General features: G+C 40.7%; 2 protein-coding genes, 1 non-coding gene and 1 pseudogene across 3 annotated transcripts; 2 read left to right on the top strand and 2 right to left on the bottom strand.

Moving 5' to 3' along the window:
- Positions 1-4,390: 4,390 nt before the first annotated feature.
- Positions 4,391-5,890, top strand: LOC112842737 (neoverrucotoxin subunit alpha-like; annotated as a pseudogene).
- A 12,580-nt stretch (positions 5,891-18,470) lies between these two features.
- On the bottom strand, positions 18,471-24,672 carry LOC109195254 (uncharacterized). The gene is made up of 4 exons (XM_025899778.1): positions 24,442-24,672; positions 24,218-24,335; positions 23,577-23,628; positions 18,471-21,502 (listed from the first exon to the last, which is right to left on the bottom strand). Exons 2-4 carry the CDS (start codon positions 24,316-24,318, stop codon positions 19,238-19,240), a joined length of 2,418 nt encoding a protein of 805 aa, XP_025755563.1. The 5' UTR covers positions 24,319-24,335; positions 24,442-24,672; the 3' UTR covers positions 18,471-19,237.
- A 222-nt stretch (positions 24,673-24,894) lies between these two features.
- Positions 24,895-30,730, top strand: LOC109196320 (uncharacterized). The gene is made up of 9 exons (XM_019350279.2): positions 24,895-25,156; positions 25,278-25,417; positions 26,040-26,184; positions 26,281-26,324; positions 26,466-26,495; positions 26,813-26,857; positions 30,288-30,332; positions 30,450-30,470; positions 30,572-30,730. The coding sequence occupies exons 1-9, from the start codon at positions 24,925-24,927 to the stop codon at positions 30,728-30,730; spliced, it is 861 nt and encodes a 286-aa protein (XP_019205824.2). The 5' UTR covers positions 24,895-24,924.
- Positions 30,731-46,480: 15,750 nt separating this feature from the next.
- On the bottom strand, positions 46,481-65,076 carry LOC109195252 (uncharacterized). Its single transcript, XR_003214755.1, has 3 exons — positions 65,015-65,076; positions 57,132-57,305; positions 46,481-46,512 (listed from the first exon to the last, which is right to left on the bottom strand). It is a non-coding gene; the product is annotated as an uncharacterized LOC109195252 (transcript).
- Positions 65,077-72,089: the final 7,013 nt, after the last annotated feature.

The following is a 72,089-nucleotide window of genomic DNA, read 5'->3' as shown; positions in this document are numbered from 1 at the left end:
AGTAAAATTATGCAGTTATGAAACAACTTTAATCTAAAACAAACTGATTTGCTCAGGAGCAAAAACAGTGAAGTAAGTGAGTGAGCTGTGCTGGTGACTGGATATCAGATTTCCAGTCATTAGAGCAGATAAGTGGCAGAACTATATTACTGAGGTACACGTTTACTTATTTAATTGATGTCTGTCAATAAATCTATTTAATTTAAATGCAAATAGCCCAAATCCTTATTAAAGCATCAGGTTCACTTATAAAGTATTCTGTAGTTATCTTAGTGTCCATCACCCTTCCCAACATGGGAATAAAGCAGCTGTGAGAGAATTAAACATTAATGAATCAAAGGTACAGAAGTGGAGGAAGCAAGAAGAATGAGCTGAGTAAAGTTTGACTTATGCAACATTTTTGTTTCACTTAATGCGCCTTATAATCCAGTGAGCCTTATGGTCTGTAAAATATGGTACATTTGCAATACCAATGTGCACAATATTGGAACTAAATTATTTTATATTGACAAACATTAAACTGTGACTGTCACCAGGTAATGTGGGCGTGTTTCCTGAATAAGCAGCAGGTGTTAAACAGCTGACAGGTGAACAGGATGCATGCAGGTAAACTCGAGGGCCCTTCGAGCTGATCGGTGGTGTCGTGAGGAAAGTTTCAGCTCATTATTCATGTTACAGAAACACAGAGGTACGAGACCAGGCAGAAGACTTTCTGATTATTTGTTTTTAGTTAAAATAATTCCATTGTTGTCTAGTGATGGTGTGGTAAAGCTCTGTGAATGTGTCCAATTTTTCTGATCACACAAAGCCTCGTTTAACTGCTTATTATGAAGAACTGACATCTGCTGGTCATTTAATGTTCAGCAGCACTGCTGTGAGAATACCTGCAGGATACATACCAGTGGATATGTAAGCACATGCACAGCTGCAGGGCTAGAAGGGCCAAAATGAATTAAATAAATAGATTCTTAAATAATTAAATAAATGTGTCAATAAGTGATTAATTAAATATATTTAAAAATCAATAAATTTGAAATTAATTTATTGGAAATTACATGGCATTAAATCAATGATGTATGTATTTAATTTATTAAGTATTTTGAACTTCATCCATTAATGACATTTAATTAATTATTTAATGATTTCTCATTGATTAATTATTGATGATTAATTAACTCTCCACATGATTTAACCTCTATAGTCCTCTGTCTTCACTACTCAGCTCCCAGCCCTCTAGTTTGAGACAGCTTGACCTGAGTAACAATGACCTGAAGGACTCTGGAGTGAAAGTTTTGTCTTCTGGACTGAAAAGTCCATATTGTGAACTGGAAACACTCAGGTCAGCGTTCTTGAAATGTTCAGTAGATGAGGTTTAGAGGTTTACAATCTAACGTTTAGATTGAGTAATGGCTATTTTTAACTCCTGTTTCATTTTTGGCTGCAATTTCCTGTAAGCATTTAGCTATTTTTCTATTCTCTAAGAGTATTTGTCATGTCTGCAGGCTGTCAGGCTGCCTGATCACAGAGGAAGGTTGCAAGTCTCTGGTCTCAGCTTTTAGCTCCAGTTCTTCCCATCTGAAAGAGCTGGACCTGAGCTACAATAACCCAGGAGAGGCAGGAGTGAAGATGCTTGAGCAGCTAAAACTGGACACTCTGAGGTATGTAGATGGCCGTTACAGCCACAAACAGTGTCTGATAGATGAGGAAACTGGCTCTGTCTGATTACTTAATGCTGGAAACCAGTGTTATTTGAACAATCACACATATTGGAACATTTTTCCCATTCTGGTCTAACATAAACAGTAGATGTCTGTATGTGGTCTCAAAGGACAAAATCTCTGTCAGCAACAACGGTGCAGCCTGTTCAAACTGATCTCTGGAAAGAAACTGACATTTTCACTCTTTATTTATTTTAAGTTTTATCTGTGTGCAGAGACCATGTCCAGGACATGTTTAGCCTGGCCCAGCATAAACTAGAATTAGGGGGAAGTTGTTTCCCCAGCTTAGAAAAACATATTAGTAAAAGTAAATGGATTACTAGGTCACTCAACTTAACTGGCCGCCTACTAAAATGGGCTATTTTGCACTGCTAGTTTGCTGCTTCTGAGCGTTTACTACTGAAACTTGTTTGTGCTAAAATATCAAAGGCTACGTTCACACTGCAGGTCTTAATGCTCAATTCCGATTTTTGATCAAATCAGATTTTTTTGTCTGCTTGTTCACACTACAAATAAAATGCGACATCAAACGCGCTCTAGTGTGAACGCTCAATGCGGCCCGCATGCGCAAAAGAAGATGTCACACACAACGCGCTCTGTTTAGACCCAGAGCAAACAGTATTGTTTGACTGGTTGCCCTTAATATAAAGACTTCGGACTTTATGTTTCCAAATTTTTTGCTTTAAGTTATTTTGTTATTTACATAATAATGCAAATAACCTAATAATGATCCTTTTTGCTGTTTTAGAGGAGCGGTGCTTCAAAGCATAGTTGCAGATTTCTGTCAGAATCTGCAGAAAATACAGTAAAAATAAAATGTTCACATTTCTCCAACGTGGTCTTCCTAACAGTTTCACCGGATGGCAAGAAATCGTTCGCGATGTCCTATCGGGCGCTGATAATTGGCGTCTGTCTTGTGTCAGTGACGTAAAAGACGGATTTAATGCGACTTGACCGTTCACACAGCAGTCGCTTTCTAAAACATCGGATATGTATCGGATTCAGGACCACATACGAAGGTGACCCAAATCGGATTTGAAAATATCGGATTTGTGCCGTTCACACTGTCATACCAAGATTGGATACGGGTCGCATAGGGGTGAAAAAATCGGATTTGATGCGCTCTCACCTGCAGTGTGAACGTAGCCAAATTGATCTTCTGGACTTTGTGATGATAGTTAGTAGAAAACAACAGAAAAATAGAATGCAGTCAAAGTGAATTAACTTTGGTCGATCAACCTTGAAATTATAATTATAATAAGAAATAATCATTCCAACAGAAAGAAGAGATTAAGAAACAAAGGGATGGAGCTGGTGGAGGAAAGCGGCTCACCGGTTGGGTGTTAGGCACAGACTAGTGGGTGTTTTTGACTCTAAAGTGGATGTAGCATTAACAACCACTGGTCCTGTTACCCTGCAGCCTGCACTGCAGGATATGTGTTGCAGCACTGAGAGCTCCAGAAAGAGCCTTCATGGTGGCCCTGCAGCAACCAGCACTTCAGTCAAATGCTGTCAAAAGTGCTCCCAGAGACACTGTTAGCTGTAACCATCAATGATCAAGAATTGTGTCATTTAATTCAGGGTTTCCCTGTATTATTGTTTGATATCATTTCTGAATAAATAAATCAAGATGACGAGCCTTTAAATGCACTTATGTTAGTATAAATATACAAAACTAAAAGATAATTTTCCTGTTAGGAGAATAAGAAATAAATATATTCATCACATGCATCAAATCACAACCTCCTCCTGCAAGAGTGCAGCATTGTGATTGGTTGATGCTGTTTCCATCATTTATGTTTGTTTACCTTCAACACATTTGCTCTACAGAGCATTTATTAATTAGAAGGATTATTAATAAACATCTTTTTCTGCTGCTTTTGGTGGAGTGAAACAATAACTCCTATCTCCAGAGGTCCACAGGTCCACTGGCACCTGGTCCTAACTTCACCCATGTCTGCACCCTCAGACATCCCACTGTGGAGGCATCCTGGCCTGGACCAGTGGCTGCCCTTGTGAGACAGACTTTATGGTCACAAACAGCCCTAATCTGAGAATGAAGGCTCCTTTACATAGAAAGCAGTATGTGGTGTGATGACCGCTGCATTAGCTCAAAATATGTGATGCACTGGCTGCTGCACTCTACCTGTACTGGATCAGTTTTTGTACCCAGTCCCAGTCTTTACATGTAATATGCACCCACTCCCTGACAGCATGGATGTCACAGTGTGTTGAACCTTGACTGTGGCACATGTCAATGCTCCCTGGACATCGTGCTTAATAAAGGAGATTAAATGTGATGTGATTATGAGTTTTGCTCTTTTGAAGTTTAAACATTTATGTGTCAAAATGTTGGACTGTTCCTTTATCAGTGTGTAACAGTGTGTGTATGAGAGCCATGTAATGTCCATGTGTGCATGCTGACTGTGCTGCTCTGACCCCTCCTCCTTTCAGGGTGGAGCCTGCTGGAGTCCGATGGTTGAGACCAGGTCTGAGGAAGTGTAAGTGTGTTTTTAATGGGATTCATGAAAACAAAGCAGCACACATTCAACCATCTTCATCATTCTGATGTCAGGAGTCATCATCAAAGTGTCAATCAATGAACAGATGATGGATCAATAACTGCAGCTGGATTGTGTTTGTTCTCTCCATCAGATTCCTGTCAACTCACAATCCACACAAACACAGTGAACACAAAGCTCCAACTGTCTGACAACAACAGGAAGGTGACACATGTGGAGGAGGTTCAGTCATATCCTGATCATCCAGACAGATTTGATGTTTATCAGCTGCTGTGTAGAGATGGTCTGACTGGTCGCTGTTACTGGGAGGTCGAGTGGACGAGGAGGCGTTTTTATATCAGTGAGTTACAGAGGAATCAAAAGGAAAGGAAGGAGTGATGAGTGTGTGTTTGGTAGAAATGATCAGTCCTGGAGTCTTTTATGCTCTGATCATTATTCCTCTGTGCGGCACAATAACAGAAAAACACCCATCTCCTCCTCCTCCTCCTCCTCTGTCTCTAACAGAGTAGCAGTGTATGTGGACTGTCCTGCTGGCACTCTGTCCTTCTACAGAGTCTCCTCTGACTCTCTGATCCACCTCCACACCTTCCACACCACATTCACTGAACCTCTTTATCCTGGATTTGGGTTCCAGTATCGATCTGATATTTTGAGAAATATCAGACTCAGAAATATCTTCTTACAGACTTCTGCAGAAGCCTGTAAGAAGATATTTCTGCGTCTGATGTTCATGGATTCAGTCAGTTGATGTTTTAAACTAAATGATTCACAAATTATTATTCAACACAAGTTTGGTGAGCAGCAGGGCTCATCCTGATTTTTGTTTTTGTGCATTATAATGATGAAATAACTTTGTCATGTCTGTGGTGGCCTTTGGAGAATTAAACCATCCTTTAGAAACTAGATATAAATGTCATATTTTCCAACATTGATATTTTTCTGTGTTTCAGACGACAATGAAAAGATAAAGAACAGTCTGTAAATCACAAGTTATCAATTCAAATGATTATTAAAGCCACAAGAGAAGCTTCCTGTTATTTGTACCACTCACCTGGTCATGTGATCCAGCTGTGCAGCCAATCATAACTGACATCACTTTCTACTTTGATATTTCCATGGTGATGGACTGATTCTTGTTTAACACGTTCATACTCTGATGGATGCATCGGAGAGGGTTAGTGTCTTGCTCAAGGACACTTTGTGTGCCAGCTGGAGCAGTCAGGGATTGAACCACCAACCTTCTGATCATTAGATGCCTTGCTCGATCTCCTGAGCTACAGCATCATCAAAGCTCTTTCTTAAATCCTCTCTGAGAGGAGCTCAAACACGAGGAAGAGACGAAAGTGAGGGAAGAGAGTGGACTCATTAGTAAAATGAAAAACAGCCAGCGTTGATGTTTAAGACAAGTGAGGTAACAGAAATACTATATATGGCAGTGGTCACCATGGCAACATCAGTGTCGGTTGCTACGTATTGTATTGATCCTGATCTGTGAGCCTCATATCAGGATATGCTGTTGTCTGTATTTGTTTTCATTGTTACCATTTTTGTGTCTTTTTTAACAAACTACTTTTATCTTGCCATCGTTTGTCAGAGAGTCAAACTAAATTTGGTTCATCTTTCTACAATAAAAACATATCTTCATCTTAATTATTGTATGTGCAGAGTTGTAGTTACTCACAGTGACCACTGGAGGCATGTGATCCTGATAGTTTCCCTGGAAGCGTCCAGTTCATCCACATTAATGAAGCTGTTGGTGACTAACGCTCATCTGTAGAACTTTAACAACAATATTAAACATTTAATCGCTCTACAAACAGTTTGATGTATAAACTGTGTCTTAAAGGATCAAATGTCACATTGAAAGCAGATTTCACTGTAATGTCCTCTGTTTGAAATATTCCAAATATAATCGGGCTCGGTAATGATTTACTCATATATTGTCCACGCAGACTAAAGCAGTAGGAGATGAGATGGAAAACAATTAGAAGAATCTTTACTCTTTAATGTCACAAATTCCTCTTCCTCTTTGTATGTAACATAACAACATACATGATACAGCTGCAGCAGCTGAGGCGAGGAGAGAGGCAGCAACAAGAAAACTGGAAGAAGGAGACCAACAACACCACCTGTGGAAATCTTTCCCCAATCAAGCGTCATCATATCAGCATTTCATCAAAAGCACACATGCTCTGACCTGACAATGCAGAGGTGTGGCAAAATCATTGAAATCATTTATGAAACAAATAAATCAAAAATAAGAGTGGAGCAGCAATGAAAGAGAAGTGAACTTTCTTCAGTTAACACAAAGTTTTCCCTGACAGGTGACATTTAATGAAAGTGACTTTATTACCACACACATATTCAGAGGCCGTCTACAGGAGCAGAGCTGCCAGCTATTCAGCAAATGTCTCCCTGCAATCCTCACTGCAATACCTACATTTGAAAATGAAACCAGCTCTACTGTTCACACATGAAAAGTGGTGTGAATAACCAGTTTTCCTCACATCTCTGTTTTAGTAACTCTGAAGTCTGAACTTTGGATTTTTGCATTCTGTTTGTACTGATAACTGTCAGTGGATGATTTTGATCCCAAAGAAATCTGTAACACACATGTAGTGATGGGACGTGTGCACTGAAACAATGGTTAGGAAACAGAAATCGCCTGAGAATCTGCTCATGTTTAAGATTTCTTCTTTACAAACATTTTCTGTGGCTGTTCCCAGTATGACCAGTGACACAAAGCATGGAAAATGGGGATTAGTTCATTCAGACAAATACACTTTTTAACATGTAAAAATAAAGAAATGAATCAATAAAATAAAAAGTAAAAGAAATAAAAAATAAGGGTCTGAGGCGTCTGTCTCACTGTATCCATGGCAACAATTTACTTCCTGTTCCTTCATATCAGAACCACATCTTTGAAATCAAAAACATTTAAGATTCAAACTCAACCACAGATGTGTTCAATTAAATATTAAATGAAGCAGTGCAATGTTTTTATCACACACACACACACACACACGCACACACACACAGCATGCAGACATGATTTAGGTGATGATAATATAACGACTGCACATGTCATGGTCCTGGGTCGTGCGACCCAGTGTTTTGAGTTTTAGTCTATTTTTGATGTTTATTGTTTGTTTAGGTTCATTAAGTATTCTAGCTCATTTGTTAATATAATACCCTTGTGTTAAGTCTCCCTTGCCCTTCATGTGTGTTATGTCTGTTTGTCTTATGTTGTCAAGTTCATGTAGTTAGTTCTGCCATCTTCCCCTGCACTGTCTCCCTGGTTTCTGCATCTACATTTCATGTCCATACAGTTATGTTAAGTTCTTGTCATGTTTTATCTCCATGTCTGTCTCCGTGTTTCCCGTTTTATTTTGGAAGAGTCTGGTGTTCTTTGTTCATTGTAGTCAGTGTTACTCTCCCCTGTATTGTCATTATGTTTCATTCTAGTCAGCTGTGTTCCCATGTGTCTCCACTTCCCCTGATCGCCTCATGTGTGCATTTAGTCCCCAGTCTTGCTGTGTTCAGTGTCGCGTCGTCTGTGTTCCCACCCCCATGTTTTCACGGTCAGTCTTTGCACTTATCACCATAGTCCCTGAGTCTTCTTAGTGTGTCACAGTACTAGTTTTCCCAGTTTAGTTATAGTCTAGTTTAGTGTGACAAATCGATGCTATGTGACTATTAAATTCCGTTCTTTTGAATTCTTTTGGCGACAGAGAAAGACTTCCGACTCAGAGTGGTCAAGTTCAAAAAATGATCTTTATTGTACATTTCTGGAAATGGAGACCTGTACCCACTAACACACGCTCAGGTCTGAAAGCATTAGAAGCCAGAATGGGTAACATAGTTCTGCTATAGGTCACACAGACACACACAGTTTCCATCAAAACAACTCCTTCTGCTCTGACTAATGTGTGTGTGTGTTACTTAGTTCTGCTTTTTCTGTCTGGTTTCCTGTATTTTATTAATATGCCTCTGCAGCTCTGCACTAAACTTCCTGTTTCTTAACCTCCCCTTACTAAAGCCTCTGTTGCTAGGCGACCTGTCACCCTCTGACCTCTCTCACAGACTTTATTACAAAGTACAAAAAACAATATAATCAGAAAATAAGCACTAAGAATATATATTTATTTGGTAACAGTCTCCCCCTTTTGAACTCATTTTATGAGTTAACCTAATTAACTGACTCCCTCAATAACTACTGTGAACTAAAAACAGATATAATTAACTTTGTCCTGGTAAAAAGGTCCAACATTACTTTTGTCACTCTATGGAAACGATCTCTACACAGTTAACCCATTTCCTCTTTTAAACATTTACTCCTGGTTTCTAAGCCACACTTACAGGTCACTTCATTTGTCCCTTCGCCCCCTTTAACGGGTGGAGCATATCCGGTCTGAACACTGTGTTTGCACATCACATAAAAATCATACACACTATTACTAAAGCTAATCCTCCCATTACCCTTCATTACTTTGTGCTCACATTATAACCTCTGTCTAACAAGCTTTTAATTTTTTTTCAATCTGAACAACACATTTTCTGAGAGCTTTCTCTGTGCTCTGTGCTTCTTTTGGGTGCCCCTCCTCTTGGGTCCTGGATTCTCACCAACCCCTTCGTGGTTTTGCTGTGGTTCTGGAATCTTCTCCTGTAGAGGACAGAAAAGGAAAACACCTCTCTCTGCTACGCCTCAATAATCTAATATGTTCATCAATTCTTCTCTTGATTGTTCAAAGTTGGTTCAAAGTATCACATTCGGGACTCTCTAATAAAAGGATTAGCCTAATTATTATTTCTGTGTGTAAGCGTGTTTGCATTCACCCCTAAGCACTCTGAGTCCCTTTCCTACCATATTTCAATCCAGACAGTCACGCTGAACGAAGCTTATGACCTTCACAAGACTGAGTGGCAACTCCTATCAGTGCAATTGCAATGTGTGTATGAAAAATGATTAGAAGCGCTTATTCTAGTAAAAGAAATCATAAAGAAAACAAACATTTTCAATCAGTTAAGCTTAAGCATAAAAGCAATTACTTCTGCCTAAGTTTTACCATAGCTAAATGATCAAACACACTTGAAGTCACACACTGATCATATAATCCATTGTTTCAAATTAGACCTAAAACTCCTGTGAATACATGAAAATAATAATTAGAATGTAATGTGTTACATTTTCTTAGATGAGAGGGTCCAGCAGTAGATCAGATGAATAGGAAAGGATTTGTCTGTGTTTCAGTTTGGCTTAGCTGTAGCCTGAGTGTGTGTAATTGTTTAGAGAGAAAGGAATTTATTGACACTGGGGGTCTGCCTGCCATAAAAGGAGACAGGAAGCTACAGTTGGGGGTTGCTGATGCTGATGCTTGTACCTTTAATAAAAGTTTATTATTGTTATAACTTGGAAGTAGGTTTGCAGGAGACTCTCCACCTGCTGATCTGTAAGACAACAAGAGGCCAATGGTCCAGTGGATGCAGAGTGGGGGTCTCAGTGTTTGTAATATGTTAACTCTGTTTTGTTATGTTGTCTAAAGGAATTTGGTGTAGCTTGGGTGAGGAGATTACTTTTATCACCGGCAGGAAGTCACATACACAGAGACACACACACAGTGCTTTGACTGTTACGACACACCCACACCTACATGCACACTCACTCACGTGCACACACATACACACAGGTACGCGCACACAGGCACTCACGTGCTCGTGCATACACACAGACACACAGAGTTTGCAGCACACCATGGGGGTTTTATGATGGGGTCACTCCTATAAAGCTGGCTGTAACTAACAAAGAGGTGGAAGATCTGCAGAGGAACACCGGCCTGGCACATCTCCCCTTCTAGAAGATGCTTAACTGAAGATGAATAAAGGTTTTGTGAAATGACTACTGAGTCCGGTGCCGTCTCTGGATGCTAGATTACTAGTGACTTGGACAAGATGACAAACAGAATCTCAGCTTAGACTCTGTCTGGTCTTCATCAGTTTCATTGTATGTGTATGTAGGGTTAGTATGGTTAATACATTTTCTGTTTGTGTGTGTTTTTGTGTACCTTTCTCATTTTGTGGTCCAGACCTCTTCTCAATTTTCCCCTTAAAGCCGTCAGTTTCCTTTTTCCCAGGATTGCTAACCCACTTTTTGATTCCCCACACTAAACAACAGCCTTCCTCTGTGTCCACACCTGCTCCCTCCACTCTGTTCTCCTCTCCCACTTTGCAGTCCAATGGCAATCAGTTTTCTTCAGCTTTGTCCTGGGTCATCCTCACTGTCTCATCTTGTCATTCCACTCCAAACGTGGCAAATGTCACTCAGACAGTCTCCTCAAAAGTCATCTTCACACACAGTGAAGTTGCAGCTTTCTCCATCCATCCATGATGATGGGTTTTCTTTCCCTCTGATGCCGTTTGCACACACTGATGCTGGACCTCTCTCAGGACTCTGCTGTTGTCTCTTGGCCTGCTGTCAACTGTTGATGTTCATGCCTGTGCTTCTGGAACTGCACTCCTTATCTTCAAGGAGAGGTTAGCTTCCTTGGAGCTTGTTTTTACTGGGTGAGGAACACATAGGAGTTAAGCTGTAAACACAATTCAGCCAAAACTCGGCCTGAGTGTTTCCTAATGATGTTAACCTATAATTTTCTTTCAACTGCTGCTCGTGGAAAATTGATCCAGGTCTGCTTTTCACCTGAAGTGACAAACTAAGACATTTTCATTATTCTCATCACTGCTTAAACAACACACATCTCTCTCCCTTTTTTTCTTTTTGAACTCTCCTTTCTTACAAACAGAAAGTGAGATTGTAGCCGTTTCAGGCTGAGAAACACTCTTCATGTTATCATTGTTTTTGTCATCAACAACACAACTATTTTATTTCTTTTGTGTCCACTCGGGTAGAAGGTGACCTGCAGAATCATCTCTGCCCCAGTTCGAGACCACTTCACACACACACATACTTTCACACCTCTCTGTAACTCACACACACAGTGACGTCAGACACAATCACCTGCTTTTTGCCAGAACAAAAACATGATGCTGATGTTACAAAAGTCTCACACACATGAATCAGGATGCAGAAAAGCTGTTGCCCATCTGAGGTGTGAGGAAGAAACTGAACTCACGGATAGCTGCATGCTCGAGTTATCATCGCTCTGTTTCCCTCCCTCTGATGCGTTCAACCAGCTCCTGCTCTGAAAATGTGTAGCTTGCTCATCAGCTTAAAAGTGACTACATACAAAACAACAATCAGACTCACACAGACCACGTCTGACCCGCACACACAAAATAGGCACCAACAAGAGCTCTGACCTCATTTTGGGGAAGAAACCAACACTCAGCGCCCTCAGAGACGGGGAAAAAACTTTTAAACCCTCCTTAAAAAACATAAAGAAAAATGGGTGGAGAAACCAGGTAGCTTGTGTCTACATGCACAGCTTGCGCACTCATGTACCTGCATTTTAATGCACGGTCACGTAGCCGCTCCCTAAGGCCTTCTGTACTCTGTTCGTGTTGTTTCGCTCACGGGAAAGTCTCTGGATCCTGTCAATCGCCATCCAACCCGAAGGGAGTTCAGACGCAAACTCGTCGGCCTGGCGACAAAGTTAAGCACCAGGTCTTTCATCAGGCGTCGCAGACGTCTCGCTGCTAGCAGACTTCGGCGGCATCATCTCCCTCCCTCTCGGTGGATGCAATGTGTTGGGTTCCGGCTCGGAAGGACCAAATAAATGTTGAGTCTGTGTTTCCGCAGGCTCCGCTAGTTTAGAAACTTATTCTCATGAAGGACAAAAACAAGACGGAACATCTTCAACCGGTCTTTTACTCGCTAGAAAGAGAAGGCTGCTCGTGGAGCTTAACGCTCCTCACCTGTCTCCAGCCCAACTCCTTCAAAGAGCGGCCCTCCTCGTAGCCTTTTATTGACAAACTGACACCTCCCACCGTAAACCCCCCCTCGGTTACAAAGACAAGGCACGATGTGTGTGTATGTGAAAGCACCTATATGCTTGTGTATGCATGTGCCAGAGAGAGAGAGAGAGAGAGAGAGAGAGAGAGAGAGAGAGAGAGTGCGTGTGTGTGTGTGTGTGTGTGTGTGTGTGTGTGTGTGTGTGTGTGTGTGTGTGTGTGTGTGATCTCCTGCTCACCAACAAGGTCATAAAAGCAGGAAGTTACCACACAAGAAACAGATCTTTCAGAGAGGATGTGCTTACAATAAAACCTCCCCCAGCACCAGAGTAGCTGTGAGGTGGTCAGAGACAAAGGAATGTCTTTGATCACACAGTTTGAAACAATGTAGAGATGTTAAGCATAAAAATGACAACATTTAACAATTCACTTTAACAATGTGTGTCAAATATAAATAAGGACATACCAGAAAAAGCTGCCAGTTTCTTCTATTTAGAGTCAAGTTAGTGTTTTGTGTCTTTGTTTGAGGCCTAATGTCAAGCAGAGGTGTGTGTAACTGGACTGGTCTGTTATATGTGTGAAATGTGTGCTTCTCTTCAGCATCATCTTCGTCACTCTGATTCCTTTTTGTCATTGTAGAAATAATAAATTGTTTATTAGGTATTGAGGTCATAGGGGATGTAGTTTAATAGTGGGTGTCATAGTAGGATTTTGTTGTTGATAGAATAGGAATACAAAATAAAAACAGCCCTGGAAGGGGGGAACAAAGAACTGGGGTGCAGGGCAGTGGGACATCTAACCCCCAGGACAGTAGCAAGAGTTACTGAGGGTGAGGGGCAGACAATGGTGAATGGACATTTCCTTAAAAGGAGATGGGGTCAGGGTGTCAGCATACCTTGCCACTGTACCAGTGTTTTTCCACTGTGGGGGTTTACTGTAGGGGGAGGAGACCAGAGACTATAACTGTAGCTGCTGTGTAAAACTCTTCAGATCAACTTTAGAATAGGACTGCATAGGATGTAGTGTTGATCTCCAAATGCGCATTTGTATTGGGATTGGGAAATAAAGTGATACCTTGATACTTGGAAACATCTCAGAGTAATCTCTACCAGGACCAAAAGAATCGCAGAGACCGGCGTTGTCTCAACATCGTCATGTGTTGAGAAGAGAGAACAGTTATAACGGAGGAGCAAAAGGAAGCCCTGAAATCTGCATCCAACAAGGAAGGACAAGTGTTGGCTCACCAGTGATCCCAGCAGAGCCACTGGTTTGCCTCTAGATGTTATAGATTCAATGATGTTGTTCCTACAGTTAAATCTTTATTGTAGTAAAGTCTTGTAATCTGCAGATAGCAACAAGGCAGCAAACAGCTCCATGATCTGATCTTAATGATGTTGTTTTGGTTTATTTCTGTCTTTCAGAACTGGATTGGAAACTATCAAAGGTCTAAAAACAGCCTCAACCCTCCCAAAGACAAACTTCACACACGTCATCTTTCAGCTACAATCTTTGTTGCAGGGATCTTCTGCCAAACAAGGCTGAGAGAAGATTTCTTATAGCTGTCATGTTGATGCTGTTTCAAACACACTCATATATTAGGGCTGATATCAGGGCTGCACAAGTTCTTTGTGTTTGTGATCATGAATAATAGAAGTGTGCCTGTTGAAGATCATGTTTGACTTCATACTTTTCTGAATAGTTTCTGGGATGCTTAGAACTCAAACTGCACTGCTGGAAATAGTTTATTTTGATGCACATGCTGTTTTTTTGCAAATTTGCATTATAATATTTATTTTCATTTTTCCAACAGGATATAAAAATTGGTGCATCTCAAAAATAAAACTATGAAGACACTCAAATTAAATTTCCTGTTGTTAGAAACTATTTTGTGCAACTTTTTTGTATTTACAGTTTTGAGGAATTAACCTCTTAAATTTCTCTAACTAGAAATATATGTTTAAAAAAAAAACGATTTTCAATTTTTTGTAGTTTATTGCACTTTTTTGCAATTTATGTAGTTATTATAGACTTAATGCATACATACTATCAAAATTTGGGCTATAACGGTTATGTTGATGTATAGCAACTTGAAATGCTCCCAGAAATGGCACTACAGCATGTGAAAATATGAAGATAACTCTGGCAGACTTGGTTCTATGGTAGGTCTTAAAGAGTTAATATAGATTTTCAATGCAGGCTTTTGATGAGCCGCTGGGTTCTGTGTAATAATCATCTCAGCATTTTACAATAGAATAGCTCTTTATTAGCTCTTCATTTATTGTTATTGGACATGAAACAAGGAAGCTGTGTTTCTCATTTGATGTTAGTTTCATGTTCATCAGGATCATTTTCTAAAGAGCTGATATTGAGACCATTTACTGCACTGGCTGCACATTCTGTCTACATTTCTCTGTATGTACTCTGTTTGTCTTTGGTTGTCTTTTCATATTTCTCCATATTGACACAAACAGTCAACAGCAGTAGATCTACTCTTCATCTGTTTTAGGCCCAGTGAAAGAGCTGAAGCAGAAATGGTGTCATTAGGAGAAGAAGAGAAGAACAAGTCCGGCGAGGAGGCAGCAGCTCTTAAAGATGAAACACAGCAACTTAGCCCTGAGCTCAGAGAGCTTCACATGAAAAAGCTCCTCAAGCAGATCATGTCAGAGGTTTGTCATCAACAGGAGGAACTGTTAATATCATAGAATGAAGGATGCTTGTCAGCTGGATGAAGAAGGTTATTTAATGGCAAACGTTCACATTGAAGTCAAATTGTTGTCGTGTTGAACAGATTCATGGACTGATTGTCTCCAGAATGTTAGAAGAGCTTCAATGAATCATTAGAAACAACTTACAGCTGCACAGTTGTGTCAAACACATCTTTGTGTCATTGTGGGATTTTTGTGTTTCTACATGTGACACACGTCTAAAACATGCACACAATTTGAAGACAAACAGGGACTCATTTGTTCCCACAGCCAGATGCTGAGAGCCATTTCCTTGTAGTCCTGTGTCTATATATATGTACCATTAGATGTTATTGGAATGATTGTCAGCTTTGATAGTTTCATGTATGTTTAGCTGGACGGCTGTTTGATCCTCCACATGTTTAAAGGTGTCCAGTCCTGAGACACTGGGGGTGGAAACAGCTGTGATGTCATTGGACTGTCACAAAGACAGAAGTGCATGAAGTGAGCAGCCAAGGAGCCGCTGATGTTTTGGATTCAACAGCATTTGAAAGGTTGACACAGACACATTTCCACATAGAAAGCTGAATTTGTCATATGCCACAGTGAACTCACTGTTCAGTGTTTTTCAGGAAGCTTCTTAACTGCCTCTGCTGCCAAACAAGCAGCTGATGTCCTTGAGAAGAAGCTGAAGAAGTCTTCAACAACAAATACAGGAAGTGGACTTTCAAATACTAGATTCACTTTAGACTCACACAAGAAATGACTCAACTAGCTGTGTTTGACTCCTTTGACTCTATGAAAGCTCAGTGTGTGTCTGTACACAGACTGTTGTGTTGGACTATTATTCAGTTGTCTGCTGAATGTTTTCAAATGTCTGCATCTCAGTGTAGATGAGGCTGGGGGTCATGGGAGGCCACCATAGCAGTCTCTTCAACATCATGACATCATCATAAATGCTGCTGGACTGTCTGATGGGCTGACGGTGAAAAAGCCGTCGGCCTCTGGAAGGAAACAGAAGACATTTCAGAGGCTGCAGCAGATTTCTTTGATTTGGGGCCTTTTTCAGCTTTATTGGACAGAGCAGTGAAGATAAGTGACAGCAAAGCAGAGGGAGAGAGAAAGGGGGCGTGGTCAGAATCAAAGCCAGGCCAGCTGCTCTCCACCTCGTGGCACATGGTCACCTGCTCATCCTAGTGAGCTCCACCAGCAGCCCTTTCACACAGTTTACACTGTAAACACTGTGTGTGGACCTCAGCTAACAACAGGCTACATGTAAGTCTGGACTACATGCTTTTATATTGAGGCAGATTTGTCACTGTTTTTATTCCATCAGCAGCTCAACATCATGAGCAGCTTTGACATAAAGACATCAAACTCAAGCTGACTTTAAACTGGATCGACTTTTAATACAGGGGCTCAAAAACAACTAACATCTTTATTATATATCAGGACAGAAAGTCATTTCATCTCAAATGGAAAACAGCTTTATTTGGAATAATCAGCACTACCAACTGGTTTGGGATCTCCACCAGTTTCATGTCTTTACAGCTTCTCCAACAAAGTTCCTGTAAAATCAGCATCTTTATTGGTTTGACAGTGATTGATTATTCAGTCCCAATCTGCTGTCATCTAAAGAACAAAATGATGTTTCTATGAGTCAAAAAGCTCCAGATGTTGTTCACAAAGAAAACAAAGATTAGGAACTTAAACACAAAGTGTTTGGAGCCAAAATGTTCCCAAGCTGCTCTTTTTGAAATGGCAGAGGTACAGTGGTGTCTAACAGCACACTGTGGAAGGCAAACATGTTATTGTTGGATGAAACTTCATGAATCCTTTGTAGATTTCAAATAAAGTGGTGTATTATCCATGGGTGCGTTCCATTCCTGTTCAGACCTGCTGGCTGTCAATGGGCTTCATTCCATTTCAGACTGCTGGTGGTCGCTGTGATCTAAACTCAACATGGCTCCTGTGTTAGAAGAGCCTCTGATTTTAAAATATGCACATTTAATAGTTTCTTTGCAACACTATGGAGCTACCAGCCCAGTATATGTAGCCCACAGTAGATGGAGTTATCAAGCTGGACTGACAAACATCAGGACTCATGTGATCCCTACATGTGGACCTTTCACACATGGATCCAAGTGCAGATTCAACTCTGCATTACATTTGACTTCAGCTGTTACACACTTTCATTTTCTAGCTGTGTCACTTCCTGCTTTTTGGATCAGAGAGTTTATCCATGTCCACAAATGTTTGGCTGCATATTTTTATCATCTATATTTTCAGTCTTCATACAGCCGATATTTCATGTGGACTCCAATCTGCCACCTGCCATCACGTTTTCAGGGTTAGTTCAGTGTTGAAATGTAGGACAAACAGCAGCACATGTTCTCTAAATGTTTGCAGTCATTTTTAAATGAAGCTGATACTACATGACACATTTTCCACATTTATTGTCTTTGAACAGAGAATAATAAAGCCATCAAACATATACAGGCTGTGCAAATACAAACTTCTGTGGTGCATTTGATGACCTGCAGAGGAGAACAAGTCGGGCTTTTCAGCCCTAACACAACCTCTTTGTTCTCAATACTACAAAACCTTAAAAGGCTGATATGCAAGTTTGCATCAATCACCAACACAGTTGTGTTTGTTTCTAGTACAGTTATAAATAAGGTGATCAAACATCTGCTGACTGATTAGATCCAGTATCTATTACAGATGAACTGGATATCACAGCATGTTGTTAATCCGTCATATCAAACTAAACAGTGTTGCTGGTGTAAATATCCTCCAATAAAGTCAGATGAGGGCTGCTGTTGCCAGGTAACGATGATGTCACACTGGATCTTCTGATCTTTAGCATCGTAGCGCTCGGAGTCTGATGTTGGCTCATGTGTTGTCATACACCAACATGACGTTCTACTAGTCAAGGCCTCAGCTTAACCCACTGATGCTGATCACACAGACCCACTAATAGAACTGTTTTATCAGGTTTATGCAGCGTCACCATTAATGTCACATTTAATCAGACCACATTTACACTACAAGCCCACTACAACCATTATCAACATTTAAATTACATTATACATCTGCACTGATTTAAAGGACCACTATTTTAACCTGATTCATTTCTCCATGTTAACACTTCATTCATCAAATGAAGCAAAATATTTGACCCTCAAAAAAATGTACCAACAAATAATTTAATATTTATTTTCCAACTTTTACACATGAAATCAAACAAGTGTATTTAACAATGAAAACCAGAGTGGAAGCTGCTCATATAGAGTCCAACCCAGGCTAAAAGTAAGCTGAGTAGAGCAGCATCATCAAAGTGTCGGCTCTCTGAACACGGTGCAAGATCGCCATCTGCAGGACAAAACTAGTTTTCCTCCTCGTCAACGTCAAGATGACGTCATCGTACACCAAAACATGAAGATCAGGTGACATGACTGTCTGAGAGGCGGAGTTAAACTGTGGCAGGTAAGCATGTGGAGGAGGAGCAACAACTGCAGCATGACGCTGGAACATCATCATACGGTAAAAAAATACATTTTTCCCGGCCAAAATATATTTAAAATATATGGTAAATATATTTTGTATTTGTGATGCTCCAAAAAATATATTTTTGAAATTGAAAATATATTTCTTTCTAACCAAAACACATTTCAAAATATATTTGCGTTCAAGAAAATACATTTCCAACCTTACAGTAGAATGTATATCAAAGTATCCCTTATTTAAAATGTATTTAGTGCAATAATAATAACAATAATAAAAGTAACAACATCTGCATTTAATCACATCTACAAAAACAGTTGGATTCAAACAAAACAGAGTCAAAGGTCTAGCAAGAATTAGGTTATTTATTCATTTGCTTACAGTATTTCACACAATATTAGCATTCACTTGACTTTGAAATTATTTATCAGTGATACAGTACACAAAACACAACAACTGCTATGTACACTTTAGTTTTTGACATTATATACAATATAGTACTTAAAGAAACAGTCCACTTTTTTTGGAAATAAGCTCATTCTCGATCTCCCCCCGAAATAAAAAAAAACTGAGTTTGACCATTAAGTCTTTGGTCATTTTTCAATGCAATGCTCACGGTCCCTTCGGATTCAATGATGTATGCTAAGCTATGTTAAAAGTGTTATCACCATACAAATCAACTGTATGGATTCCAAAATGGTCAGACTCAACGCATTAACTCTGAGGGAGTGTTCCTTTAATGATGCAATATATAGCACTTAATGACTTAATGTAATGTATATCTGACGTTTTACCATTTAATGTTTAATTATGTATGTTTTTTTTTAATGAACTGGTTCAAAATCACTTCAGAAAAATACCACATGGCACTGAAAAAAATCATGTTTTCTCATGTTTAACCTTATTTAAGGAATTCACACTGATTAATGCTTCTAAAAATGTAATCAACTTTTAGTTTTTCAGTGTGAATGATCAGACATTTGCATTTGATCTCTGCAGCAAGAATACCTGTCAGATGCCCAAGACGTTTTGATACTGGTTCAAAATAACTTGGATTTGAGGCACAGAGACTATGCTTTGCTCGTTCATAGAATCTTCCAATGGCATAACACGTCTCTCCACTTTCATTTTGACATAATACAAATCGTTTAATGTTAAAGAAATTTTGATCATCATCATTCAACATAACAGTGAATGAATTACGTTTGAGTACACGACTGTAATCTTCTGAGTGAAACACCTCGCCATTTGTAATGATTCGTTGAAAGTACTGTACTCTGCTCCTTTGTACCCCAAAACGACTCAGTGCCATATAGTCATCCCTCCTAATTAATCGCACTTTAGGAAGATTAAGTGCAGTGATACCATGTGTGTGAGTTACATGTTTTAACAGTTTAGGTCTTGTTAGAGATTCAAATATCTCCTTGCATTCATTTGAGGCATCTTTCAGTAAAGTCTGGCCATAAAATGGTAAGGCCTTCTGTAGCCAGAACATTTTTACAATCTGTAGCGCAACCCCTTGAGTGCTTTTGATCATGTCTAGTAGTTTAGCATTGTAAGACTCAAACACAAAGGCGGAATGAGCCCACAAAGGCCCCCAGTTAACTACACTTCTTGGTAAATGGAGGCAAAGATGGACATTATAAGACAGATTAGCTTCCCCATAGAATACCTCCATGTCTTTCACAAAATCTGTTAGAAGTGCCTCAAACTCAGTAATCTGCTCTCTGGTTATATTTTCGCCCAACAGAAGGGATACTCCCTTGACTAGTTTAGACCAGTGATTCAGTAGTGGTTCTGGCAATACACCTTTTAGTACAGGTAAGCTATAATAAAAGAGCCACATATACCACTCATGGGCTTTCCAAAATTTCCTCAATGTGACAGACCTTGGCACACGAGGTACATTACATGGCGGTTTAATCTTTAAAAGCATTTCATCTAACAGTTTTGTAGACCTACCTATATACCAGTGCTTTTCATGGTTTTCACTGTTTAACCACAGCCCTGTTACACTTCTTGCAACACCCAGAAGTACTGAATGCATATAGTCTGGGACAGACCCTTCGATAATATCAAAACTGGGAAGTCTACACAACATACTTGGCCCTTTAACACCCATAACAGCTTTACCAGACTGTAGCGCAGCTTCTACAAATTCATTAGTTTGTTCCTGATTGTGGAGTTGAATGTCCTTCTGAAAAGGATATACACGAGTGAATCCTCTGCCTTTTTCAACTACCTTTCCTTCATGAAGGCAGTAGGAGCATCCATATTCACCATTAAACTGTTTAAAATTCTGGATCAGAGGTCTGGCAACTGAGTCACTCATTAGAATTAGAGGGATTACTTTTGTATTGACAGAAACGCCTTTGTCATTTTCCCATGTGAAACCACTGTCCTGTAGGTCCACACACTCATCAATGAAAGGTTTTAAGAAACTTCTCATGTGAGGCTTCTCATCCCCGAACCATAGTCCACAAAGGAGTACATTATCCTGTCTTGTTTTCAATGGCAATTCATTAATGGTGCATAAAAGGGGCCAAATACTACAAGGGGACTTTTTAAAAACTGGGACACCATCACAGCTAAATGTTAAGCTGAGGGTTTGAAGGGCCGTTTCTGAACCACTTAAAGCTTTCTGATACAAAAAACCATCACAAATGTCACTGAGAGAAGTAGATGTTTCTGTTTGCCTTCCTATTAATTCATCTGTAATTCCTGGCATTCTCAAGAGATTTTTGATTTGATCTTCCAAGGAGAGGTATCTGAAAAAGTTATTGGTAAACCTACTTGCTTTGTCATAGGTGATGTTGCATTGAACACAATGAACTTGGTCCAGCTCAGCTGACATTATATTACTACACTGCTCACACACATAACAGATTTTCATGATGTCTTTTGTATCATCAAAAGCTTTGTAAAATGAATATTTTGTCCTGCATGCTGAATCACTGCCACCAACAAGATTAAGGATTTTCATGATATCTTCAAGACAGTCATTGGTCAAACTGTGTTTGAGCTTAAGTGCCAGAAGTAGTAGTTGATTTTGCTCTTTAGTTTGACCTGAATCCACTGGGACCTCTATCTGAACAGGACCTGCAGTGCACTCTTCATCATTAGTCATCGGCAGAGTTCTGTCTTCTGGAAGGGTGTCTGGGATTTCCTTGAAAAGAGAAGAGAGAGAGTGAGAATTATGGGTCCTGTAAACATCACATTACAAATCTTCAGTGTAAGAGCATCAGCCTAGTGGACTCATAGACGCATTTATGTCTATATTGGTGAGATATAGACATTATATCTCACCAATATATATATACTGTATTTATGCATCTCTTTTTTTAACATTACAGCAGACATTTGAAATTGGTCTTATTCACTAATTGTGCACTATTTGACATGTCCATTCAGTCTTGCCAAAATTTAAGTGGGCTTTGGCTGTCCAAGATTAACTCTCAAAATGAATGCTTAGTGCTTTCTTTCATGATAAATTCTGTAAGAATATATGATTGCAGTAGAAAGTAGAAATTACTGTAAAAATAATAATTAGAACAATGATTACTTGTTTTATTTTTTTCTATCAATGCACTAATTCATGAATATTCTTTAAAAAATAATGTCTAGAAATTTAATGATCTTTTTGATTTCATTTCTTGACTTGAAAATTCAACTAACTATGGTGTACTTATTTCAACAAATCTATAGTCCAATATTCATGATAAATCCAATTTAGATTTATGCATTAAAAGTGTTTTTATTACAAACAACCCAAAATGTTTGTATTCCAATACTAACCTTAAAAAGAGACCAATAAGATCATTTATTAATAGTAATATTAATCAGTCATTTATTATTTGGTATAACTGAAGTAATTAAATGCTAAGGGATATGATAAAATGGATGATAAGATAAAAAGGAAAAAGGAATAAAACTTTATTTTGGTAATCATCACCCTCAAGCAGAGATGGGCAGTAACGCGTTACTTGTAACGCGTTACTGTAATCGGATTACTTTTTTCAAGTAACGAGTAATGTAAGGGATTACTATTGCAAAAACGGTAATTAGATTACCGTTACTTTCACGTAGGAACGCTGCGTTACTGCGTTACTAAAACCGTGATTTTTTGCGAGAACGTCTCATGACAGTGACATAAGCGAGTGCGACGTTCGTGACAACAGCTGTCTGCAGATCATAATATATCGAGTGCGGGACAGAGTGTAGCATGCAGCGTTTAAAGCGTGGAAGTACTGACCTTATTTTGAGTTTGATTCCATAAAAAGTGACAAAAACATTAGTGTCCGTTGTGCGTGGGAAGAAAACTTCTTTTTACAGCGAAAAAACCCCTAAACTTCCAAGCAAGCACCGAGTGTACTATGACGTAATGTGAAACTCACAGAGAAACTCGCGGATTCTTCCACTGACCGCTGCGGCACACCTGCACCAGGGTAAACCTCCGCCTACCCCAGTCCTGCTTTACAGGTGAAAATAGAGCAACAGGACCGCTGAGTCTTTGATTTTATTTATTTTCTGCTGTGTTTTACTTGCATCTATTTGAAAGACTGAGTGTAAACACAAAAAATATTTTATTTTATGTGCTGGAATGTGCAGAAAATAGGTTTAAATGTTAAACAAATTTCTTCCAGTCAGAGAATGTTGCATATAATTTAATTTTTGCTTGATGGATAAAGTTAAAAGATTAAAACTAATAAAACAAGTTTTAAAAAGAGACTTTTCCATTTGATTACATTTTGTATGATGGATTATGCAGAAAAAGTAGAATTGGGCTGAAAGATCTATCGCTTTATCACCTATTCAGGTTGTAAATCGTGTTTTTAAAAAGTAACTAAGTAACTAAGTAATTAATTACTTTTGAAAATAAGTAATCAGTAAAGTAACGGGATTACTTTTTGGGGGAAGTAATCAGTAATTAGTAACTGATTACTTTTTTCAAGTAACTTGCCCAACACTGCCCTCAAGTTGTTCTAAACCTGTTTCTTTGTTCTGTTGAACACAAAAGAAGATATTTTCAAGAATGCTGGTAACCAGTTTCTTGTCCCTACTGACTTCCATAGTATTGTTATTTTATACTATGTCCATACTATGTCAAGATGGACCAGCAACTGTTTGATTATCAACATTATTTTATGTTAAAAGGAAATTCATAAAGGTTTAGAACAACTTATATATATATGAATTTACAAAAATGCAAATTGAACCACCAATTATATCATAAGGCATACCTTTTCACATTCCTTGATAACATTCTGAAGTTCTTCTTCTGCAACCTTAATTCTGAAAAAGAAAATATACAAGAAAGAAAATCTAAATTGCTTATTGCTATATTTGAACTCTAAGTGAACTGCTATTAAAACGATAAAGATGTGATCACTTATAAAGATGTTTATTGATCAGTAATAAGCAGATTAGACATAGCCTCGCTGTTTAAAACTCCAGATCATTCATTTGGGAGCCAGAGTACATTTATCGTACCTTATGCTATGGTAATTTATAAAGATTGTCATTTTTTCCTTAATATTTTCATTGTGGTTATTAATGACATTATATAAAAATTACTTAGAATTATGTTGTTTTAAGCAACTGCATGTCCTATTTTTACAAGAACATAAGCTGAAAACACTAACTGTAAATCCTTCAATGCTATTCTGGAGTATTAAACCCCAAATGTCTATTACACATTGGCTTTGTTTATTCTTGATAGAAAACAAACAAACGTCTTAAGCATGCAGTGGACGATTATTTGCCACTTTGAACGATTACATAATTGTGGCATCCTTAGTGATTGCCACTAGATTAATTGATTGTGCGGCCCTATGGCATTCGTTAATGTTAAAGAGTGAGGGATATTACATTACCAACACACCTTTCTTTTTGTGCCCATCTCCGTTTGGTTCTTGAAGGAATTTCCTCTTCAGGATCAGTTAGATAACGTTTATACGAAATACTTTCAGGAGGCTCGCTCATTTTGACTCACATGTGACCTATTGATGAAATTAAAATTACATTGAAGAAAACATCGAGGATTGTAAAACAGAAACTGCAACATATAAAATAAATGTAGCATGTTACTGTGAAATATATGCTTACCGAGCAGTTTTCCAGGGAGTTCGCAAAATTGCAGCGTTTGCTTCCGAGAGGGTCTGCACGCGCAATGCACACCTTAAGAAAAACTTTAAAAACTTAAACGTAAAGTCCTAAAAACGTCAGTCTTTGTACGTCACAGGATTAATCGAAAAAAGGTAAACACTTAAAACAATATAGTATGTTTTTTTTTCTATGAAATCTATGCTCACCAGAGATTATTCAAAAAATGCAGCGTATTCGTTCTAGATCTGTAGGTTAATGCGCAGAGCAGAGTATGCGCATGCGCGTTGCCATTGTGCTTTTTATAAATTAAGATAAAATAAAAAGTAATACGTAAAAAGTAAATATTTAAATATTCCCAAACAACAACACAACAACGCGCAAAAAAATCTGTTTGTTAGTTGTTGTTGTTTCTTTTTTTTTCCCTTTTTTTTTTTTTTTTAAATATAACCGACCTCTGAGGCGCAATTTCCGACAGTGAGTGGAATGGCCGCGATACAGACGGGAAGACACAAGCGGATAATGTTCGCGTTAATTAAGTGGTCGGAAGATGGAAAGTTCTCAATTCTGCCAACTGAACACATTCGGGATTTTGATGAGGAGGAATACTTGGACGGTTTGGAGGAAAAGGATGTTTATTTGGTGGAGTGGCGACAAGGCGCCAAGGAGCCAAAAGGCGGGTGGCCGGTCTATGAAGCCTCCATCATCAAGCTAGCAGGTGCCTTTTCTCCAATATAATATTACTTTATTGTCGCTTATTTGTTAATCAAAATATGTAACTTAATCAATTTTATTATGATGTACTTTAGCCTTTTTTTTTTATTATTCTGCCTCCTCAGAAAGGGAAAAAACCTTGCAAACAAAACTTAAGGAAATTGAGGAACAACTACCCAAGCCAGAGGTGCTTAAGAGAAAAAGTAAACCTTCTATGAAACTCCTTGAGGCCACAGAGGTAGACGAACCAGCAGCTAAGAAAAAGGTGAGTGTTTTGCCACAGGTACACACACAAATATATACTAATATATATATATATATGTATATATATATATATATGCATGTGTAACCCCCCCCCCAACAGCCCTTTTGAATGTCTTTGTAATTCTCAGGTCTCAAGGTTGGCAAGTATGGTTAGAACAGACTTTTCCCCGCAGCACGTTGTGTAATAAACAACATAACATCCAACTTATGTAACATTTCATGCATCGGTTAAAACACTCGACTCCAGGTACACGATGCCCAGCTGGAAACACGTCACGCAAGTCGAGTTGCCCGAGATTCACATAATTTACATAAAATGTTAAATTTTTGTGATTTATGTCGTTATCAGGACGATAGATGTCTTATATCGGGATATGTGATTTTGGACACATCGCACAGCCCTAGTTGAAGGTGTCTAAATAAATTGTGAATTGACTGTATACATACACACACACATACATTTGTGCTTATTGTTTATCTTTTTGAGAATAAGAATTTATTAGTTAAACAATTTGTTATTCAAAATTTTTCCAACATTTTGCCACAACTGCTCTGAGATCATTCCTTCATACAGAATCACTAAGGTGGCTTTTAAAGAGAGAGTTTTTTGTTTCATTTTTTAGGCATACCCAACAGACCAACAAAACGATCTAAGGTTATGGAATGAAAAGAAAATTGAACATCTACAGCGTGTCATTAATCAGTTGAGAGAAGAGAACTCGAATCTAAAAAGAGAGAACGAGAGGCTGAAAAATGAAATACTTGAAAGTAAGTACTGTACTACTGCATGTGTTATGTGTGTGTTTACACTTGTTATATACAAAGACTATCAAAACCTATTCACATTTAATTTGACTTTCACAGAAATCCCACCTCTCCTTCAGGCTACAGAACATTTACTTACCAAGGTTAGACACAAAGCACAGTTATGCTTCACTAATAATCACTAATTACAATGTTCCAAATTTCCTTGCCTTTTTAATCATTTTAAGGCCTTCTGGAGGTTCTTTTGGTTGTTTAGCATTAATGTTTGTGCTTATTTATTTCAGCCCATGACAATGAATGCAGATCTTCCTGACGTAAGTGAAATCTAATCAATTTGTTTGTCATTATCATTAATTTTGTTGCTTTGTTGTTTTTGTGCAGTTTACAATCATATAAACCTAACAAGCATCAGTCAGCAGTGTGCGTAACCTAAACAGATTCTTGCTTTATTCACATAATATGTAGTTATATGTACTTGTACATTGTACCTAGGGTTGCAGCCACGTGGCACCGCCCCATTGTTGTGATAGCTCTGATTGTACTTGTACAGTGCATCAGAACAGGGAACAGTCTGCCACATTAATGTATTTTTAAGCGAGTTGTTTCTAATACATCAGTTTTTGTCTTACAGATGTCAAAGTCTCAACCTGATGCTACCCTCCCTCATTCTCCTAAAGTAAGTATTAGTTGTTGTGGTTTTTTACGCAGTGTCTGTGTCACGTGATATTATGTCACATGTTAAGCATAACTATTGAAATAATAACTGTTTTATAACAGATTTCCCAAACACTAGCTATGTTTGTCGTCATTCACACCAGTACTACTAGTTATACATTGCTTAATAAGATTGTGTTTTTCAGCACGATATGTTGTTTTTCACAGTAAAAAAGGGAAAAATTTGTAGATGGAAAAATCTCCATAAAAGCTCTTTGTGCATTTTGTTTTCTATTTGTTAGAAAATTTACTATTTATTCAAGTTTTTTAAGGTATCTAATATTTTCATACCTAATATCCATGATCTAAATATTTTAAGAAATAGTAGTTTGTTTGTCAATTGAAAGTGTGTAGATCTTGCATTATTATGGTGTTATTTTATGATTATACACTCAAAGGCATTAAATGGTCTTAAAATGACAATGACATTACTTGTCGCAATTGTTTATGGGGCAATATACCGACCAACAAAAAGTAGTTATTGTTGTCACAAAACAGAAGGTTTTATGATTGATAAATACAAAAAATGAATACATTTCATTTCTCTGACATTCATCTGATATTCAGTTACAATTCACACCACAGCTACCTGTACATGCAAAGTACTATACTGGAAATTTGAGACTGAAGAAGTCACTTGGATGAGTGACGAAACGTTTCTCCCACAAAACGCTACGTAAAGATGAACAGATTCAACTTTTGGAGATATACTGTAAATTATTTTGCACAAATACCTGTACTATTAATAACACATTTACTATATTACTTTTAGCCTGTGGATTTAAATGCAGATATCCTTAATGTACGTTGTTATATCATGTTATTTTTATTGTTATTTATTTTATTTTACATTCAAATATCTCAAGCTTCTTAGTTAAATAAGCTTGATTGCTAGTACATAACGAATAGTTCACCTGTAGTCGGAAGGTTGCCGGTCTCGGTTGTTGTGTACCTTGCACTTCACCTACTACTGGTGGTGGTCAGAGGGCCCGGTGGTGCCAGTGTCCGGCAGCCTCACCTCTGTCAGTGCGTCCCATGGTGGCTGTGGCTACAATATAGCTTGCCATCACCAGTGTGTGAATGGGTTGATGACTGAATGTGTGAGCGCTTTGGGACATTTTTGCAGGATGTATATGGTGAATTTATATGCATAGATACAATCGTAGTGCTTGACACATGCACAGAGCAGTAGATTGACTAGGAGGGAAATAATTTCAATCAGGACGTTGATTGCTGGTGTCAGTATATATATTTTAGAGAAATGTTTTGTTTTTCACCCAAAATGAACTATATTGCTTCAGAAGAGATTTTTTACCCTACTGGATTCTTATATATTGTTTTGCTTTTTGCTTGTTTGTTTGTTGTTTTTTTCTCCAGAACATGTATGCTGTACCTATTTACTTGAATTGTATAGATATATTTACGTCATCAAAATATGTCACATGACTTAGAAGAAGGTTTAGATTGTTGTGCAACATTGTCACATTCTGATATTTATTCAGTGATTTTATGGCGGTCAATGCTATGTGTCTTTTTTTTTTTTAATCTTTAAATATTATCCTTTATAGGCAGTGTTGGGTAAGTTACTTTAAATTAGTAACTTAGTTACATTACTAGTTACTTCTCTAAAAAAGTAACTCAGTTACTTCAAGTTACTCGTTACTTTCAAAGTAACTAGTTACTAGGGAAAGTAACTTTGGTTTTACTCAGAATTCTCTTGTTAATGTGTTGCTTCCGTAACTGGATACCCAGCCAGATTGCCAGTCTTCTAGCTTGCTTACTTGCCACAAGTGCACTGTGCCACCTACCAACAGAAAGGAAAAAATAATGTGCACATTTCCACGAGAGAAATTCCACGCCTGGACCGTCGTTGACCGCCGCCATGATTCTAGCCTGCTTTTTACATCCAACACAAAAACTGCAGTCGTGATGCTTTTGATTGTACTCAGAACTTGGAAATTCTGCCTTCTGAATAGGAAGATGTAGGTAACACCAGACTGCAGATGAGCTGCATACAGAGCTGGACTGAGACAAAAAAATCATCCTGGGCATTTTGACTAGAGACCGGCCCACCATTATAGGAAAAATCATAAAGCCTTTGAATGAAAACAAACACTGTTGTGACAGTGATGTACACTGTTCTGATGGTATATATGTATCAATCTATCAATTGTTTGTTGCAAGACTCAGATAATTATTTTTTTAAAAGAGAGACATTTTAAATGAGAATAATAAAGAAAAGTATTTCCTTGTGCCCCCCTTTCCCTGTTAATGCCCTACCTGGCCCCCTGGCAAAACTTTGCTAGACCCGCCCCTGCACAGTTACCAGCTGTCAGCTACGTAGAAAAGGATCCTGGTGTTATTTGTCTCTCAGAAACAGTTCATAACTTCCCTTCAACTCATTCATGTCACCTAAAAGGTAAACCTGTTTCTCCATCACCTGTTCAGCTCTGATGATTCAGTAAGGACATCTCCTGGTTTCATCTGCATGTTTCCCTCTCACCAGATAACCAAACCGATATCATGACCAGCAGCTTTACAGCTGTGGCTCCAGCAAACATCAGCTGATACTAGAAATTAATATTAAATAAATTCTAACAACAGCTGATCAAGCTTAAACGTGCTGCTGTTGTTTAACACGACATCCACTGGTTTCTTCTTTCTGGCGCAAAGTGGGCGATAAATAAACAAGAGAGAAAAGCCGATCAGCTGATCATTGATCAGTTTCATGATTGAAGTAGAAACGGGAGAGAATGAGAGAAGAAGAGGCAGCTGTGCAGCTTCAGCTTTGTGTCTTTTTCATTGTAGCTGAAGTCCGGGACAAACTGTGTTCCTTTTCACCTCAGTACGAAACGCGTAATATTTTCTCTGAATACCAGACGATTCTGTTTTTTACAGGACGGTTGGCAACTCTAATAATTAACCGTATGAACAAAATAAAGTTCAACATCAGTAACATAGCACCCACCCAGCTGTATAGAAACTCCGTCATGCTAGCTAGCACGCAGTACGAAAATGTCAGCATACCGAAAATAAACTCCACCTAAACTTGGTTTATATCTGACTCCGATAGACTGCAGGTCATAACTTCTTACCTGAAGTTCAGTTCACCTGACACGCGGACCGACGGCCGCTTCGGGTCTCTCCTCTTGCCTCCCTTTTCCTTCATCCACCTGCTGGCCTCCACCACTTGCTAATGTTATTGAATCTGTGGAAGCTCCGCGATATCCACCACACGAAGTAACGAGTAACGAGCCTATCTAAATCCCAGTAACGAGTAACGCGTTCCTGGTTTTGGCATAATAACTAGTTACCGTGCTCGTTACCACAATAATAACGTAGTTACTGTAACGCGTTACTTAATAACGCGTTAGTCCCAACACTGTTTATAGGTGCCCAACTATTCATGCAAAGCTTCTACATCTGGTGATGCTAAAGTAAGTATTTTGCTTCTGCTTTGTGCCACCGAGAAATGTCAATCTTTCTCATTAAAGTGTAAAGACTCAATCATCTAAGTTATTGACTTCGTATGTATGTATTTTTTTTATTTAAAGGGTACCAGTGATGCTGAATATGTAAGTAATTTTTGCTGAGAATTTAGGTAGGTGCATACTCAAATGTGTTTTTTAAAAACAATTTATATTGCAACACTCTTTTTATGTGATTGCAACCACAGGTGGAGATAGCACATGCTACAGGAGTAAAAATTCTTAAACATCAGTGGGCTGCTGCTCTTCAGGCCAAAACACCCACTTCAATGGTGCGTGTTCTTCTGATGGCTGCCTTCCCACTGGAGGTTTTGATCCAGAGCAATTTAAAAGGTAAACAGCTTTGAAATTTAGTTCCAATGGTTAGCTAACAGTATTTTAAAAAGCCTACTTCTCTGTCACCAGTTTCTTTACCAAAAAGCATAATGTTGTACTTAAAATGTTTAGATGAACAAAGATCAGATTTTTGGAAATCTAAAACTAGTCAGACACTCAAATGTTCATGCTTTTTATAGGAGCACAGCAAAACAGACATCGGCGCAGAGCGAAGAACTGCCCTTGATAAAGAAACCATGACAGCCATATATAGTAAGTGAAGACTGTGTATGTAAAATTGCATACTGCACAAGTAACTCACTTTGCAACAATAAAAATTGCACAAAGAGGTGATGATGCATTGAAGTAGTGTGACTCAGACGAAGAAGGTCAACAGATTGAATGCTGGAGAGTAAGGATAGATGACCAAAAGGGGTGTTAGTATTACTGTAATGTGAACTGGATAGAATTTCCATCGGGGGGAGAAAAAGGTAAAATTATGTGTAAAATATATCTGTATCTCTATAAACGGAAATATCTGTTTCCTAAATGAAGGTAGCTAATTTAAATCATGTTTTTATTTTAACTGTGATAAAAGTACTACAACTGTGACTTTTGTTTGTTACAGTGGCAGTCAGGAAGAGGTTCCCCAATGTATCCAGAGGGGCTTTGGGGATTGCAGTCAATTCAAAGCTAGGGGAACTCAGACTGTTGGAGAAGAAAAAAGTTACATCTTAAGTATGTATTATGTTCACATACACATACACATATGTGTTTGTGTGTATATATATATATAGACATATATAGATATATATGTGTGTGTGTGTGTATTCCTCTGCTTGTTATTGATCAGTAAATATCTTTGAGTAATCACATCTTTATTGTGTTAATAGCAGTTCACATCTAATTCACAGTATTGTTATTTATAAGTGTTTGTTGCAGTTGCATTTTGTATAGCATAATGTATATGTGTGTATATATATATATATGTGTGTGTATATATATATAGAGAGAGATATAGATATGTATTTTTTTTTATTATTTTACAATTTTTAATAATGTTATGAGAATAAAGTTGTATAATGTATGTTCCTAGCTTGATTTATATGCTATGTTTGTTTTAGATATCAAATAAAGATTTTCAGTTGTTACATGTGAATGTATTTTCTTCGACTGAAATATATGAGGGGTAAAATATATTTTTGAAAGATTTTTAATTAATTTTCAATTGTATTTTAAAATATATTTTGAAATATATTACCAAATATACAAAAAATGGCCAAAAAATATATGTGCTAAAACATATTTCAAAATATAAAATATATTTTAACACATATATGTTTTGGTCATTTTTTGTATATTTTGAAATATCTTTCAAAATATATTTTAAAATATATTTTTTTACCGTATGGGTCATTGCATTATACAGTTTCCTCTCTAACTGGATGATGCTGTGAACAAGAACAGCTGTGGAACCAGTGGCCATTTCCCATAGTGTAGCTGAGTCAAAACAGCCCAAGTGCTGAGAGGGAAAACATGATGATTTCTGTAAAGTCATAACTGGCTGCAGCAGCTGACCTTTGACCTGTGAGCTGCAGCTTAAGCTTCTTTTATGGTTCAGTGTTTAATGTTTAAACTGTTTATGGCTGCACACACGCCCACAGTCAGGTTGTATACATATTGAAATGTTATACACAGTGTGGCAGCTGACCTTTGACCTTTAATCTACGAGCTTCAGACTCATTGCTGGTGTGAGGTGTTTAATACTATTGAAGCTTGCAGACACACCCACATCATCTGATTTGTTCTCAGGGTTGTTCAGTGTGTTGGACTTGGAGCAGAAACCTGCTGCAGGTTAATTATTGATCAAACAATATCACACAAGGTGCAGCAGCTGACCTTTGACCTGTGAGCTTCAGACTCTTTGCTGGTGTGAAGTGTTTAATGTGACTTCAGCCTGCAGACACAGAGGACTGATGAAGCAGAAGATTGTCTCTGTTTCTACACAGACCTGGTCCAGACAGCAGAGCTGCAGAGTGAAGACGTTCATGGGAAGAAGCTGAGTAAGTGCAACGTCCTCTTTGAATCCTGGATCAGGAAGTGAAGCCGGTGAATATTTGCTGTTTAAATAAGGTTTCTGTCTTTGACTCAGTCTGCTGTCACTTTGTTTCAGAGAGAAAAAGAGATTTCAGATTAACTGCATTATATGCTGAGTAACTAAACGCTGCTAGTCTGTGGTGTCACTCCCAGCAGCATCACGTCATTTCTTTACTCTGACCTTTAACATCAGTTCACTTAGCTAGCAGAGCAGCTAGCAGTTAGAGTATGAACTCTGTGTCAGCAGTCAGCTTGGTCCTGGTGGTCGCCTGGTTTCATGTTTGCTGATGATCCAGATGTGTCCACATAATTATTTATTTCTGTAAATTTAGAGACTTTACAGATAAACAACAGCAGCCCTCTGGCTGGACTCTAACCTGTGAGTTTCCTGTGATTGAAACCACAAGCTGACATTTTCCTTCTGAAGCAGCTGATGTTTGAGTTTACCTGCATACATGGTGCAAATAAACCCGCTTTGGATGGTTTGGAGGCGGAGCCCAAAGCAGGACAGGATTCTAATGTGATTGGTCACTTTGATGAGGCGGCTGTAACTCAGGTGGTCGAGCAGGTCACCTGCTAACCAGAAGGTTGGTGGTTTAATGCCAGTCTGCATGATGTCCTTGGGCAAGATACTAACCCCATGTTGCTCTCTGATGCATCCATTAGAGTGTGAATGTTAGACAGGAAGTACTTAGAAACATGGAAAAAGTGCTTGTGTGAATGTACAAGTTGTGTAAAGCTTGTGTTTGAAAAATAAAGTTTATTTCTTATTATTTATGTTATAATAAAGTTATTTCCTGTGCAGCAGTGGAAATACTGACAACTATAGCTGGATTATTTATTTGAACTATTTTAAACCAGAGGCTTCAGACGCAGGTCCTGCAGCCTCTGCACTGCTGTGCATCAGTCTGTTGGACAGTATTTGATAGATTTCAGGGAGAAATGAAGGAACATGAACAACTGGTCAGAAACACTTATACTTTATACATCATGCTTTTCTTATGCAACATCCACACGTGAATCATGAAACTTTAACATTTAAAGTATCGTAGCTCTGTTGCTAAATTTTCTGACTCTTGTTTTAATGGTAATAGTCAAAGTGTGATCGGTGAATTGTGAGCAGCAGAAAGGAGGAAAGCACTAATGCTGGCACAAGGGGCCACAAGCCAGTGTACTCCAAGTGCCAGCCTGGGTAAATGGGGAGTGTTGCATTAGTAAGGGCCTTCTGAACTAAAGCTTTACCAAATAAAATGTGTGGATCATAATGAATAAGACTGTCATGCTACTGATGGCTGAAAGAAAAGGAAGAGGAGGAAGGAGGCATGTTAGGAGTAGGGATGGGTGTCGTTTAGGTTTTATCCGATACCGGTGCCAAACTGATACTTTTGAAACGGTGCCGGTGCTTAATCGGTGCTCGAATCAGTGCTTAAAGAATGGAGAACACAAACTTTGTCCAAAAACCTCTCATGTTTAGCTGTTTTTTGTAAAAAGATAACAATGTGAGCCTTTTCTGCAGCTATAGGGCATATATGGTATCACTCTATCAAACAAGAAGACAGCCTCATGTAACTACTCAGATTCGAGGTGTTACCTCCTTTGTTCCTCCTTTCTGGTGCTGCTGATAGTGTTTTCTTTCCCTCCCGCTCCCGCACAAGTTGCAACTTTGTTGAAAATTCAACTATAAACACCGTCTGCTCTTACATTCCCGCACATTTTACCCTCTTTCTTGAGGGATCCAAATTTTATTTTCTCATACCCTGTCCCACCTGCAAATTAGGGGCATAATACTATAAATAAGACTTTGCCAGTGTGGTTCTTTATCACAATTGATCAAGATGGCAAAAGATTATCTGCTGCGAGGACCTTCCAATTGATTTTGGAAGAGAGAGGAGCTTCGGATGATGATGTTGACAAAGAGGTTTCAGAATATTTCACATTTCTGAAAATTCAGAGTCTGACAGTGTCTTTGAAGAAGAGGATGAGGTTGAGCACCATTTAGTAACAAAACGAGGATGAGTACCCCATCAGCAGCCAGCTCCAGGACCAGAACAAGCCCACCAGACAGCAAGTGAAGAAATATGGATGTCAATAAATGGTGAAATTGAATGGTCTTCTTGTCCAAGAAATGAGCCACCCTGCAGAGCTGCTACTGTGATAAGCCAGGGCCACCACGGCTGACAGTTACTCATGTGCAGGACATCAAGTCTTCATTTGAGCTTTTCATCCCAGATTCCATCCAGAAAATTATTCTGGATTGCAGTAATCTAGACGGAAGGTGTGTTTTTGGAGAGAGTTGGAAGGAGATGGACCAAATTGATCTAAGAATCCCAAAGGCCTACTTTAGGGTTCTTATCCTTGCTGGAGTTTTCAGGTCCAAAGGGGAATCCACAGAATCCCGGTGGGATGCAGAAACCGGCAAGAACCTTTCCGTGCATCAATGTCTCTGGAAAACTTCCACAAAATTTCCAGGATTATCCGTTTTGATAACCGAGACGACAGACCAGCTCGACGGCAGAGAGACAAGCTAGCTGTCATCAGGACAGTGTGGGATAAGTGGGTGCATCGCCTCCCCGTTTTACAACCCTGGGCCTAATGTCACCATTTATGAGCAGCTGATCCCATTTAGTTGTGAAACATATTGCTTCACGTGTAAATGTGTTGTGTCTTTCCACTCACTCCACTTGATTATAACTGATTTAATTTTTTTTATAACATTTTACAAAAAAAACGAGAAGCACATTAATTCATAAATGTGATCTAACAAAGGTAAAGGGAAAAAATTAACCATGTTTGCTGTTCATATGGCTGTAATTGGGATGAAGTAAACATCTGTTGAGTAATTTAACATAAAATTGTTTGATAGTGTTAATTTGGAAAGCCAAAACTCTAGCGGGTCCACCAGACCCATGAACACTGGCTGAGTAACAAAAATACGAACACCATACAAGGGTTAACCAAGAAAACAGAACCTTCAGATAGGATGTCCCTATAATAAAACACTACAGCCTCCCCACCAACAGACTGGTTGCAGAGGTGGTCAGAGACAAAGGAATGTCTTTGATCAGCTGTTTGAACTAAGACTTACAAATTTAAGTAACACAATGACAACATTTAACAATTTGACTCCAACAGCTGCCAGCTGAAATTTAAATGAAGGATTCAAGGTTATTGGCTTTTTAATCGTAGAGATCACATGAACGTACAGGAAGTGCAGAATTATTAGGCAAATGAGTATTTTGTCCACACCATCCTCTTCATGCATGTTGTCTTACTCCAAGCTGTATAGGCTCGAAAGCCTACTACCAATTAAACATATTAGGTGATGTGCATCTCTGTAATGAGAAGGGGTGTGGTCTAATGACATCAACACCCTATATCAGGTGTGCATAATTATTAGGCAACTTCCTTTCCTTTGGCAAAATGGGTCAAAAGAAGGACTTGACAGGCTCAGAAAAGTCAAAAATAGTGAGATATCTTGCAGAGGGATGCAGCAGTCTTAAAATTGCAAAGCTTCTGAAGCGTGATCATCGAACAATCAAGCGTTTCATTCAAAATAGTCAACAGGGTCGCAAGAAGCGTGTGGAAAAACCAAGGCGCAAAATAACTGCCCATGAACTGAGAAAAGTCAAGCGTGCAGCTGCCAAGATGCCACTTGCCACCAGTTTGGCCATATTTCAGAGCTGCAACATCACTGGAGTGCCCAAAAGCACAAGGTGTGCAATACTCAGAGACATGGCCAAGGTAAGAAAGGCTGAAAGACGACCACCACTGAACAAGACACACAAGCTGAAACGTCAAGACTGGGCCAAGAAATATCTCAAGACTGATTTTTCTAAGGTTTTATGGACTGATGAAATGAGAGTGAGTCTTGATGGGCCAAATGGATGGGCCCGTGGCTGGATTGGTAAAGGGCAGAGAGCTCCAGTCCGACTCAGACGCCAGCAAGGTGGAGGTGGAGTACTGGTTTGGGCTGGTATCATCAAAGATGAGTTTGTGGGGCCTTTTCGGGTTGAGGATGGAGTCAAGCTCAACTCCCAGTCCTACTGCCAGTTTCTGGAAGACACCTTCTTCAAGCAGTGGTACAGGAAGAAGTCTGCATCCTTCAAGAAAAACATGATTTTCATGCAGGACAATGCTCCATCACACGCGTCCAAGTACTCCACAGCGTGGCTGGCAAGAAAGGGTATAAAAGAAGAAAAACTAATGACATGGCCTCCTTGTTCACCTGATCTGAACCCCATTGAGAACCTGTGGTCCATCATCAAATGTGAGATTTACAAGGAGGGAAAACAGTACACCTCTCTGAACAGTGTCTGGGAGGCTGTGGTTGCTGCTGCACGCAATGTTGATGGTGAACAGATCAAAACACTGACAGAATCCATGGATGGCAGGCTTTTGAGTGTCCTTGCAAAGAAAGGTGGCTATATTGGTCGCTGATTTGTTTTTGTTTTGTTTTTGAATGTCAGAAATGTATATTTGTGAATGTGGAGATGTTATATTGGTTTCACTGGTAAAAATAAATAATTGAAATGGGTATATATTTGTTTTTTGTTGAGTTGCCTAATAATTATGCACAGTAATAGTCACCTGCACACACAGATATCCCCCTAAAATAGCTAAAACTAAAAACAAACTAAAAACTACTTCCAAAAACATTCAGCTTTGATATTAATGAGTTTTTTGGGTTCACTGAGAACATGGTTGTTGTTCAATAATAAAATTATTCCTCAAAAATACAACTTGCCTAATAATTCTGCACTCCCTGTAGATTAAATAAAACTTTATTAGGCTCCAGCACCCCCCGCGACCCTGGAAAGGATAAGCGGAAGCGAATGGATGGATGGATGGATAAAACTTTATTAATCCATCGGGTGGGTTCCTCCAGGATTTTCACACAGCTGAATAAACGTTAAACAGAAAACTGATTAAACAGAAGTGTGAGACGGTCGAGAATTTACGCCAGTGTCCTGTTATATTTTAGATAGCAAGGAGCAGACGTCTGAGTTTATTAAACTCCACCGAGACAGCGGTGACGCTAATCAGAAGGCTAGACCGTCACATTTCACAGCCTCACACTTCCGGCCTTCTCGGTCTTGGAAGGACCCGGCCCACGTAGACCGCGAAGGCCGGGTCCTCCGAAGGATGCAGACGACGTTTTGGGACACAGCTAGAGTCTTTACAGTCTTTCTCCTGTTTGTACACAGATCTCTGCACATCTTCATCACAGTTACTCACAGACGTGCAGAGTGTGTGGATATCAAAGCTAAGTTTCCACCATGTTTGTAGTCTGTAATGGGACTCATGGAGCATCTCTCTATGAGCACTCAGTGCCTTAAACAGTGAGTCCCAGTTTAACCAGCAGCCTTCACACCACACATCACACAGACATGGAAACTTCAAACCCTCAGACTGAAGTCACTGGCAGTCTTTGGCACCAGCGACTGTGCTAACAAACATACAGCAAACAGTGAAGGTTTGGTAGAGAAAGCTGGTTGGGTAATACCAAGTACGCGGCGGAGGAGGCGGGGTTACATTACTAGATGATTAAACATGAAACTATTTTGCTGGCAATAATTGAAATGATTAAAGAAAATCAACGAGCTATTTATGCAAGATAATTTATAATTTTATAAACTGGAATGATGAAATTATATTTGCTGGATCTGATTATTGGGGGGTCATGACCCCCGTAACCCCCCTGGAAATTACGCGCCTGGTCCTGAGGTCAAATCCACCATCTTTGTTTCAGTGCTTCATGTTCTCCCGTGTTTGTGTGCGTCCTCTCCGGTACTCCGGCTTCCTCCCACAGTCCAAACACATGCAGTTAGTGGGGTCAGGTTAACTGTGAGTGGTTGTGTCTCTGTGTTATTCCACATTAATAAGAATGTGAAAACAAGAAACTCAAAGCTCACACACAAAACAGGTGGAGCTAATTTTGTGACGTGTTTCTGTAAAAACACCACAGAAGTGAATCATCAAAGTTTCCATGTGAGCTGATGATGCTGCTGCAGAGCTTCTGTGAACCTCCTGTGACCCCGCCTCCTCATACAGAGACATCTGATTGGTCTTCAAACTGCATCACGTGGACACATGTGATTGTGTAGTATTGATCCCAGTGCTGGTATTAGTCCTGGATCAATAACACTGGATGGATGCGTTCAGCATGGAGCCCCTGAGCTGTGTTACAGACAAACATGAAACTGACAGGTCTGTGTCATTCACAGTCTGTAACACTTCTAAACAACAGAGGCTGACCCAAGTGCCTCAGAGCCAGGCACGCTCACATCACAGCTCTCTAAAGAAGTTTCAAAATAAGAGCTGAAAGCTGTGTTTGCTTGTGTTAGCTTATTATTGTGGAGACTAACATTCAGTGATCATGTGTTCAGACTCATAATGATTACTCTCATAAATCCTGATCTTTGTATTTACTGTGTGTTGGATCAATAACTGAGATTCATGGTATCACACAGCTGTGCTGCTGCTGCTGCTGGTGATGTCAGCACATCTGGAACAATACGAGGTATCTGCTACCAGACTGAGCAGGACGTGAGACCTGTGGACTGTTTAAAGCTGTCCCTCCACAGCTCACTCAGACCTGATCCACACCTCAGTGAGATTCTCTGACTTCCTCAGTAGAGACAGAAACCATTCAGATCTGGGACGATCAGCTGACTGATGATGTCACACAGACTGTGTTTTTCAGGAACAGTGATTCTGATGTGAGCCTGCTAGCTGACAGCAGACCTGATGAAACCACATGTTGACATCTGTGAGGACAGACTGGACTCTTTGACTGCACCTTGGTTCTCCTCAGAGGTCTGTACAGGAGCATGTCCACCCCCACTGAAGATCTCAGTCACTGTGAAACATAGAAACCTGCTTGTGTGGCCTCTGCCTCACATGTAGATGCAGCTACAGGTTTCTCTGTCAGTCAGACTGAAACAGTGTCCTGATGCTGCATCATTCAGCTCTGTGCCCCAGTCAGCATCACTGTGTCTACCAGTGTCAGTGTTTCTTTTCCTGTAACACTCAGCACAGGCTCAGCTGGTATCCAGTGTTGGACTTTCAGCTGCTGTGATAGATCCTCTAACATAGATCAGCTCTGCTACATGTTGTTAGATCAGTGCAGCTGCCTGTCATGTCCTGATGTTTCTCTGGGTCAGCAGCTTCTCCATCAGAGGTTCACATGGAGCTGATCCAGTATCTCCAGTAACTGTGTTCTGTGCCTCACTGGTTCATCCTTCTGTCTGTGTGACGTCAGTCAGATGTTAAACTCTGTAATCTTCACTGTGTCACAGAGTTCAGTGAGTCCCGTTATTCACAGGATCAATCAGATCATCAGAGAACAGCTGATCAGCAATCAGTGGTGCCAACAGCGCCTCCTGTGGTGAGAGGATGCAATAATGCAATGGAGCATTTTTACACTGAACACTTGCAGTCATGGAAACTGTCTGTTGGATCTGTGTGACGTTGCTTTCTTGTGTTGCTTTCTTGGTTAGAGTTCCTCACAAATGTCCAGATTATTCTTCTGATGAGGCGTCGACCATGTTTTCAGTTCTTTGGAAGAAAACATCGCCCTTTGCCATCCTTACTTTTCTTTGACTTCTTCAGATGCAGCTGAACTCCAGCTGGTATTTGATTGGACTCTGCAGCTGTTTCTGGTCATCAGTTCATTCCTGCAAACCTCTGAACCTGAACAACAATGATGCTGCATTGCTGGCTGATCCCAAAAGGTTGATTCTGTTCATCTGGACGTTTTCAGAAACGTTTGCTCACTGATCAGGTGACTTCTTCAGTCTCAGCTGACTGCAGCTTTACAACCTTACAAACAGCACATTTGCACAATGACTGAAACCAGCAGCACCTGATATATATGATACTAATATAATACATATACATATATAATCCATACTAATGATGAAGGAGCTGAGCTCACAGTGTTCATTCAGTGAACTACTCAGTTTATTTTGGCCTCAGAAATGCTCACTCTGTTTGTACATCACTGTCAGCAATAGACTCATTCTGCTGTGTGGACAGGAACACATGTGACATCACTTCCTGTTTGTGACTGAAGAGGAAGAAGTTTACAAGGAATCATTGAGAAGAGTTTCAAACATCAACTGATTGAATCCATGAATGTGAAAACGTGTTTGTGAGTGAAAGAGACAGACATGTACAGACTGAACTATCTGTTCAACAGTCAGAGTGTTTCTCTAACAGGAGACACTCTTTACACTCAGCACAGGGACACTGAGGAAGCAGGAAACCTGACCATAAACCCAGGATAAAGAGTTTGAGTGAATGTGGTGTTGAAGGTGTGGAGGTGGATCAGAGTGTCAGAGGAGACTCTGTAGAAGGACAGAGTGCCAGCAGGACAGTCCACATACACTGCTGCTCTGTTAGAGACAGAGGAGGAGGAAGAGGAGATGGATGTTTGTCTGTTATTGTGCCTGACAGACTGAGGACCATTATAATCACAGTACAGACTCCAGGACTGATCATTGTATCCAAACCAACAGTCATCACTGCCTCCTTTCCTTCCGATTTCTCTGTAACTCACTGATATAAAAACGTCTCCTCTCCACTCGACCTCCCAGTAACAGCGACCAGTCAGACCATTTCTACACAGCAGCTGAGGAAGAACATCAAATCTGTCTGGATGATCAGGATATGACTGAACCTCATACACATGTGTCACCTTCCTGTTGTTGTCAGACAGTTGGAGCTTTGTGTTCACTGTGTTTGTGTCGATTGTGAGTTGACAGGAATCTGATGGAGAGAACAAACACAATCCAGCTGCAGTTATTGATCCATCATCTGTTCATTGATTGACACTTTGATGATGACTCCTGACATGATGAAGATGGTTGAATGTGTGCTGCTTTGTTTTCATGAATCCCATTAAAAACACACTTACACTTCCTCAGACCTGGTCTCAACCATCGGACTCCAGCAGGCTCCACCCTGAAAGGAGGAGGGGTCAGAGCAGCACAGTCAGCATGCACACATGGACATTACATGGCTCTCATACACACTGTTACACACTGAGCTCAAAGCTCGGCTCCACTGTTTGATTCAAAGAAATCTACATTTATTTATCAGCACATTTAAAAACAGCTTGAGCCAAAGTGCTGCACAGAGTAGAGATAAAATAGGAAACATACACAGTAATTACTATAAAGACTCGTCAGAATTGAAAGCTACAGAGTACAAATGTGTTTCCAACCGGGTTTTAAAAATGTCGAGTGTTGGTGACGACCTGATGTGAAGGGCGACTGTTCCAGAGTTTGGCTGCAGCCATCGATAAAGCTCACCTCTGTTTTTACGGCTAGTTCTGGTCAGAAGCTGCTTATCTGCAGACCTGAGGGCTCGACTTGGATTATTTTGTTAAAGAGAGATAAGATGGAGCCAATCCACTCAGAGATTTAAAGACAAACAACAAGATCTGGAAGTGGATTCTACCACGTACTGGTAACCAGTGGAAACAGCTGGAAAAAGCTGGTGATGGGTCGTCTAGCACAGAGCCACCGCTGGAACCAGACAATTCATGAGGGAGAGAACTGTGACAGCGCCGTTCCTTCACTTGACCTCAGTCGCTCTCGTCTGCTCCCTCGTAACACTGCTCTTTATTGAGCTTACATGAATATGCATAAGTTCATTAACATATGACGTCTTACACAGGTATGAACAAAGAGTACCAGTCTGTGCATAGTGTAGGTATGTGTGTGTGTGTGTGTGTGTGTGTGTGTGTTCCAGATGTGACCCTGTGACCCCAAAGCTGGTGCTAAGAGTCCAGTGGTCCCCCTAACAAAGGGCTCTTATACTTAACCAGACACAGAGTAGGTGTCCTCCTACACCATAAATCAGTAAGAGAGGGTACGACCTCTCTCATGACCTTAAAGTGTGTGTGCATGCCAGAGCACTCTGGAAGGCACACAGAGTCTTCACAGACTACTAAGGATCGAACCTCTATCATTATGCAATCGATTATAAAACTCATATATGAGTAAATATTTCTAAGCAAACCTTCCAGCTGGTTTTAAAAGCAGAATTTATTTGTTTCTCAAATGAGAAAGAGCTATCGAGAAACACTCCTAAATCTTTAGTTCTGAACTTTTCCAGTGGGCCAAGGTCAACATTATTAGATAATGCTAATTATTTTCCCTTGCATTATAACGATGTGACGAGTTAATGCTAAGTATACTGCCATTAGCGGCTAATTCTAATTAGGGGTGAATAATTATTAACAGCTAATGCTAATATCGGTTTCTCTTCCCTTTTAACAATGTGAACAGCTAGTGCTAGGTAGGCTGATGCTAGCAGCTAATACTAATTTGACGTGAATTAGCATTATATTAGTGAGGAGTTAATGCTAAGTAGACTGCCATTAGCAGGTAATGCTAATTTTAGGAGAATAGGAATTGGCATCAAATGCTAATACCATATTTTCTTGCTTTATAACAATGTGACCAGCTAATGCTAAGTAGGTTACCGTTATTAGCTAATACTAATTTGAGGTGAATTAGCATTATCCGTTAATGCCAACAATATTTTTTCTTACTTTTTAACAATATGAGTAGGTAATGTGAACTCTTTTTTTCATTCAATTTTAACTTTTCCCCTGCGATGTGAAGAGTTAATGCTAAATAGGACGCCATTAGTGGCTAATTGTAATTTTAGATGAAAAGCATTAGCAGCTAATGCTCATATTGTTTTCCTTTGCTTTGTAAGAATGACAGCAGCTAATGATACGAAGTCTACCATTATTAACTATTGCTAATTTGATGTGAATTAGCATTATCCGATAATGGTAACCCTTTTCCCCTGCATTATAACGATGTCAGGAGTTAATGCTAAGTAGGACGCCATTAGTGGCTAATTCTAATTTTAGATGAAAAAGCATTAGCAGCTGTCAAAGGAAAATTGTTTTTATATAGTGTTATCAGCTACGTGAAATGTATTCTTTTATGGATCACTAAGCAAACCATATGTCTACATGACTTTTCACCTAGTAACTTGTGTGATGAACCTATTCAGCAAATAACCGCTTCCTGTTTTCAGAGAACATTTAGATATAGAGAAGTGAAACCTCAGCTCTTTTACAAGAACATACAGATGTAGAAAGGGAAAAACCCGCTGTTCTGAGTGACGTTGTTATCTTTGTAACACACACACACACACACACAGACACAGATCAATCTTGTATAAATAAAGAACGCAGACGGTGACAAAGCGCGAGTCCATGAGTGTCTCCTGTGCGAGCGCTCTGTGACCGTCCTCGCGAGTAAAAGAACTGCAGTGTTTGTGTTTTCTAACTCAGACGTCTCCGCTGAAGAACGGCAAGGTGATTTAAAGAAATCCCCTGTCAGCAGCTAATGCTCATATTGTTTTCCTTTGCTTTGTAAGAATGACAGCAGCTAATGATACAAAGTCTACCATTATTAACTATTGCTAATTTGATGTGAATTAGCATTATCCGATAATGGTAACTCTTTTCCCCTGCATTATAACGATGTCAGGAGTTAATGCTAAGTAGGCTGCCATTAGGGGCTAACTCTAATTAGGTGAATAATTATTAGCAGCTAATGCTAATATTGTTTTCCCTTCCCTTTTAACAATGTGAGCAGCTAATGCTAATTTGATGTGAATTAGCATTATATTAGTCAGTAGTTAATGATAAGTAGGCTGCCATTATTAACTAATGCTACTTTGACATGAATTAGCATTATGTGCTAATGCTAATATTGTTTTCCCTTACTTTTTAACAATGTGAGCAGCTAATTCTAAGTACGCTGTTGTAAATAGCTAATGCTAATTTAGTGTGAATTAGCATTATTCAATAATGCTAACACTGTTTTCTCTTACTTATTAAAAATGATAGTAGCTAATACTAATACTCTTTTCCGTTGGGTAACAACGATGTGAGGAGTTAATGCTAGTGAATAATTATTAGCAGCTAATGCTAATACGTTTTCTCTTTCCTTATAACAATATGAGCAACTAATGCTAATTTGATGTGAATTAGCATTATATTAGTGAGGAGTTAATGCTAAGTAGGCTACCATTAGCAGCTAAAGCTAATTTGAGGGGAATAAGCATTAGTAGCTAACGCTAATACCCTTTTCTCTTGTGTTATAATGATGTGAGACGTTAATGCTAAATAGGCTTCCATGAGTGACTCCTTTCCCTTGCATTATAAAGATGTGAAGAGTTTATGCTAAGTAAGCTGCCATTAGCAGCTAATGCTAATACTGTTTTCCCTTGCTTTATATAACTTGAGCAGCTATTGCTAAGTAGGCTACTTTGCTCTGCTAAGTAAGGATTTGTGTAACCATGATGGAAACTCTGATAATGCTGCTAAGCTAATGCTGTTTATGGGCCCTGTTAGAATCAATATTTCATTCTCATTCTGTTGTTTGAGAACAATAACAGAAAAATGTGCACTTGAGAACAAATTTATTGTGAATTCAGCTGTGAATGTAGAGTTTGTCATTATTTAAGCTTCTATTTCCAAATGTTAGCTGACACTTTATTAGGTACACTGGCATCTATCTCAGGTACACCTGTGACCTAGATGTTCCTGCAAACAGACATCTTGGAGACCCCTACATAAATATCCATGTACTATCCAGCTAGACTAGTGTGTCTGTCCCTGAAAATATTCCTGCATGTGTGATTGTTCATGTGTCATCTGCAGGAAACAAACAGGAAGTGAGTGAAAGACACAGGAAATGTTTCCAGCTCTTCCTCCTCTATCAAACATTCTTCATACCCAGTGTTGCCAACTCCTCAGTAAGGAAAATCGCTATTGGCTGTCCTAAAAGTCGCTAGAAGTCGCTTAATGATGTCATCGCCTAATTTGCATAATTGGTCATGCTAATGTAATTGTAACCTACATTGTTGGAGAGAGAAATAACATCGTGGAAGAGACATAAAGTGAGTAAAAAACGTCTTAAACGAATTTAGAATTTATTTAGAACTACAAATTAAATTTCTTTTAGCAATTATTATTTTTTAATGTCACAATTCCAACCCTGCTCCTTTATCCGGGCCTGGACTGGCAAAAGTGACCCGAGATTGGCACTCTGGTGGAGTTAATTTGTGTGTGTGTGTGTGTGTGTGTGTGTGTGTGTGTTTATAAGTAGTTTTAAACCTTGTGATCCACAAAACAGCATAACAGTAAAAGAAGAACTGACTGCGTTACAGTCAGTGCGGGAGCAGCAGCTTTGCTCATAAGCGATTCATTTGCAGTTTGGAAGCATGGGTGAACATCTCCTGCCCTGATAGCAGCTGGGGGAGGACTATCCTCCGCCCGTGAGCGCTTTGGCACGGGTGAGGTGCCCACGGCAGCACCGCTGCTTGTTGAGAGTAAAAGCGATACGCGCTTTCACGTCAAAAAGTCGTCATAAATAAGTCTCCAGTAACACCAGAAAAAGTCGCCAGATTTGTCGCTAGTCGCTTTTTAGAAAAAAAGTCGCTAAGGGGCTCTGAAAACTCACTAAATATAGCGACAAAGTCGCTAAGTTGGCAACACTGTTCATACCTGAGAGTGTCCAGTCTCCAGCCTGGTTCCTTCAGTCCAGCCGACAGCAGCTTCATTCCTGAGTCTCCTGGATGATTGTAGCTCAGGTCCAGCTCTCTCAGATGGGAGGGGTTGGAGCTCAGAGCTGAGGCCAGAGAAGTACAGCCTTCCTCTGTGATCAGACAGCCTGACAGACTGCAGACACACAAAACAACAATCTATCTGTCAACAACCGTTTTCTCTTTGTCACAATAACATCTATCGTCAAAGGAGTTTGCAAAGAAAAGCGTCTGGACTTCTTTAAGTTGCTTGAAGACGTTTCACCTCTCATCCGAGAAGCTTCTTCAGTTCTAAGGTCAAATGGCCGAGAGTCCCAGATTTAAACCCAGTGGGAGTATCCCCCCAAAGAGGGACAAAGGACCCCCTGGTGATCCTCTAATCACATGCGCCCAGGTGTGAAAGTGGGTGTGGGACCTAATCAGCCAGGGTTTCGGGTGAGCTCATTGTGAAACCTGGCCCCACCTTGTCATGTGAATTCCTGAGGTCAGATGGCCCAGGATGTGAGTGGGCGTTAAGGCGTCTGGGGAGGGAACTCAAAACTGGATTATAGATGGCAGACAGTTGGTGTCGTAAACCACCACCTCTGTTCAAAGATGGTCGCTCACAGTGGACATAGATGGCCTCTTTCACTCCTCTTTCAAACCATCTGTCCTCTCTGTCCAAAATGTGAACATTGGCATCCTCGAAAGAGTGACCTTTGACCTTAAGATGCAGCTGGACTGCTGAGTCTTGTCCTGTGGAGGTGGCTCTTCTATGTTGTGCCATGCGCTTGTGAAGTGGCTGTTTGGTGTCTCCAATGTAGAGGTCTGGGCATTCCTCACTGCACTGTACAGCATACACCACGTTGTTCAGTCTGTGTTTAGGAGTTTTGTCTTTAGGGTGAACCAGTTTCTGTCTGAGTGTGTTGCTGGGTCTGAAGTACACTGGGATGTTGTATTTGGAGAAAACTCTCCTGAGTTTCTCTGATACACCGGCTACATAGGGGATGACAACGTTGTTGCGTCTGTCTTTCTTATCCTCCCTCGCTGGTGTCTGATCTTCTTTTCTGTGCCTCTTTGCTGACTTTATGAACGCCCAGTTCGGATAACCACATGTTTTCAGTGCTTCCTTTACATGTGTGTGTTTCTTCTTTTTCCCTTCAGGCTTAGAGGGAACCTGTTCTGCCCGGTGGCTGATTAGGTCCCACACCCGCTTTCACACCTGGGCGCATGTGATTAGAGGATCACCAGGGGGTCCTTTGTCCCTCCTTGGGGGGATACTCCCACTGGGTTTAAATCTGGGACTCTCGGCCATTTGACCTTAGAACTGAAGAAGCTTCTCGGATGAGAGGTGAAACGTCTTCAAGCAACTCAAAGAAGTCCAGACGCTTTTCTTTGCAAACTCCTTTGACTACGATGACCTGGATGACTGAGAACCTTCACAGACAAATAACATCTATCCATTTACATCCATTCAATGTAACTTTATTTATAATTGACAATACCCAAGAGACAACAACAGTCATCTGAAGCTGTTTAACAGTGTAAGGTAACAGCCTCCAATATTAGAGAGAAAGCCTCAAACATCAGACAATCCACTCAGTGTGCTCAGTGTTTCTGTCTATTCCTAACATGATAGCTGCACTTTAGAGCTCTAAAACTGACACATATTTAAACTCTACATGTTACTCAGTACATTCAGTTCTGACACTCGCCCACAGTCCAACAAAGGAAACATGGAGATCACATCAGTTTGTCATCAAAGTCTAATTATTAGGGCAACTTAACCTGTTATTATCACGTTAACTCATTAATTGATTAACATCAGCAATAATTTTAATCACAGTTTTTTTTGTTTGTTTGTTTCTCTTTTTGCCTGTCCCATTTGGTTCTATAGCCGTCAGAATTCAATTTCAATTCAATTCAATTCAATTTTATTTATATAGCGCCAAATCACAACAAAAGTCGCCTCAAGGCGCTTTATATTGTACAGTAGATCGCACAATAATAAATACAGAGAAAAACCCAACAATCATATGACCCCCTATGAGCAAGCACTTTGGCGACAGTGGGAAGGAAAAACTCCCTTTTAACAGGAAGAAACCTCCGGCAGAACCAGGCTCAGGGAGGGCGGGGCCATCTGCTGCGACCGGTTGGGGTGAAAGAAGAAAAACAGGATAAAGACATGCTGTGGAAGAGAGACAGAGATTAATAACAGATATGATTCAATGCAGAGAGGTCTATTAACACATAGTGAGTGAGAAAGGTGACTGGAAAGGAAAAACTCAATGCATCATGGGAATCCCCGGCAGCCTACGTCTATTGCAGCATAACTAAGGGAGGATTCAGGGTCACCTGGTCCAGCCCTAACTATATGCTTTTGCAAAAAGGAAAGTTTTAAGCCTAATCTTGAAAGTAGAGATAGTGTCTGTCTCCCGAATCCAAACTGGAAGCTGGTTCCACAGAAGAGGGGCCTGAAAACTGAAGGGTCTCCCTCCCATTCTACTTTTAAATACTCTAGGAACAACAAGTAAGCCTGCAGAGCGAGAGTGAAGTGCTCTAATAGGGTGATATGGTACTACAAGGTCATTAAGATAAGATGGGGCCTGATTATTTAAGACCTTGTATGTGAGGAGCAGGATTTTGAATTCAATTCCGGATTTAACAGGAAGCCAATGAAGGGAAGCCAAAACAGGGGAAATCTGCTCTCTCTTTCTAGTCCCTGTCAGGACTCTTGCTGCAGCATTTTGGATTAACTGAAGACTTTTCAGGGAGTTTTTAGGACATCCTGATAATAGTGAATTACAGTAGTCCAGCCTGGAAGTAATAAACGCATGAACTAGTTTTTCAGCATCACCCTGAGACAGGATATTTCTAATTTTAGAGATGTTGCATAAATGGAAGAAAGCAGTCTTACATATTTGTTTAATATGTGCGTTGAAGGACATGTCCTGGTCAAAAATGACTCCAAGGTTCCTCACAGCATTACTGGAGGCCAAGGTAATGCCATCCAGAGTAAGAATCTGCTTAGATACCATATTTCTAAGATTTTCAGGGCCGAGTACAATAACCTCAGTTTGATCTGAATTAAGAAGCAGAAAGTTAGCGGCCATCCAGGTCTTTATGTCTTTAAGACATTCCTGCAGTTTAACTAATTGGTGTGTGTTACCTGGCTTCATGGACAGATAGAGCTGGGTGTCATCTGCATAGCAGTGAAAATTTATGCTATGTCTTCTAATGATGCTGCCTAGGGGAAGCATGTATAATGTAAACAGAATTGGTCCTAGCACTGAACCCTGTGGAACACCATAGTTGACCTTAGTGTGTGAAGAGGACTCTCCATTTACATGTACAAATTGGAGTCTATTAGATAGATATGATACAAACCACTGCAGTGCAGTACCTGTAATACCTACAGCATGTTCTAATCGCTCTAATAGGATATTATGGTCAACCGTATCGAACGCAGCACTGAGGTCTAGCAGGACAAGCACAGAGATGAGTCCACTGTCAGAGGCCATAAGAAGATCATTTGTAACCTTCACTAAAGCTGTTTCTGTGCTGTGATGAGCTCTGAAACCTGACTGAAACTCTTCAAATAAGCCATTCCTCTGCAGATGATCTGTTAGCTGTTTGACAACTACTCTTTCAAGGATGTTTGATATGAAAGGAAGGTTGGAGATTGGCCTATAATTAGCTAAGACAGCTGGGTCTAGAGATGCTTTTTAAGTAAAGGTTTAACTACAGCCAGCTTGAAGGCCTGTGGTACATAGCCGATTATTAGAGATAGGTTGATCATATTTAAGATCGAAGAATTAATTAATGGCAGGACTTCTTTGAGCAGTTTAGTAGGAATGGGGTCTAAAAGACACGTTGATGGTTTGGAGGAATTAATTATTGAAGAATTGTTGTCTGAAGACCAGTGTTGGTCAAGTTACTTGAAAAAAGTAATCAGTTACTAATTACTGATTACTTCCCCAAAAAAGTAATCCCGTTACTTTACTGATTACTTATTTTCAAAAGTAATTAATTACTTAGTTACTTAGTTACTTTTTAAAAACACAATTTACAACCTGAATAGTTGATAAAGCGATAGATCTTTCAGCCCAGTGTTTACACTCACTCTTTCAAATAGATGCAAGTAAAACACAGCAGAAAATAAATAAAGTCAAAGACTAGTTGCTCTATTTTCACCTGTAAAGCAGGAGGTTTAGGCGGAGGTTTGCCCTGGTGCAGGTGTGCCGCAGTAGTCAGTTGAAGACTCCGCGAGTTTCTCTGTGAATTTCCCATTCCAGTTGTAGCGCATTCGGTGCTTGCTTGGAAGTTTAGGGGTTTTTTCGCTGTAAAAAGAAGTTTTCTTCCCACGCACAACGGACACTAATGTTTTTGTCACTTTTTATGGAATCAAACTCAAAATAAGGTCAGTACTTCCACGCTTTAAACGCTGCATGCTCATACTTTCTCCCGCACTCGATATATTATACATTGTTGATCTGCAGACAGCTGTTGTCACGAACGTCGCACTCACTTACGTCACTGTCATGAGACACTCTCGCAAAAAACTCACGGTTTTAGTAACGCAGTAACGCAGCGTTCCTACGGGAAAGTAACGGTAATCTAATTACCGTTTTTGCAATGGTAATCCCTTACACTACCCGTTACTTGAAAAAAGTAATCGGATTACAGTAACGCGTTACAAGTAACGCGTTACTGCCCATCTCTGCTGAAGACCAACAAGGATACCAAATGGATTTATTTTGCCAAATGGATCATCATGGCATTGCCGTATTGGTCCATTTGATCAAACTTTGTTGTTATTATTTATTTTATTTTCAGTTGTTACAGATGGGACAGACATGACTGGGGGATAGGAAAGGGAGAAAGAAAGAGAGGAAGGAAAAGAAAAACAGAAGGGAAAAGGGACAGTGAGAAAGGGCACTTACAAAGACAAAGAGAAAGAAAAAAAAAATCTCCTGGATCACCTGTTGAGAGAAAAAGAAGAGAAAACAAGCAAAAAAACCAAAAAAACAAAGCAACATACTAAACACAACACCATCACGTTAATCTAGCTAAGTGTGAACAGCAGTAAATACTAAATATTGAAAGTTGTTGTGCAGCACGCAGGACAGACAGCGCACAATGTGCTTTGAAGTAGCAGCTAAGAAAGGTGTAGTTTATGTCTACGAACAGTGAACACCCGTGTGCACACCTGTGTGGATCAACGCGCTTGTATACAAAAGGTTTCCCCATGTAACGGTCTGCTAGAGGGTGTGGAGGCCCATAGCCCCGTCCCCCAGGGCATGAAGCAGGCATGGAGGAGATCCAGGCTCCAGACATCCAGAGGCCCCAGAGTGCGAGAGCCCAAGGAGGACCACCGGAGGGGCATCCGTGCCACCTTCCTGGGAAGGGCTGAGGAGATCCCCAGACGAGGGGGTCACCCAGTAGCCACGGAGCAGAAGCCAGAGGGGGCTGCACCAGCATGCCCACCGGCTCTGCCGGCAGCCAGCTGTGCCAGAGTGAACCGAGTTGCAGGCCCCGAGGCCGGAGGCCCGAGGGCCCCCTTTGCCCCGGAAGAGGCCTGACCGAGCGACAGGCACCAGGCCCCGCCAAGTAGCCACCGGGAGTGAGCTGGTGCATACCTGAGCGCCCAGCCCCGGACACCAAGAACCACCAATGCACCAACCCCTGAGGGCATCAGTTACCGGCAGGGAGTGTGGTGAGGGGAGATAGGCCTCCACACTTGGAGGGCCTGGGAGTACCCAGGGAGGTGGAGTCTAAGACCCGACCTGACATATAGACACAGACAAACAGGCACACACAGACATAAACATGCTTTCCCACCCTCATGCACACATATACAAACACTCAGCACTCACCCAACGTAGGGACAGACATACATAGACATGTACACACAATCATACTCCCCAAACATACTCTATGCCCCGGGTCCAGGTACCCTCGCCCCCAGAGGGGGAAACGGCACCCAGACCCAAGATATGTGACCCTTTCCCCCGGGGTGGAGGCAAGCAGACCGCCCCAGGCTCCGCAGCAGCAGGGAGGCCAATCGGACAGCCAACACCTCCTCCCAGCCCCCCGCCCCGATGGCTAGTAGAGAACGGGGGTGTGTGAAGACCCCATACCTCCCTCCTCCCGCTCATGTGTAGTGTTGCTGCGTGTTGTTCTAAAGTGCATTTAAAACAAGGGAGGGCATGGTGCTGCTGCCAGAGAGCAGCAGGTGTTAGCACGGCCCCTCCCGAGAACCCTCAATGTCTACATGGATTTAAAATTGAGAGGTAGGCACCGGCGTCAGAGGTAGGGTTGAATACACAGACCGTCCTCTGGACGCCGTTAACGTGGTCACCCTCAAGGCCCTATATATATGTGTGTGTTATGAGAGTGTGAATAGTGTGGATGTCTAAGTTGTGGAATAATCACAGTTTTTAAAATCATGATTATTGTGAAAGTGCTCACTGGCTCTGAATATAAAGCCATGGGTCACAGGAGGGATGTTGACCAGTGCTGGCTTGAAATGGGCGTATTATGCGTCTCAGCCAATGAGAGCATTGAGGGTGGGCCTAATACTTCTGCAGCGCTCACATGACCCAGGACAGAAAGAAAGGGGCGGGGACAGAAACATGGAGACAGGTACAGATCTTTGACATGTTCATTTTAAACTGTTCCAGGAGGCAGTGTTGATACAACTAAAGTTATCTGGAAGCAAAGTTGAGTTTTTTATCATCGGAGTACTTCATGTCTGAAGTATCACTTAAATGCATTACACGCTGTTGATGGCAGCAAACAAACCCAAACAAACAGAGGTGGGAGGCTTGGGCAGACTACGTAGATTCAGCTGGTGGGAGGAGTCTAGATAAACCAAAGAAAGACAAGCTAACAAACGCCACAGTGAAGTGAGTAGCTACAAACTGCAGGTCGATTAGTGTTGTTGAAGAAGTCGGTCTGAGGAACGTTCTTAGGACCAACAAATGACGGCATGTATGAGCCTCAAGACGCACCATCACAAGAAGAACACATGAGCTGTAGAAAAAGGAGAGACTATGAAAGCCACGGTGTTACAACATGAACCAGCTGTTGGTCTCTCTGGAGACTACTGGGCGTGGCTGGGTAACCATGGTTACCTGGGAGTTACAGAAACGTGCTAACATGTGATTCATGTTGCACAGCAGTGGGACATTTGAAATAAAGTCAGCACACTCAGTACAGATAGTGCATCAAATATGATGCTGCTGCCAGACGTCTGCCTTTGAACACGTCCCTGCATCGCGCACAACACCAAGGTTGCCATGGCAACCACAGCTAACAGGGACAACGTGCACAGCTGGAACCCTGCAGGTATATTTAACATGATGTATTTCTCAGTGTCCTGTCTGTGTGTGAGAGACAAACAGCCTCTGTATGTGTGTGTAAATACAGCATGAATATGTAGAGGACATGTTTGTGGATATAAGGACATGAATGCTCTGCGTCATTTGAATCTTTGATTCTTGTTTCTGTTGCAGGTCTGTGACTGAACTTCTGGGAGGAGAAAAGTTGGTTTCATGCTCTGTGATTCTGTGATTTGTCATCTCTCTCAGGTGATGGAGAGCTCAGATGATGACCCCGCCTACGTGGTCAAATTCAAGTCTACATTCAGAACAGACCTGGAGACACGCAAGCAAAATGCCAACATTGTATATGTGAAACTGCTGCTGCACTGGAGCCAGATTCAAGGAGCTCAAGTGTTTACCCAGATCTTACTGAACTTACTGAGGGAACAGAGGGTTGTTGGAGGGAAACCTGTGGAAGCAACAACATCCGAGCCACCAGAGAAAAAGTTGCCCTATTGGTGCTTCATCAGAGTGTGAACAGGAGGAAGACTCAGCTGAGAACAGTGTGGTGGATACAGAGCAGAGCCCACCATCAGTACAGAGGCCTGTCCATTAGAGTGCTGCTCCAAACATGCAGCACATGTACTTGGCCACAGCTGCAACATCTGTACCTGTGAGAGCTTGTTCTCTGTTGCTGCTCATATTGTACAGAAGAAGAGAGTTTCTTTATCATCAGAAAATGTCAGTGAGCTTGTGTCTTAGCAGCTGGCTCGGTGCAGAGGAGGAAGAACATGTCAAGTCAGAGGAAGATAAATGCAGTTCATGTTGTCAACTCAACCTGGACGACTGAAAGAGTTTTTCTTTGTCTTGTTTCTGACTGAGATTCTCCAAAGGAAATCCAGCACAAACACACACTTCACACACTCAAAGTCCTGCACAGTAAATGAGCTGATGAGCGTTTGTGCTGCTGCCTGATAACAGAACAATAGTTCTGCTGCTTCCTGTTCTGAAAACACACATTTATAAATGTTCACTTGCTGTTGGTCAAAGGTATGTTGGTGGCTCTGGACTCTGAGGGGAACTTTGTAAAAAACTAGATCAGATGTTGACGTCCTGGCAGAGACAAAGAACTTTGATTTGATATTTGATCAGATTCATGTTTCAGCTCAGACTGACAGAAATATTTGAACTGCTGCTGTGTTAAAGGGAACACTGCTGTTAGAAAGCACCTGATTTGTTTCTGCACACTGAATGTTGCACTTCTCATACTGCAGTACTATTAACATAAGGACACAATACACTACTTTGAACTCATGATTGAATGTTGCTGTAACAAAGCCATTAATGGTGATTCAAAGTGTTCATGGTTTCCCAGCACAACAAATGACTGTACAAGTGTGACTGATCCACTTTCTAATGTGTGTGTAGCCACACTGTGTGTCACTGTGTCACAGGTGAGTCTGTGGATCCAGGTTCTATGAGGAGAACAGGATATAGTGACTGAGTCCAGCAGCTTAAAGTCTGACTCCATCCTCCATTTAAATAACTCACACCAACAACTGAACAGCTTTGCCTTTGTGCAGCTGACACTTCATTTTAATGTCCTTCTATTCTGGTTCATCTGGTTTCAGTTTCTATGAGCACACAGGTTTCATCAGTGACTCTGTGACCTCAGTAATCTTTGCTGGGCCTTAATGCTCTGAACAAAGCTGCACATCACAAGACTAAATAGAAACAGTCTTTCATTTCTCACTGCTGTTTGACTTCAGCTCTCAATGTCCCACCATAACCCATGGAAAGAATTACTGTCCATCCAGGCTCCTGAACATGAAGCTGATGAAGGTGGAGTATTGTGAGGGCTGATGGAGATGATGATGATGAATCCAGGAGCAGTGGGTGGATGGCAGCATCAGCATGAAGGATCAGTGTGAGAACACATCATCATCCACAAAGAAAACCAGTCTGAGTGTCTGACGCTCTGGTTAGAAAGACGCAGTCCCAGCAGTTAGCTTGTCTGCTAGTTAGCCGAGAGCTAACTCGTACATTGAATACCAAACTGTGTAAACCAGGGGTGTCAAACATATGGCCCGTGGGCCAAATCCAGCCCTTGAGATAATTTCATAGGTCAAATATTGATGAATTTTCAGGCTTGCTGATAATCAATGTGAGCACGGCTGAGGTTTTATTCTGATGAGCAAACCATGTGGCCAAACACTTTAAGAGACAGACTGGGATCATACCAGTATGTGAAAGAAGACGGAAATGTCCCATAGACAGCAAGGGTGGTAGTAGAGACCAGGTACACAGAGAAATGGGAGCTGTACTGAAATGCAAGCATGTCAGGAAAGAGTGAAAAGGCAAAACGAGCAGCATCTGGCTGCATCTCAGTGATACTGGAGACCACAAAGCTGAGTGCAACATTTATATAGGAGATATACAGGAGACGCTGAGAGTAGAACTGATAAAATTAGGAGCTGGCTAAAGTGAGACCCATTTTTATTTCCACCCATTTTTCATTGTGGAGGACAAAAGGTTTCAAACTGGTCCAGGTCTTAAACCTCACGTGTTCTTCCTAATAGCAGTAAATGGATAAAAATAAGGCTTTTATGAAAACACTGAATAAAACTTGCTGCCTTTAAAAAGACTAAATGTACAGTTCAGTATTGAATACTACATAAAATAAACTATATATAAAGTGTGTCTGAATGGCAGAGATGCAGAAATATGTGCATGTAGCACAGAGCCACGGCTCAGTGTCTGAATGAGTCTCACAGACCTGAATGTGCTGTTGAAGCCATTTATAATTCTAACGTAATTCTTTACTCGTTTGATCTGCTCCTTACCACAAGCCACCAGACGTAGAAGGTTTTGGACTTTTAACTATATTTTCTTACGTTTTACAACTTTTCTTACTGTTAAAAACCTCGTTATGGCCATTCATGCTATACAAAGTAATTAGACGTGTGGAATCTACAGAAATGTCAGAATCTCAGCTGAAAGGTCACAAAACCATCTCAACAACCACCAAACAGCTGAAACAGCAGGTGAACAGATTACACAACAAAGATGTAAACACAAATCCCCCTGATCATCTGTTTTTTAAACATGAAGCGTAGTTTTGGACGTTCATTTACTGCTGGTTCAGTGAATTTTGGTTGGACAGTGATGAAACCTGCAGTCTCAGAATCTGTGAGAAGTCTGCTTTCAGCATGCAGCAGCATTGTTGTGTTGTGTGCTGTGGATTCACCTCTGCAAACTCATCACTGTTTTACCATCATGTTTCTACTTAGACAATAACAAAGGAAGCAGTTCCCAGGAACTACTTCCTGTCTTGTTAACATAAGAGTATGTTGCCCTTCAAAACACCTCCACTTCTCCTCTTATTAGAGGACTGCCTTATTATTAATCTGCTAATTCTGTCAGTTGATGAAAGAAACATGCTTGATCTCACCTGAGAGTTTCCAGTGTACAGTGTGGACTCTTCAGTCCTTCAGACAGAAGCTTCACGCCTGAATCCTTCAGGTTGATGTTACTCAGGTCCAGCTGTCTCAGATTAGAGGTCTGAGAGCTGAGACCTGAGGCCAGAGCTTCACAGCTTCTCTCTGACAGGTCACAGTGACTCAGTCTGAAAAATAACAGATAAACTATTACAAAAATAAAACACTTATGTTGAAGTGTAATGAGATACTATTATATTTAGCAATATTTAATCTTGTTTTGTCAGGAAACTGAGCACTGATGCAGAGCAACATGTGGAATTAAATGTCAGTGGCAAGACATTTTTAAACATTGAAAGAATACAGAAACAGTCAGAGTTTTGTTCAGAGAACTACGTGCGCACGGGTGAGTGATCAGGTGATACTCACCCCGAGGCTTTGCAGTCAGCTTTATTTATACATCGCAACATTCCCTGTTTTTTCAGGCTTTAACAGACAATCTGGGCATGTATAGGACACAGTGTGTGTGTGTGTGTGTGTGTGAGTGTATTGTCTATCTCGAGGAAAACAGAAGCCAGTTGGGTCCTGTTTCCAAGGGTGTCTGCAAGAGACTTTCACAGGAGTCAGCGATTACTGCAGGGCTCATGTGTATGTGTGTGAGAAGAAGCAAAGACAAAACATAAAGATATGTGAACACTATGTGCTTTCCAAGCCTTTCTTAACAGGAGCATATGAGTAAATGAGTAAATGGAGCATTATAAGGAGAACTGAGTAAATGAAACATTAAAAGGGAAGATGTATCAAAAAGGAAAAACATCATAAAATCACAAAATCCCTTAACATTCCCTGCTGTTGTTCATATATATTTATGTACTTCAACTACTAGTCACTTGCAGAAGCATTTTCAACTAGAGTATCATCTTGTGAAAACGTACATGATCAACTTTAGTGGGTTTACACAGTTTAGTGCTTAAAAAATCATCTTCTTCAACTTGTACCTTTTCTCGAGCTTGTTCAACTTGAGATAATGCAATGTAAGCTTGCACTCTTACAGTAAACATTTTGCTTATCATACTCCGAATACAAGGCAGTACACATGTGGAAAATAAGCAAAGTAACATAAGGAGCATTCCAACGAATGTTAGTCCTTTTGTGAGTAATGACTTCCATGACCCGCTAAGCAGCCATGTGAGCCAGTCCTCTGTGTTTTGCGTGTAATCTTGCTGCTGTACTCGTCTGAGCTGACGTAGCGTGTTCAGTGTGTCAGACAAGTTGGTGGAATGCACATTATCAGGTGTTTTGCATTAAGAGGCATGTGCGAACAGATGTAATAGTTTCTGTCTCTTGTGGAGTTGTACACATAACGGTACCAGGCATTGTTCATCCATGGGTGGTTGTGATCTTGTGTCATGTCGTCTGGATGTATTGCGTCATGTGTCAATCTTGTCCTTCTTCTTCTGAAATCAGCGACAGCAGTCCCAACAGAATTGTGACACTGGCCACCAGAACGAGTAGGGTCTTCATGATGACCGAACACACCTGGTCCTGTGAGTGAGTAGACTAGGGGCGAGAAGAACAAGGGCGGGATTTTTTTAATTATTGAGTTAACTTCAATAATTAATTCCTCCAAACCATCAACGTGTCTTTTAGACCCCATTCCTACAAAACTGCTCAAAGAGGTCCTGCCATTAATTAATGCTTCAATCTTAAATATGATCAACCTATCTCTAATAATCGGCTATGTACCACAGGCCTTCAAGGTGGCTGTAGTTAAACCTTTACTTAAAAAGCCATCTCTAGACCCAGCTGTCTTAGCTAATTATAGGCCAATCTCCAACCTTCCTTTCATATCAAAAATCCTTGAAAGAGTAGTTGTCAAACAGCTAACTGATCATCTGCAGAGGAATGGCTTATTTGAAGCGTTTCAGTCAGGTTTCAGAGCTCATCACAGCACAGAAACAGCTTTAGTGAAGGTTACAAATGATCTTCTTATGGCCTCTGACAGTGGACTCATCTCTGTGCTTGTCCTGCTAGACCTCAGTGCTGCATTCGATACTGTTGACCATAATATCCTATTAGAGCGATTAGAACATGCTGTAGGTATTACAGGTACTGCACTGCAGTGGTTTGTATCATATCTATCTAATAGACTCCAATTTGTACATGTAAATGGAGAGTCCTCTTCAGACACTAAGGTCAATTATGGTGTTCCACAGGGTTCAGTGCTAGGACCAATTCTATTTACATTATACATGCTTCCCTTAGGCAGCATCATTAGAAGACATAGCATAAATTTTCACTGCTATGCAGATGACACGCAGCTCTATCTATCCATGAAGCCAGGTAACACAGACCAATTAGTTAAACTGCAGGAATGTCTTAAAGACATAAAGACCTGGATGGCCGCTAACTTTCTGCTTCTTAATTCAGATAAAACTGAGGTTATTGTACTCGGCCCTGAAAATCTTAGAAATATGGTATCTAAGCAGATTCTTACTCTGGATGGCATTACCTTGGCCTCCAGTAATGCTGTGAGAAACCTTGGAGTCATTTTTGACCAGGACATGTCCTTCAACGCACATATTAAACAAATATGTAAGACTGCTTTCTTCCATTTGCGCAACATCTCTAAAATTAGAAATATCCTGTCTCAGAGTGATGCTGAAAAACTAGTTCATGCATTTATTACTTCCAGGCTGGACTACTGTAATTCTTTATTATCAGGATGTCCTAAAAACTCGCTGAAAAGCCTTCAGCTAATCCAAAATGCTGCAGCAAGAGTACTGACAGGGACTAGAAAGAGAGAGCATATTTCTCCTGTTTTGGCTTCCCTTCATTGGCTTCCTGTTAAATCCAGAATTGAATTCAAAATCCTGCTCCTCACATACAAGGTCTTAAATAATCAGGCCCCATCTTATCTTAATGACCTTGTAGTACCATATCACCCTATTAGAGCACTTCGCTCTCGCTCTGCAGGCCTACTTGTTGTTCCTAGAGTATTTAAAAGTAGAATGGGAGGCAGAGCCTTCAGTTTTCAGGCCCCTCTTCTGTGGAACCAACTTCCAGTTTGGATTCGGGAGACAGACACTATCTCTACTTTCAAGATTAGGCTTAAAACTTTCCTTTTTGCTAAAGCATATAGTTAGGGCTGGACCAGGTGACCCTGAATCCTCCCTTAGTTATGCTGCAATAGACGTAGGCTGCCGGGGATTCCCATGATGCATTGAGTTTTTCCCTTCCAGTCACCTTTCTCACTCACTATGTGCTAATAGACCTCTCTGCATCGAATCATATCTGTTATTAATCTCTGTCTCTCTTCCACAGCATGTCTTTCATCCTGTTTTCCTTCTTTCACCCCAACCGGTCGCAGCAGATGGCCCCGCCCCTCCCTGAGCCTGGTTCTGCCGGAGGTTTCTTCCTGTTAAAAGGGAGTTTTTCCTTCCCACTGTCGCCAAAGTGCTTGCTCATAGGGGGTCATATGATTGTTGGGTTTTTCTCTGTATTTATTATTGTGCTATCTACTGTACAATATAAAGCGCCTTGAGGCGACTTTTGTTGTGATTTGGCGCTATATAAATAAAATTGAATTGAATTGAATTGAATTGAATTGAGAGAATCAGAGGAGAAGAAGTGAAGAGAGAACAGCAGTAAAACAACACTGAATTGTTCAGTGTGCTTTTGATATCAACACAATGTGTCAAATTTATTTATTTTGTATTTGTTTTAGTAGAATTGATGATTATCACTTAGATAACAACCACAGGCCAGTCTAAGGAGCTTGGAAAGAAAAGCGTCTGGACTTCTTTAAGTTGCTTGAAGACGTTTCACCTCTCATCCGAGAAGCTTCTTCAGTTCTAAGGTCAAATGGCCGAGAGTCCCAGATTTAAACCCAGTGGGAGTATCCCCCCAAAGAGGGACAAAGGACCCCCTGGTGATCCTCTAATCACATGAGTCAAGGTGTGAAAGCGGGTGTGGGACCTAATCAGCCAGGGTTTCGGGTGAGCTCATTGTGAAACCTGGCCCCACCTTGTCATGTGAATTCCTGAGGTCAGATGGCCCAGGATGTGAGAATTGAGATCACGATTCTCTCACGATTTTCTTTTCCAATATAAATATTTATTGCGCTTATTAACTGCACATCAACTTCGTAACAGAAACTGAACATAAAAACAAATTATAAACATAAAAACAATAAATGCCTCACATTTTGTGGTTGCCGCAAAATGTTGTACTGCTTGTAATTCCGTCTCCACCGTTGCTCGACACTGCGTGTATAGAGCAGGTAGTGCAACAATAGAAAAATAGTTGTGGGACGGCACTGTGTAGCGTTTGTCTAGGGTGTTGATCATTTTCCTAAATCCCTCGTTTTGCACAGTGTTGATATATCTTTGGTCAGGTGATAAGTAATAGCCTCCGTAATTTCTTTGTGCCTGCAGGAGTTCAACGTGTATAGGGAAGCGCTGTATAAGGTTCCCGTTATTGATGTTTGGGTGGTTGACCGGGACGGATTTTCTCCAGTCACTTTCTCATCATCCCTGACGTGTTCTACGTTGTTTTTCCCTGCCAATTTGAGCATCACGGCACAGCTTCTGTACCACGTGGTACAAGGCTCCGCCCTTGTCATTTGTTGAGCAGGAAGAGGGAGCGCTTGTTTTCATGCAGATTACGTCCCGGATCAAAATGCGGTACAATCGTCGCGTCTTTTTTTTTTCTTCTTTTTTAAAATCGTTGTCATTTGGAAATGAGATCGCACATAAGTATGAATCGAGATCGCGATTTTCTAACGATTAATCGTGCAGCCCTAGGTGAACTTGATGTTTTTATCAAAAAAGTTATCGTCTATGTAGACCACACCTGGGTCAAAATCAAGACACAAGAAGTGGAATCCTTCACTGCACACATTGAAGACAATGGCAACCTCAACATTGAAGTTTACCGGAAGCCCACACACACGGACCAGTACCTCCTCTTTGACTCCCATCACCCTCTGGAACACAAACTTGGAGTAATTAGGACCCTACACCACCGAGCAGAACATGTTCCCTCTAAGCCTGAAGGGAAAAAGAAGGAACACACACATGTAAAGGAAGCACTGAAAACATGTGGTTATCCTAACTGGGCGTTCATAAAGTCAGCAAAGAGGCACAGAAAAGAAGATCAGACACCAGCGAGGGAGGATAAGAAAGACAGACGCAACAACGTTGTCATCCCCTATGTAGCCGGTGTATCAGAGAAACTCAGGAGAATTTTCTCCAAGCATGACATCCCAGTGTACTTCAGACCCAGCAACACACTCAGACAGAAACTGGTTCACCCGAAAGACAAAACTCCAAAACACAGACTGAACAACGTGGTGTATGCTGTACAGTGCAGTGAGGAATGCCCAGACCTCTACATTGGAGAGACCAAACAGCCACTTCACAAGCGCATGGCACAACATAGAAGAGCCACCTCCACAGGACAAGACTCAGCAGTCCACCTGCATCTTAAGGATAAAGGTCACTCTTTCGAGGATGCCAATGTTCACATTTTGGACAGAGAGGACAGATGGTTTGAAAGAGGAGTGAAAGAGGCCATCTATGTCCACTGTGAGCGACCATCTTTGAACAGAGGTGGTGGTTTACGACACCAACTGTCTGCCATCTATAATCCAGTTTTGAGTTCCCTCCCCAGACGCCTTAACGCCCACTCACATCCTGGGCCATCTGACCTCAGGAATTCACATGATAGGGTGGGGCCAGGTTTCACAATGAGCTCACCCGAAACCCTGGCTGATTAGGTCCCACACCCGCTTTCACACCTTGGCTCATGTGATTAGAGGATCACCAGGGGGTCCTTTGTCCCTCTTTGGGGGGGGATACTCCCACTGGGTTTAAATTTGGGACTCCCTACCAATTGACCCTTAGAACTGAAGAAGCTTCTCGGATGAGAGGTGAAACGTCTTCAAGCAACTTAAAGAAGTCCAGACGCTTTTCTTTGCAAACTCCTTTGACTACGATGACCTGGATGACTGAGAACCTTCACAGACAACCACAGGCCAGGTCTAAATTGCACTTTGGTAACAGTTACACCCAGAAATTTTTTTTCCATTGTTTTAACACTCGCTTTCACTTCAGCTTCACCAACAACAGCACAAGCAGAGCAGCCCACTGACTGCGTGGCCGTGACGGCGCCCCCTGGTGACTGTAAACCACTACAACATGTAGACGGCCGTCTGCTGCTCATTTCTTTGCCACCATCACAGGAGCTCTTTATCCTGTTCTTCACTCTCATTGGTTCTTTGTCTGCTTGTTTTTACAACAGTCATCATTGTGATTATTAAAAGAAGACAATCAGCTGTGACTAAATGCAGCTCCTACAGCAGTGATGGGAACAACTGCTGAAGCTAATCCAGTATCAAAGCTCAGGAACCAGCAGCTCCCACCTCGTTTTCTTTGAACAACTATTTTTAGCTGCTGTGTTTCTGTGTTTCTGCAGACCTCAGACATCCTGCTGCTCTGCAGAACTGAAGCTCTAAAGGGCTCAGCCTTTATCTCCAAGAAACAAAGCTGATCATGGAGACCCAGCAGGTCAGCTGATCTGTGGACAGCACCAGCATCTTTAAGTAAGTCTGAGAGCTGAGCAGTCTTTGGAAGCCTGTCTGATAGTCTCAGAGCAGCATTTGGATCATTATTTGGCTTTTCTTCTATTATTGTGTTTAGTTTCTGCTTCACAGATGTTCTCTGAGATGTTTCCCACTGTTGGACAAACTTTCACAGTTTCTTCATAAAGGAGATCTCCTGTGGAGTCCATCTGTGATAATATGTTAAACACTGAATTATGATTCATATCTGAATGTACTGACTGTTAATTATTGATGAGAACATAATCAGTAAATATAAAGATGTTTGAGTTTGGCTTTGATGAATCAGAATAAAAGTAATAAAGTAATGATTTTAGAGACAGGCCTAACTCAGGCCAGCTGACAGCCTGTGTACAAACAGACTTCAGCCATATGAGAGTGAGTGTGAGTGAATGAGAGCACACAGGACACTCTGATCTCTGAATGTGTGACTCAGTGAAGAAGAGGATTGTACTGGATATACTGTGACTGACAGAGTTTAAAGAGAAAGGTGTTTGGATTAAAATGGATTAAGCTAAAGTGAACGTGCTAATGAAATCTGAACTGACTGAAATGTGAAGTGAAGATAATTCAGATGTGAAAGAGAGAAACTGATAATAAGGTGGGGCTGGAGATCAAACACCTGATTGGCTGAGTAGATATCAGATCGACAGTTTCACAGTTTTCCCTGTGGATTATAACTTTAAGAAGATGTGACATTCATCAAGGAATCCTGCTCTCTGGATTATTTCCATGAACACTGAGCTGGAACACATCTACAGTGCTGGAAGTGCCCATCTCACCACCAACCTCTCTGTGCACATTCACTGTTTAACCCTTTGTGAGACACTAAAGGTGTAAATCTGAGTATTTATCTATGTTAGTGCGAACACCTCTAACAGGTTGGTTTAGTCTTTCCAAGTCATAACTTCCCTTGGATCTGCGGTCCAGGCTCCTAAAATCATCCTAGTTTAACAAGCACTACAATCTAGAGGAGAGCTGCACTAACAGGTGTGACTGATGAGATCTGACCTGCAAGGATACTCATGTTTATGTTTCAGGACAAGCAGGGAAGACCTGGACATCAACTCTGTCAGGCTGCCTGAGTCCGCTCACCCACATCAGCTCAGAACTCTGCATTATCTACTGAGTCAGACTCAGAGGATCAGGGATCAGAAGTTCTACACAGAGCTGAACCAGACTTCCTGTATAGAGGTCTGTGGGCCTACTGATCCACAGTGTCAGCACAACTTTCACATCATATTCATCTCAGCACAACTAAAACATGTGACTGACCTCAGAGTTTCAAGTCCACATCCTGGACTCTCCAGGAAACCACACAGATGCTTCACTCCTGAATCCTGCAGCTTGTTGATGCTCAGGTCCAGCTCTCTCAGATGGGAGGGGTTGGACTTCAGCACTGCTGCCAGATAATCACAGCTGATCTCTGACAAACCACAGTCCCTCAATCTGTATAAAGAATGAAAGATGTAAGTTTATTAGACAAAGTGCTTGAAATCATTCAGTGTTTCATCATCTGTTCAGAGCTGAAGAAGGTTCAGAATGTAGAAGTTTAGAAAATGGAAACTCCAAACAGCTGAAGCCAACAGGAAGCAGCTTCAAACAAACACAACAAGAGAAAAAACTCTGAATGTTTCACATTAAAGTCGTACATTTATCATAAAAACAGGACAAAGACTTGAAAAAGTCGTGTTTTTCCTTCCAGGAACCACAAGGCTTCACTTTTAAAGGTGAAGTGTGAAAGAAATGCACATACTTGAAGTCCAACACCTACTGTCACGGTTCTGGGTCCGTCGGACCCAGTATTTTGAGTTTATTATGTTTTGGTTTACTTTTGCATCATGGATTATTCTTTATGTTTCTCTGGTACTTTGTGTTTCAGTTATCTTGGGGTTTTGGATTGTTTTCTCATTCTCTTGTGGTGGTGATGATGATGGTGATTATTATTATTATTATTAGAGTTTCATGTTTCTGTTATCCATGTTTTAGGAATTGTGGTTTCACTTATAGTTCAGTTCCGTGTGTCATGTTCTGTCTCTCTGTGTTGAGTCCGTGTCTCGGAGTAGTGATTCATGTTTCCTGTTTTATTGTGAAAGGCTTTGTCTTAGGTTAGTGTGTCTGGCTTCGCTCCCCCGTCTCGTTAGCCCTGATCTCTCCCAGCTGTGTCTCCCTTCTGTTGCCCATTCCCTCATTACTCCCCTGTGTATTTTAGCCCTGTGTTTTCCTCAACCCAGTGTCGCGTCGTACCCTCGACTTGCTGTGTGTTCATTAGTTCCAGCCCTCCTGCACCTCTGTTTTGAGTTTTGTTTGTTGTGAAGTTTGGTCTAGCAATAAAGCTGCGTTTTCAGTTTAAATCTCGTCTCCGAAGAGTCCTGCACTTTGGGTCCACCACTCCTGCCTGCCTGCCACACAGTCCACCATGACAGCTTTTTCCAGTCACATGATTAAAGCAGACAAACTACAAGCTCATTTTCATTCCAACAAGTCATCTTCTGACCTGGACTAACAACACTGGTCTCTATGTGCAGCTGGCTGTGAGACCAGTGCTCAGGGAGCGTCTACAAAGTGCGACACTGAAAGAACATCACACACTCATTTGCTTCCATCATCCAACCTGAAGAGGAAACAGAGACGGCTCCCCTTCAAAGTAAAAGCTGCTCCTTTTGGACACAGTATCAAAGAAAGTCTACAGTATAACATAGAAAAGACAGAAACAAGTTTTGGTTGTTTTTAAATTGTGCAGAAATGAAACTACACTAAGCTCAATTATGTGACAGACATTTCATCCCATGTCAGTTTGGCCTCATCCTGGGCCGGATTATCCAGCACACACTCTGACCACAGGCCCAGGGGCCACGCACAGCTGGGCTCCATCCAAGAGACAGGAAACAAACCAACACAATAATAAAAAGCACCATGTGATCTTCTTACATCTTCAAGACAAACATAGTAAAAACATATTTGTTTCCTGATAAAATGATGTGACAGGTAGAACAGAGTAAAGTGGTGGTGTTACAGCCTTTCTCCCCTCTGCTGCCGAGGCTGTTAGTCTCTCCCAAACTCAGCTACAGGACTTCAAATGAATGAAAGCAGCAGAAGTGGCTTTACAAATGAAAGAGGAAGAGGAGAAGAAGAGGAGAGGGAGGCCACCCTGACCATCACTCCAGCTGAAAACATCACACTTCCATTAAAGTTGGTGAGAAAATGTTGAGCAGGATGAGCTGCTGGCTAATCTGGAGGCTGTAGCAGCAGCTCACAGTCACAGTGGATTTCCACTCATGAAAAAGCTCTGGCTGCTTCATTTCTCATCTCATATCAGAGACTTTAGTGAAGCTGTACTGTGATGCTTCCATATTCAGCCCAATGTGCTCTGTATTGTTTTATGCAGGTCATCTAAACAGGGATGAGCAGCTCATTTCACTATAAAAGGTTGGAACTGTAAAGAAAACAAACAGAGCTCATAAACTGAAACTGATTTCATTTTTCCAGCTGGAACATTTTAGTTGTTCCTTTTTCAATACATACATAATTATATTTACAGTGAGTCTTATCATTCCCCTTTTCCCTGCCAGTCACCGCCAATGTTCCCTCTAATGTTTCACGTGTCTGAGCGAACACACAAACTCCCTGAGCGTCCCTTGGACCACTGTGAGCGACAGCAGACGTGTGCACTGTGGTCACGCCAGCATCGAATCCATCCAAGTTACATGTTTATTAAAGTAATCAAATTACAGCATTTATGTTAGACTACTTTTAATTAACTGCTTTAGTCCACTTACAATGAAAATAAAAAAAAAAAATCTTGCTCATGACCTGTGTAGGATGTTAACACTATTGGAAGGAAAAATAACTTGAACTCCAATTTTGAAAACACAACTTTCTATTTTTATAAAGCTCTGACTTGTATTATGAGTCTGTGGTCTGGGAGAGAGTCTGTAACTCTGTCTGCAACATACAGTAAATAATGAACGATGTTGGGCAATTAATTATATAGTTACTTCTTCAAAAAGTTACTGAGTTTTGCAAACAACAAAGTTTGTTGCAATAAATACTGAATACTGTCGTTGTTATAAACAACGACAGTATTCAGGAAGAAAACCAAACATTGCAGATATTTTTATCATAACTCTGGTTTTACGGCCGATCAACACAATTTAAAAACTGGTATAAAGTCCACACTTTGTCCGTCAGTTGTTCCGTCTGTCCTGCTCACATCTCCAATGGTTGTACACGTTGTCATTAACGTGGCTTCACTGCACATCAGCCGCTTTGCTAACACACCGGTGTCGGCACATAAGGACGCTGTCATAGCCTGTCAGCGACGTTGATTAGCTGCGTATATACGAATGTGAATCGCATCATTGGCTGGACTGTGGGATAAGGTGGCATCGTTCTGATCCCATACGGGAGCAGCCAGTCACTTAGGGCTGTTCGATATAACGATATATATCGGATGACGATATAAAAACGTCTATCGTTTCATTTTACGCTATCGTTTGTTTCGTGGTGTCGCAAAATAAACTGTATATGGCAATATTTTTTCATTATTTTGATGGTCACTGTAGTGGCTATATTAATTTCTTAAAGTTTTCTCTTTCTCTTATATTTAATATAACCACACTACAGATGGACAAGCGCTTGTTTTTTATGCGTTGTCGTTAGCAACAACGACGGTAAAACCACCTCGTGTCCGCTTGTTTATTTTCCACATAAACCTTTCACAATAAAGCTCAAGATCCTGTTGAGACTTTTCAAAATAAACTGAATCATGAGAAAGATGCAGAGTATTTACGGATGAGAAGCAAAAAAGAGCCGCCAGGTGCTAAAAAATAAACCTTAGCCTCAAACGTTAGAACAGGCTTTTCCCCGCAGCACGCTGTGTAATAAATACTCACAAAGAAAACGGCGGCCGTTACAACCTATGTCTAAAAATGTATCGTTTCATGCGTCAGTTAAAACACTCGACTCCAGGTACGCGACGCCCAGCTGGAAACACTTCACGCAAGTCGAGCTGCCCGACATTCACAGAATATGTTACATTTTTGTGATTTATATCGTTATCGGACGATAGATGTCTTAATATCGGGATATGAGATTTTGGTCATATCGCACAGCCCTACAGTCACTCACTGACTAACACTGCAGAACAGAATTGTTGAAGTTTTAATTTTAATTTCAATTGAGATTTGATTTTTTTTGTGTGCAACACAGATTTTCTGTGCGCAGAGACGTGCCAGCAGTGCGCAATTGCGCATGTGCGCAGCTTAGAGGGAACATTGGGCACCACCACAGTTCACTTCAACAAAACTTTACTTCAGATTTGTTTTCATGTTTCGATCCAGTGATGAGAGCCGTTTCCCCCATGTCCAGTCCTTGTGCTAAGCTAGGCTAAACATGTCCAGTGCCTGTCTCTGTGCAGCTTTTAATCTGATGGTAATAAGGTAGAAATGGAGGAAGAAGAAAATGACTTCATCAATCAACATGCAGCTACCAACCCAAATGGTGAGGTGGTGGTTAGTTATTACTGTTGTTGATGATCCCCTACATTATCCTACATTCAAATATATTCTCCAGCTACAATAGTGTTTGTGTTCCTAACAGGATTTCATGAATGTGTTATTGTTCATGTCACATCTGTATGAAACAAAGAGGAAGTTTATCCTTCATGATCACAAACTGTTCCAGCAGGTAAACCTGAGATCTTTGTGGAGCAGCTGACCTGCACGATGTGCTCAACACAAACATTATTTACCATCAGTTACTGTGTGACTGAACCACGTGGGTGTATGAAACATCGCTTTTAGTTTTAATAGCACATGGCAACATTCAGACGTGAATCTATACAGTAACACTTTGATTTGTTACAGTGAGGAGACTGTTGAAGGGAACGATGAGGGGAAACTGTAACAGCAGCAACAGAAGCCAGGAGACAAAGCTGAGGTCTGGGTTCCTCTATGCTGCACACAGCCTCCTGCTGCTGGACTTTAGTAAACACATAAATATCTCCAAGTACACTTACTTCAGAAACTCTATTAAACTCATTACAAGTTTACTTCAGCTTTAAATTAATCACAACATCAGCACACATGAGTAAACACAGTAACTCACACAGTTACTGTTCAAGTTTAGTCATCTTTAATACAAATATACCTCATTATTATGAATCTCACAGCTACCTGCTCATTGAACTGAACAATAATTCTGTTTTACCATTAAAACAAAATATGTGACTGTAAAGAATCTTCAGACAGTAATTAAGAATCTCCGAAGCAATCCAAAGATAAAGAAAAGTTCACCTGCCAATTCTATAAAGCTTGGTTGTTTATACAATAATATCATTTAATGATATGTTTGGATCCTGACCTGAGAGTTTCCAGTGTACAACGTGGACTCTGCAGTGCAGCAGACAGAAGCTTCACTCCTGAATCCCGCAGGTCATTGTTACTCAGGTCCAGCTCTTTCAGACTAGAGGACTGGGAGTTGAGAACTGAGGACAGAGCATCACAGCTTCTCTCTGAGAGGTTACAGCCACTCAGTCTGGAAGAAAACAAACAAATTAATTAATTAAATCAGTCAAATGTAACATTTTTAATGCCAGCATGCAATACAATTATTGGTAAACTAAATAGCTTCATTAAAACACAACTCTTCTTCTATATCAGCACTTACTCCTTGTAAGCTCCACCTGCTCCACCTTCTGAGTCAGAAGACATGAAAACAAACTGTAAATCTAGTGGAAACATGATTGGAGATCTTCTCAGATCCATTTGTACATTTAGAGCCTGATCCTGAAATATAGCAGCACGGACATTCACAGCAGCAAAGGGTTCTTGCTGATCTGAGCTGGCTTGGCCCTGGCTTATTGAAGATTAAAGAAAGCAGAATCAGCTGTTCAAAACCCCACCAGGCTGCCGCTGTGACTGAAACAATGGGACGGGTCGTGACTTCTCAAAATGGGCTCATTGAACGCAGCACGGATAAGATCTTGAAGAAGCTCATGGAGGTCGTGAGTTCTCAGACTTTGCTCTTTGAGCGCAAAACTGCTAACCTCTCGGAGAAGCTCGTGGCTCTCCAACGGGAGATTGAGAGACGAGTGACGGACTGTTAGATCAGCTGTGACATGCAGTTGTTGGCACCAAAGAAAACCACCATCATTTCATGCGGCTAACATACCGGCGCCAGCTGTGGTCTCAAGGCTGAACATAACAAATCTCACCCTGATACCAGACGGTGTTTAGACTGTTCCTTCCATCCTAAGCATGCTTATCCCCTCCCGGTGCAGACGTGGGTCGAGGGGACCAGCGCAAATGCTGCAGGCCCGGATGCGCTGTCTACACCGGCTGTCTCTCACCTTTTACCCATCCCTGTTGCTTGTCATGTGTTTCTATGGCGTATTAAGAGTTTTCATGTGCTCTGTGCTAAGGTCATTTTTTTCTGTTCTCAAACTGATCTCCCTGTTGGAGCTCAGTCTGGGCGGAGTTCTTTTTTCTCCTCATCTTTCCTCATGTTGTGCATTTTCTGCTGTTCAGTTCCGGGTCGCTGCTCTAGCGGCTGATCTAGCCTGACCTGTCTCCCTAATGTGATGTTTGTGTATTGTATGTACGGTTGGCAAGGTCAGGATCCTAATTGCCCCTTGAAAATAAATACAGTGTTCTGAATCTGAAAAGATTACAGAAGACGACTCTGTTCAGTAAATATTACGCTCATGCTGTCAAGAAACACCAAAGGTAGGTAAAACTCTGGTTGTTGCAGTTCCAGTATGACATGCTTTGTACTGCTCTGCTGCAGTTTGTGACACCTGGTGGATGAGCTGTGAAGGATGATGAAACAAACACTTCACTCAATGTTTTTCTTCTAAACTGGATGTAATTTTGGCAGCCGAGAGTTTTTCACAATCTGTCCCAGCTGCAAATAGGAACACAACAAATAAATAACTTTACCCACTTGGATCCTTATCAGTCAAGATTGTGAAAAGATTCTCTACTCAGAGAATACTGGTGATTTTAGATGAGAGAGATGATTTGGAAGATGATGAAGGGGAAGAGTTTTCAGAACTTGAGGCCTTTTGTCTTCACTGTATAGGACAGAGAAGACAGGAAGTGAGGAGATTGACACACAGGAAATGGTCTTGGGCAGACTCAAACCAGGCCCTGGAGTCACGACTCTAACCTTCAGTACACGGGTCACCTGCTCAGCCAGGTAAGCTACAGCAGTCAGCAGTGTGTGAGTTCATTTGAAGACAATGACTATAAGTCAGGTAAAAAATATACTTATCATCAACCAACAAGGGGAAACAGTGAGCTTGAATGACCAAGCTTTGACCAAGGGTGGCTCACTCCTCGGTCTTCTT

This window comes from Oreochromis niloticus, linkage group LG3, assembly GCF_001858045.2.
Source record: "Oreochromis niloticus isolate F11D_XX linkage group LG3, O_niloticus_UMD_NMBU, whole genome shotgun sequence".
NCBI lineage: Eukaryota > Metazoa > Chordata > Actinopteri > Cichliformes > Cichlidae > Oreochromis > Oreochromis niloticus.
The sequence above is the reverse complement of the archived record's forward strand: the minus strand, read 5'-3'. Positions and strand labels throughout refer to the sequence as shown.

Excerpts from the sequence above, each read along its gene's own strand:
- LOC109195254 (XM_025899778.1), bottom strand. The coding sequence starts at position 24,318 with ATGAGCGAGCCTCCTGAAAGTATTTCGTATAAACGTTATCTAACTGAT. Across the intron at positions 23,629-24,217 it reads AGATGGGCACAAAAAGAAAG|AATTAAGGTTGCAGAAGAAG; the intron begins GTGTGTTGGTAA and ends TTTCTTTTTCAG. Across the intron at positions 21,503-23,576 it reads TTATCAAGGAATGTGAAAAG|GAAATCCCAGACACCCTTCC; the intron begins GTATGCCTTATG and ends TCTCTTTTCAAG.
- LOC109196320 (XM_019350279.2), top strand. The coding sequence starts at position 24,925 with ATGGCCGCGATACAGACGGGAAGACACAAGCGGATAATGTTCGCGTTA. Across the intron at positions 25,157-25,277 it reads CTCCATCATCAAGCTAGCAG|AAAGGGAAAAAACCTTGCAA; the intron begins GTGCCTTTTCTC and ends CTGCCTCCTCAG. Across the intron at positions 26,185-26,280 it reads GAAAAATGAAATACTTGAAA|AAATCCCACCTCTCCTTCAG; the intron begins GTAAGTACTGTA and ends TGACTTTCACAG.